This window comes from Micromys minutus, assembly GCF_963924665.1.
Source record: "Micromys minutus genome assembly, chromosome: 23".
NCBI lineage: Eukaryota > Metazoa > Chordata > Mammalia > Rodentia > Muridae > Micromys > Micromys minutus.
The window spans coordinates 24,895,224-24,967,312 of record NC_137958.1 but is presented as its reverse complement, the minus strand read 5'-3'; the positions used below and the strand labels follow the sequence as shown (position 1 = coordinate 24,967,312).

General features: G+C 40.3%; 1 protein-coding gene across 1 annotated transcript; it reads left to right on the top strand.

The window, feature by feature from the left end:
* Positions 1–40,336: 40,336 nt before the first annotated feature.
* On the top strand, positions 40,337–58,389 carry STEAP4 (STEAP4 metalloreductase). Its single transcript, XM_080936377.1, has 5 exons — positions 40,337–40,459; positions 53,547–54,004; positions 54,588–55,115; positions 56,434–56,598; positions 58,096–58,389. The coding sequence occupies exons 2-5, from the start codon at positions 53,549–53,551 to the stop codon at positions 58,357–58,359; spliced, it is 1,413 nt and encodes a 470-aa protein (XP_080792503.1). The 5' UTR covers positions 40,337–40,459; positions 53,547–53,548; the 3' UTR covers positions 58,360–58,389.
* The last annotated feature ends 13,700 nt before the right edge of the window (positions 58,390–72,089 follow it).

The window sequence follows — 72,089 nt, the reverse complement described above, 5'->3', positions numbered from 1 at the left end:
CTTGATCAAATGAATAGGTAGGTTGTTTCTAATCATTTTTCCAAATGAATCTGTGCCTTCGAGTTCATAAGCATGTTAGTTTGTTCCTGAAGAGTTAGTCTGTAAGAAATTTTATTCCCCCAGGCTGTCCAGAAGGACATCACAGTATCATTTACACACAGTCACTCAGTACTTTTAGCTTCTTCGGAATCTATCTGCTGTTAAAATTTTTTTCCTGATATTTATATTTTATGAAATTTAGTTTGCTTAAAAATATTTCAACAAGGGTTGGAGAGTTGTCTCAGTGGTAAAGAGCACTGACTGCTCTCTTCCAGAGGTCCTGACTTCAATTCCCATCCACCTCATGATGGCTCACAACCATCTGTAATGGGATTTGATGTCCTCTTCTGATGTGTCTGAAGAGACCAAAAGTGTACTTGTAAATATAAAATAAATTAATTAAAATATTTCAACAAATATATGTTATGTTTGTTGATTATTTAATGTCCTGGGAAATATTTTGATTATAAGTAAGATCCAATTGTATTACTAAAAAAATATATTATAAATAAGAAGGACAAATTCTAAAGGTTTTTGTAAGATATTGTGTGTCATGATACTGCTAGATTTACAAAAAAAGAATAATTATAAACAGTTGGAGAGGACAAATGAGAACAATTATCTTTGTTAGCGTACCAGTGTGAATTCTTCGGTGTCTTTTAAACGGTAAAAGCAGCATATGGACACTGTGAGATTAGAATGTTAAAACTGGAAGGGATGTAAATATCATCTATTCTAGTCAACATTACATTTTTCATGGATGAGAAAGCTGGGGCCTGAGGAGATGAAAGGTCTACCCAATAATCACAACAAGATAAGGGCAGACCCAAGAATAGACTCAGAGTGTCCCAGTTGCTAGCCTTGGTCTTTCAAGAGATAGCACAGTATGTGCTGTCCATGCACCACGTCCCATCCTACTCACTGAATAGGTAAACATGGTGAAAGCCGAGTCTTTGCTGAGCTGAAACAAAACCATTCAGTGCCTGGAGCAGCAGTGAGCACTGGATGGGCATTCACATTCAGCCACTGGCATAGACCAGCTGCATAAGACAGAAGAAAATGTTGTCAAACGTTATCCAGACCACAAAGTTCTAAAAAGAATCCTTCCCATGTTTTCTTCTCCACGTGATAGAAGTAGAGGTTTTCAGATATGCCATATTAGAAACTGCTGCAGGGGCTTGAGATAAAGCTCAGCAAAGAATGTTTGTTTAGCATGGACAGTGCAGGCACATTGTTTTGGGCTCTCCCCTCCTAGGCCCCAGAAAAAGGAAGAAAGAAAATGAGAAACAGTGAAAAAAGAAAGGGACAGAAGGGGTAGGAAGGGTGAAGAAAGGGGAGAAGAGTGAGTTAGCCTTCAATCATGATCCAAAGAACTTACACAGAAACAGAAAATGTTTGGCATCATAAAGACAATTTATCAAGTAACGTAGCAATATTAGACCTCATAAATTCTCAGAATGCAAATTATAAGTTTTAAAATATAGGCATCTGGTAGATAAATGTGAGGCTCACTCTAAGAAAAATTGACTGGTAAAGTTAAGCAGAGCCTCTAAGCTGGATCTCCATGCACAGTCAATGGCAGTTGAGAAGTCTAACGTGCGTCTTACCTTCTGACTATACTCCCATATAATCTCGCATTGCTACTAAATATGAGAATTCACGGTGAACATTGATGAACATTCAAAAGGTTCAACCAAAATTCAACTGTAGATCTCAATCTCATTGAAAAATCATGTGATTTAAAACTATAATTTTACCCATTGCATGTTCATACTTTAAAAATGTGGTGACTTCCTGTGTCCCAGGGGTTGAAAAATAGATGCTCGTTTATGGTTTGGTTAAGCCATTTAAAAAAAATGTTTTTATTGATTCTTTGTGAATTTCACATCATGTACCCTGGTTCCCTCATCTTCTTGTCCTATTGTATTTGCCCTCTGCCCATGCAGCCTCACCCCAAAATAAAACACACACAGATACACACACACACATACACATACAGAGAGAGAGAGAGACAGAGACAGAGAAAGAGAGAGACAAGAAAGAGGAAAAAGAGACAGAGAGGAGAGAGAGGAGAGAAGAGAGAGACAGAGACAGAGAGAGACAGAGAGAAGAAAGAGAATAAACAAAACAAAGCACAGTGTGTCCCACAGTGTGCCCCTCTGTCCACATTTTCACTTGCAAATGTTCACTGCAAAGTATCATTGGTTTGGTTTGAGGTCTTTGGCTTCTGTGATACCATTAATATTATAATCCTCACTGGGACTCCTCTCTGATATTGTTATTGCCCTACGTCATGGATGCCATGCAGCTTTGGATCAGCCCGAGCAGCCCTTTGAGACACCCCAATAGTTCAGAGATGATGTAGGTTTTGGAATGGGCCAACTCAAAGCCCTGGATCTGGGCCAGCCTAACAGATAAGATGGTCAGTATGCCATCTCTCCCTTATCCAAACCACCAGGAAAAGCTCTTCAGCACTACTCTGGGTAGGCTGCACAATGCCACCATCTGCATGACATAGTCATCTGTTCCTCTCTCATGCCCTCAGGCCAGCTCACCAGCACCCATGCCACCAGAGCCAGCTCAATTATGCTACCAGTCAAGGTGAGGGACCACTAGAGAGGGACTGGGTATCTAGTATCTAGTATAGTTGGTATAGTTAACTGTGGCCCAGAGACAATCAGCAAATGGGAACCTGGAGAGATGGCTCAGTTATCCTGCAAGTACAAGGACCTGAATTCAATCCCCAGTTCCCATGTAAAAAGCTAATCACACTATCATATTCTTGTAATCCTACCACTGGGGGGGGGGGAGGGAGAGAGAGAGAATGAATGAATGAATGAATGAATAGATGAGAGATGGGGATAGGAACGGTACATAATTTTCATTGTGTACCTTCTTTTTCCTTTAAATTTTGAAAATAATTTAAGTATCACTAACAAGAGCTAGATGGGTGGAACTTAACCAAAGAACTTGAATAAATTGAATCGGGGTTTCCCAAGAAGGCTGAGGTGAGTAAGAGACTAAGAGAGTTGCACAGGAGTCCTGGGTAGGTGAGTGGCTGTCAGTGTACTTGGATGACCACAGCAGTCCCAGAGAGATGAGAGGCAGATGCTGCCCAAAGTAAAAGCAATGAGTTCACAACTGGGCCTGAGACTGACAGGAGAGAGGAGGGTGGTTGAATTCAGCCATGTTGAATTCTTGAGTTTCTCATATGCATGTTGATATACAGAATCCGGATTTATAATATAACTCGGTGAGTCTTGAGAATAACTTTTGATCTTAGTGAACATCACACATGCTTTAAGCTGATAAGGTGAGGTGATTATTGTAATTGGGTGTAAAAACTAGTGCAAATAGGTACCCCCTTAGGAACCAATAAACAGACTCTTTCAGATGTGCCTAACTGGACTGTCAGAAAGCAAATATTGTAGATTCTTCAACGTATCTATTTCCAAGTAACTCCAGAGAAATGTAAACTTGCAAAAAAGCGAAAAACTAAAAACTATTCATAGTTTGTTTGCATCCAACTAACAATGTCAATCTTACACTTGGTTACTATTTTTAAAAAATGACATAAACAAAAAGATGGACCCATAATTCTCTACTTCAATGGTTGGATGAACAAAGCATAGTTTCCTTCCCAAGGTTGTTGCCATAAATAGTTAGACATCTCTAGAGACTTCCAAGGCTGTTGACTACTTGCTTCTCTCTAAACCTAAATGCTATCTTCTGTTTGATATAAAGTCAATATGAGAATTACGCAATTTACACTCCAGTTACTTTAACCATAATTTTGAAATTATACCTGTAAATTTTATGGGTCTGAAAGCAGAAGGGCCTTCAAATCACCCCCATTTCTCCCAATATGTTAATTAACTGGACTGCTGTGAGTTCACAGGAGAGCAGTGTGTTCTGGCTGCTGTCGACCAGAGAGATGGATAAACACATAACCAGCCTCTTTGATGAGGCAGGTGTTTATAGCAAAGAGTACTGGTACATTTTGTTGGTTGACTTATTGGTGGTTTGGTTTGGTTGAAAACAGAGTGTGACTGTGCAGTTCAGTTGCTCTCAAACTCACCACACTTCTGCCTCAACCCTGGAAATACCAGGTAGGTGTCGCCATTCCTGTCTCCAGGGGTAAGTTTTGCTTTTTAAATTTTAGTAATATGCACCTCGGAGGGGAGGTTGGGAAACCCCTATAATGTGCCAGAGACCTGGGAGTTGAGAGACTCTCAAGACTCAAAGGGAGGGACCATAGATAAAATGTCCAACACAGGGGAGAGAACTTGGAGAATCCATCTCCAGTAGAAATACAGGGCATCAAGTGGAGGGATGGGGCTGCCATCCAACAGTCAAGAACTCTGACCCAGAACTGTTCTTGTCCAAAAGAACTGCAGGAACAAAAAATAGAGAAGAGACTGAGGGAAAGGAGGTCCAGTGACTGGTCCAATATGGGATCCATCTCAATGGGAGGCTCCAAGGCGAGACTATTACTCATTCTATGGCTTGCTTACAGACAGGAGACTAGCAGGGTTGTCCTCTGAGAGGCTCAACAAGCAGCTGACTGAGAAAGACACAAATACTTACACTCAACCAATGGACTGGAGTCAGGGACCCTTTTGGTCGAATTTGGGAAGGGCTGTAAGACACTGAGGAGGCGGGCAGCCCCATAGGAAAAGCAGCAGTCTCAACAAACCCAGACTCCTGAGATCTCTCAGACACAGGGCCACCAACCAGGCAGCAAACAGTAGCTGATCTGAGGCCCCTACACATATACATCCTCTTGGAGAAAGGGAGGAGGAGGGATGGAATGAGGAACTCTGGGAGGGTAGACCAGGATGGAGGTAACAACTTGACTGTAAAAAACTAAAAGTAATTTTTAAAAAATTATATGATGATTAACCAGTAAATCTCTTAGTATTCTAGGTCTTCACTAGAGGTGGGTTTTGACCCTCTACCAATCTAAGTACATGTGACACTTTGTTAAAAGATAGTGGGTTGTTGCAGCTTACAGGCAGCAGTATTGGAGGACTCCTGAACATCCAGTGGCTAAAAGGCAAAAATACTACATACATCCCAGACAGAACAGCACCTGAAAAGAGAGCTATCTGACACCAAAAGTCAATAGCACTGAGTATAGAAAACCTCCATCCTGTGTTGTAGAGATAATTGTATTTACATTTCTCAAATTAGATTTGGAATTCTGGCTAGAACCCACACAGGAAGAAAGCTTCTGTTATCATATCTATTCCAAAGCTTAATTACTATTTTAAGTATATCTTGACTACAATGCATTAGAAAAGAAAAATGTGATCATGGCTTTTTTTTTTTTTTTTTTTTTTTTTTTAATGTGCTTGAGTTTAATGTGGTTTGCATCTTTTCTCTAGGAAGCAGTTTTGCTTGTTCGAACTTCTAAGTCAAAAGATAATAAAAGTCTTAGCAACAAAAACTGCTCAAGAGTTTACAAATTCTTCTTCTCCGCTACAAATCGCAGCCAAAAACTGTCCTTAGCTGTGACATGCTTTTCTGTATTATTTGATTCCTTATTTGAGGTCATGCCCTAGAGGTTAGTGAGGTAAATTTAAAGCACAATTAAAACTGCCAGTCATTTTCATCCTGGATGGTTCATGGTGTGAAGACACAGACCTCGCTGACAAGTGTCCGTATTCTTATTACAACCCATCAGGGCAAGTGCAGCTAAACAAACCTACCAAACATTTTGAATTCATTGAATCTCTACACCATTACACAGAATTTTCTGATTCATATTTTTTAACCATTGTGAAACAATCTTGGTCTTTTCCAGACAATTTCTCTCGGGGGGGGGGGGGGGAAACACCTTGACTAGCTAACCTGACTCAAATGGAGATAAAAAGTAAATAAAATCCTGCCAAGAGAATCCACTGACCCCCTTGAACACCCTGGGGAATCCAACTAAATGTAGCCAGTGGGAAACATAGCATGGGACAGTTCAGGACTTTAGACTTGGTGATCTAGGGAGTAGTGCTTTCGATAAACTAGTGCGTTCTAGAAGCAACATTTCATTGTTATCTGGAAGGAAGAATAAGTAATATTTCTATCTAAGTCTTTGTTCTAACATGGCAGTTACAAGTTTAGAAGAAAAACTTCACAATAATATGGCGGTGCCCTGAGTCAACTTATATCAGAATATACTTTTTATATCGGTGCCCATGCACATGAACTGTCACAAACTGGTTTGAAATACCTCTGTGGCCATGTGTGTGCTTAAGGCAGCTTTGTCTTCTCTGGGATTTGTGTGCACACTTCAATTGCCTTTGGGAAAAGACTCTCAGAAAGAATCCCCCTTTTTTTTTCGGGTTACACTATCTGTTGGGTCTTTACCATGACTTCTTCACCTTTTAGATGTTGGTCCTGATGATCAGAGCTTCTAACATTTGAAACTAACTGCAGCCCTCTGCAGGAGCCTCCCCCCCCCCCCTAACTACCTTGTAAATGACCCTCTCTGTCCAGGACACAGGCCTAGCATATCAACGAACCTGAGGTACACTCTTGCTTTTCTTACCCTCTGGTACAGCCTTTCGAGAGTAGATTCAGCTCAGAATATGTGAACTGGATTCTCTCTCAGAGCCAGAACGGTATGAAAGCCAACAACAGAAACTTTAGAACAGGATGCCCTGTGTTATTTTGTTTTTATGTCCATTGAGATTTTCCTGGATTCAACATTAATGTTTCCTGCCCTTTACAAGACTCACTAGAACATGTGCATCCTTTAGCTACTAAGAAAAAAAAAAAAAGGAATAAATTTTAAGAACAGTTATATCAAATCACTTTTTTTCTTGAATGTTTCCAGGATAAGCTTTTAAAATGTTTTATCCCTTAGCAGTCACATACACAATGAATTTTAATCAGCTTCACCCTCTAGCCTCTCTAATCAACATCCCTCTGCTGCTGAAAGCTTTCTTTCCAATAAGATATGCACCCCCTTACGTGTGTGTGCGTGTGTGTGCGTGTGTGTGTGTGTGTGTGTGTGTGTGTGTGTGTGTGTGTATGTGTGTATGTGTGTTTGTGTGTGTGTGTGTGACCAGTAACTATTAACTGCCAATAGCCCCTTAGGGTCTCATAAGCCTCTTTTTCTTCCATGATGAAAGAGTGTGCAGGTGTTATAATCAGAGATGCTATGAGACCATAAAAGCAATGGCCATCTTGTGGAAGTCTTTTTTTTTTTTTTTTTTTTTTTTGCAGGCAACTCCCCATCATATAGCTCTTACATTTTTGTACCCCCACTCCTACAATGTTTGCTGATCATGGAGCAGTGACCAAGGTGTTGTGTTTGGGACTGATCCCCCAGCAGTCAGTGACAGTAGCTGGACCGGTTATGAGCCTCAGCATCGACCACCACCCACTGCTTCTCTGGCTAATGCCAAGAGCAGTGTAGATCTATGGATGTAAATGTGGGTGTTTAGAAGTCGGTTTGTCTGTGTGTCTACTTAACATAACAATTGTAGTAAGTCTGTCCCTAGGACCTATGACCTCTGCAACCTACTGGCTCTTTACCAAGTTTACTATATAAGGCATGAGGTCTTTCCTGTGGTCCAAAGAAAGCTAGGTCTATAGCAGTTGCACTACCATTGTGCCTGTGGGAACACCCTGCTGGCAGGTCACCATTGAGTCACCTCATTTGTATCTAGATAAAACCACTACTGACTTTTATTTAAAAGGGTCCTGAATGGCACTTTCTACACTATGAGAGTAGTGATGAAACTTCCATTTCTCTATCTTGACTTTTCCATATGCTGTGACCAAAAAGTATGGTGGGAAACTAACAGCAGCAGTGGAAATGGATGCACTGTTTGGACACCGCTGGACTCTTCTGTGACCAGTAAGGGAACTTTTCAACCGTTAGCACTGGGATTTTGTAACATAACATATGGCTTCTGGGATGTGCTTTAGCCATCCATACAGAGTATTTTTATTCAAACTTTGTTTTAATTATATTTTTTTCAATAAGCTCATAAAATTGCTGTGTTCATATGGCACCTCTAGTGTTGTTCATCATTCCACCTGCTCTGGCCCTTAGGCCTTACTCTCCCATACCCCACCCCACTTAACCGTTTTCGTCCCAAGTATTCCCCCTTTTATTAATTTACTGTGTACAGAAGTAGAAGTTTCTGGATAAATCAGGCGATGCAGACTCACAGGGTGTTTTGCTGATACACACATTCATGGTGTTTTGCTAAGGCAAGAGCCATGGAGGACATGTGATGCTTGGAGAGAGTATTAATAAAACTCAGTGGATAGTTACCAATTGCTTGCATAGTTAACTTTGCAACACTTTTTTGGTCTCCCATCTTCATTGTCACTGATCTTCACTTTGTTGAGAGAGGCACAGCAGAGAACTCTTTTGGCATCCCAGCTGGTCCTGATTGCTCCCACTGACTCTTGCCAATTTGATGGAGGCCTGGTTGTTTCTGTTGAATGGTGCCATCACTGTTGATTTATGTTTGGTATCCTGACACTACTATACTAGAAAAGAGTATACTATCTCTTGTTCTCTGTATTTTGTTTGCTTGTGGCTTTCTGTAATGGTCTCAATCTATTGCAAAGCAAAGTTTCTTTGATGGCAGGCAAGTACCACAGTTATCTGTGGGTTTAAAGATGAATATTTAGAATTTACTTAGAAATTATGCTGGCTTAGTAAAGTTGTAGGTTCTCCTGACAAATGGAGATTAGAATCACCCAAAAGAATTATTTCTAGAAAGGTCCACATCCCTTTGTCCTATTTACAATCTGTCTTGGGGTTTTACTGCTGTGATCAGACACCATGACCAAGGAAACTCTTATAAAGAACATTTAATTGGAAGTGCCTTACAGGTTCAGTGGTTCAGCCATTACCATCAAGGTGGGATTGTGGCAACATCCAGGCAGACATGGGGTGAGAGGAGCTGAGAGTTTTACCTCTTGTTCTGAAGGCGGCTAGAAGACTGGCTTCCAGGCAGCTAGGGAGAGGATATTAAAGCCCACGCCCACAGTGACATACCTACTCCCACAAGGACACACCTCCTAACAGTGCTATGCCCTAGGCTAAGCATATATAAACCATCACAACATCATTTCTCCCCTACCTTTGGATGGTGAGCTAGAAGTGGGGTCAAAGCATTTGAGAACTACATTTTTTGTCTATCTTAGCTGTTGATGAACATCTAGGCTGGTTCCATTCCCTGGCTATTGTGAATACAGCAGCAATAAAAATAGATGTTTATGTATATTTGTATTAAGATACACAGTCTTTGCTGGGTGTGTCCCAAAGTATTATGCTATATTTTAGCTTCCTGTGGGACTTTTACACTGATTTCCACATCAGACCAGTTTACACTCCCACCAAAAGTGAATAATAGTTTTCCTTTCCCCAGGTCCATAATGACATTTGTTGTCATTTGGGTTCTTAATTCTAACTAGGGTAAAATAAACCATCAAATACTTTTGATTTTCAGTTCCCTGCTGGGATGTTAAACACTTGCTAAAATATTTATTAGCCATTTGTATTTTTCTTCTAAAAAATTCTTGTCAGCTCAACAGTTCATTTTTAATAGAGTTGTTTGGGTTTTATACTTATTTTTTTAAACTCTTAGTATACTTTAGACACTAATCTTCTAGTAAAGATTGTCTAATGCTGAAGGCTACCCCTTCACTTAATGGTTTTCTTTGATATACAGGGATGTTTTTGTTTTATAAGGTCCCACTTATCAACCGTTGGTCTTATTTTATTTCCTCAGTGACTAGGGTCCTGATGAAATAATCTTTACCTAGTCCTCTATCTTCATAATCTATGAGCTACTTTTTCCTCTAGAATGTTCTGGCCTACCATAGAGACCTTTAGGAATTCTAGAAGCACCATTTTAGTAAGTTAGTCATTGCAATTGTTTAAATCAAACGTATAATTACCATATAAATTGCTCATTTTCTCATTGCTACCAGCATAATCAATGTTATTTCTGTTGTTATTTAAAAACCTCAAAATAAAGACTTAACATGAGAAAACCCAAGCCTGTACTTTCTGTATGTCTTCTCTATATATTTCAAACTACCTTTACCTCTCTAAGGAAATTTTTTCCCCTCAAGAAAGCTGACCTAAAGCAAGCATCTCTCAGAGCTACACAGAGAACTAAGCAAAACAGCATAAGTAGACATTTGGCATGTTCACAACCCTGCTTATTTGGAGCCACTTTTTAAATGAAGTTTGATGATCTAGTTTGGCTCAACATTTTTGGAAATGGGAACATTGTGACTCACAGGAATTAGGGGATTTGTCCACGCATAAGCTAGTATGTAGAGCACAGCTGAATTTGAAGTTTTCAAAACAAATGCATGAGACAATCAGATCCTTCTTCACCCTACCCATCCTTTCCCAGGCAGAGCCCTTGCAACTGAAGGCCGTTTTGAAGTTGTAAGGGAGTTTAGCTTCACCCCTGCCTGGCCAAGATTCCCTTAGTCCTTGTAGGTGCTGATCCCAACACACTCCCACTCACAAGTCCCCCAGCCACAGTCTCTTACTCCAACCCTTTCAGATGCTAAAATTAAATTATGGTTTCCTAACTCCAAATTCCATGCTCTTGGCACACCACTGCATGTGAACACAAGGGAAATTTTCTTCACAATAAAGTTGTATCTGCCTGCCAAGTTATCAGAAAATCTTTTAAGAATGCAAAACAGAACCTGTAATTTTAGATCATTGCAGGACAGCCTCAGATCGAGAAGAACAGACCCTGAAGCAAAATTAAACACCATAAATACTCTCTTCGATTTCATGTGAAGAGTTGCAAAAATGAGATAAAACCAGCTCCTGCTGGGAAGGACCCTGCAAACAAAATGCCTAGGAGATCAACTTTCAGTTGTGGGGGAGGGCAGGAGCAGGGGCTTCCTATCCAGAAGCTTCTGCTTTCGGGCTCTGGGGAATATTAGCAAAGCATTTTACGAAGCAAAACAATGTGGCCAATGTCCTCCCAACCATTTCACAAAATGTCACCTTTGCAGCCTTGCCACCAAGACCTGTTCTCTTGACACACAACCTCTCAGAGCAGGCAGGCTTCTGCTGTGATTGGTCTTCTGAGGACACCTAGGTTAAACTAAGCCTAACACATTCTTTCACCGGCTATCTGTATATTTGAATCATGGACTCAGAGACTGTTGATCTCAATAATGAGACACTGCAGAGAAGGAACCATGCAATGTCTGCTGAGCCTTACGGCAACTATGCTTCCTGAGACCCAGATGTATCTTCCTTGAGCTTTTTCTTTTTTAATGAATAATTAATTTTTAAAGCGCCAAAGAAGTGGACTTGAGCAGTCTAAGTAGGATTCTGTCATAGGAAACCAAAAGAACTAAAACTGGTACCCTCCCTGAAGTTTTCTAGTTAGCTCCAGAAATGTTAATTCTGGCTTTTGGCAGAATGAATGTCTATATAGACTTCTTTTCCTTATGGAGATGTTGATAAAACCAAAAGAAAATTTAAGGAGGAAAGACTCCACCTGTCCCAGTTCCATACACTAGGACCACAAGATCATGGTCATGAGAAAAGTCTGTATCTTCAACAGAGATAAGTCAGAAGCAATGTCACTTTTCCTTTTCTTATTTCAACAATTTCTGTATTTGAAATTAGAATGTAATTACATTGTCCTTGTTCATTTAATTCCACGGCAAAGGAGAGGGAAACATTTGAACACAGCCCATATGCTATGATGTAATAAGACAATATATCCTATCATGAAATATAATCGCAGCACGGCACCTGCTGTCCTGAAGATTTATCATGGCTAAAACTGTGACTCAGAAAAGACCTGGCCTGAGAAAGTGTGAGCCGGTGCAGCACAGTGTGTTCCTAGATGCAGTACTGGGCAGAAGCGTCAGTGTGTTCGTAGATGCAGTACCTGGCAGAAGCTGCAGTGTCTTCATAGATGCAGTACCGGGCGGAAGCTCGTAGTTAAAGTACTGGGCCAAAGCTGCACTTTCATACTGTCCTTCGCAGTTTCTGGAAGCTAGCTCCACTTTGGGCCAAAAAAAAATAAATAAATAAATAAAAAGTTAAGTGTGCTGTGCAAGGAAACAACTATAGAACGAGATTCATATCCTGTTTGTCCCATGAGCTTTGATGAGGATGTCATTTCACGGCTCAATGCTTATTGGTTGACTAAAAGTGACACACCAAGTTTGTCCTTCAGCCTCGCTGGCTGACTAAACCTCAAGCCATCTTTATTTTTGTTTTGTAATACCATACATTTGCACAAGAGCAGAATAGAAACTCCCCGGTGGATGAACCCCTCCCAGAAAACCACAAGGTCACCGGGCAGATTTTTCTCCATGAGCATCCGGTTCGACATAAAATTTCAGAAGCACAAAGGAGCAAGTGTGGGATCTAAGGCTACGGGATGCACCGCACAGTGCGTGTTGGATGGTTTTCTGGGAGATAAGTGGGGTCGGACAACTAGCTATTGCTTTTCTTTAGAGAAATGACGAGCCATCAGCATGGTCTTCCTCTGTTCTGGTTGTAGGACACAGTTCACTCCAAGGTCTAGCCTGAGGATTGCAGTCAAGCTAGGACAAGGTCAAGATAATCTTGCAAATACACAACTTTAGGCTCTCGGCTACCTAATTTCCTTTGTGAAATTTCATCCTAACCACCATTTCTGTGGGTAAAATATAACAATGCAATATTGAAAAAGTCAATATACAGAAGCTTTCTAATGGATCTTCAATTTGAACTATTACAACTATTCCTCTCCAGCCTTAAACTCTGATCCTGTTTTATTCAGGGGCCATACAAATTACAATAACAAGAGAAGGCTCTGCTCAAGACAGGGTTCCTCAGCATAGCCCAGATATCCTGGAACTTGCTTTGTAGACAGGGCTGGCCTCAAACTCAGATATCCACCTGCCTCTGCCCCCCTCTCCTGCCCCAAGTGTTTGAATTAAAAGTGTGCACCAAACATGCCTGGCTCCTCCTGAATAGTTTTAAAAATAGTGGTTAAAAACTTTTATTTGTAGTATGTAATATAAAATTTAAATAAAAACACACTTTATTATTGAGGGGAAAAAACAGAATGTAATTACATCACTCACCCCCTTCTCTTCTTCATTCACTCCCATGCAGCCCCCACAGCTACTTCTTGCTCTCAGATTCATAGCCTTATTTCTTTAATTGTTGTGACACACATATATGTGTGTTCATGTGTTTATTTATTCTAAATATATAAATATAACCTGCTCCAAAACGTAATCAGAGCTTCCCAGTATATTTCCAATTGAATCCAGTCTTTTTCATTTCCATGCACATATACCGCTCTGGTTTTCCCCTCAAACACAGGGCTACATCTGGGTCTTTGCATTTACAGATCCCTATTGCACATTTATAAAGCCTACAAATAGATTTAGAGTACAGATATCATTCCTTCAGTTCATCTCCTCAGAAAAGTCTTCCCTGAACTCTTCCCTAGAAAAGCAATATTCCTATTTTTTCCTCACATCCCAGTTCATTTTTCTTGGCATTAACATTGTAAGACTGTTGCATATTTTTCAATTGTCTGTTACCCCCCACCAATTACAGTTTCAATCATGATCATGAACTTGCATGCTTTTGCTTATTGTCATGTTTACAGTGTGAAATGTAGAAAGTCCTCACATTATTCATTGGATAAAACAAATCAACAATTGAAACATTTCCATTTGCAAGTGCTATATGCAAATTTGGACTGTGTAAACCTCCTATCTGGGGTTGGACAATAGTAGACACATCTATCCTTAGGGGAAGAGTCCTGGGGCAGTTTCAGTATGCAGGGTTCACCTACTTCAGTCCAGTCTCACACAGACTTGCTATGGACTAAGCACCAGAGCATCCCAGACTTTGTAAAGGGAAGAAAACCTGTGAGACACTAGTGGAGAGGCTTTAATGACTGGAGCTGGAGCAGCACAACTCTGAGGTCTAATAAAGGGCATCCTAAGCTTAGGTGCAGAAGAGGAAGGGTAGACTCAGACAGAGGCCAAAGGAAACAGACCGATTTGTTATCTTGAAACATCCACCCTGACAGTGTAGGTTTTTTTTTTTTTTTTTTTTTTTTTTTTTACATGTCTCTTTTCAGTGTTAAATGGTTTTAATAGCACTGTGATGAGTTTATCTGATGTTTCAAAAATGAATTGGTTTTCCCCACCCATGAGAAAAATACAAAAGCAGAGAAGGCTAAGTCTTAAACTCACCTAAGTCTCATTGAAATAAAAATTGTACGTACACACACACAAACACAAACACACTCAGACACAGAAAGTGAGTGAGTGAGAGAGAGAGAGAGAGAGAGAGAGAGAGAGAGAGAGAGAGAGAGAGAGAGAGAGAACACCTGGAGATGAACTCAAAAATGAGAGTGCCCAAGTCTTTGTCTGGGAGAGAGAATAGCAGCAGGAAGTCAGCCATCTTAAATGGCCAACTGAAAAGTACACTAATCTACCCAGAGCCTCTTTTCCCTGCCTGTCAGTGGTCTGCCTATCCTCAGTCTATTTTTCCAAAAATTCTATACACCATCACCAAGTGTATTCCCTTACAAGTACCATATGGGATGGGGGAAAGTTTGGATCTGTTTCCTTCCCTAATCTCACACTGCAAGCTAGTTTCTCTTAGGATCAAATGGAAAGGCAACTTTTCACAAATTACATTTTGTCTGTGAGTTTCCCAACCTTCAAGCTCACTTGTTAGCAACAGACTCTACCAAGACAGTTGTTTAACTGCCATGCCTACCCATGCCACTGGGTTCTTGACTTCCTTTGAACAAATGGGTGCAAAGGCAGGTAGATAAATAGATCTGTATTCCAACTAGTTTGAGGATCATACATGTCGAATTGTTTCACACAACAACAAAAACATGAAAGATGTATTCTGAAAGAATAAAAAAATGATTATAATCTCCGATGAACAAAATATATATCAAACAGCTTGAAAATGCACTGCTTTGCAACCTAACAGTTTTACTTCTGGAATTTCTGTAAAGACACTAATCATAGATGTGCAGACAGATTCCACTAAAAGAATTTTCTGTTTGCATGTAATTATAATCATATAAAAATTGGAGATGACATTAATGTCACACAATAGGGGCTGAGTAGAATTTGCTGCGAACAAGCATGCAAAGGAGTACAATAGAGCCATTAATGGGATGTGACAATATTTAGGAGGTTGGGAAGTAATTATAGTATAATCTTCAAGTTAAAATGCATTCTACTTTTAATGTATCACAATGCAAATTTATTTTAAATAACTATTTATTTGCACTCAAAGAAGTCCAGAGGGTAATATAATGAATGTTATGAGGTTGCCCTTAAGTATTTGAATTCTATATAATTTTTGAGTATATTTATACCTGCACTCCAAAATCCTCCATAAGGAATGCTTATTACCATTTAATAAAAATGCGATGTATTTCAACACTATATTTTAAAGAGGAAGTATGGCCTTTTACTTGCAGAAGACTGAAGAGAAAAACATCTATTTACACCATGACAGAGAATAGTTCGTGTAATACTTCTCAAAGATATGGTCCTGTCTTGCCACCTTGACATGATAATAAATAACAACCACCTTTACAATGAAGCAGTGTCAGAGGGCTGTAGGGGGGAACCAGAGTAATATTAATGGTCCAAAAACCACACATGGAGCAAATGTGAACGTTCTCTACAGAAGGATGCTGATAGAATACACAAGGAAAACTAGGAGGCTGTAGTAATGACACCTTCTGAGGAGGCACACATGGGCTATGTTTTTGAGTATTAAGGTACTGCTTGGTGCACTGCTTTCTGAAACACGCCAATAAGTATTTTAAGATTTTGTGCAATTATATCTGCATAACAACATCACAGGTGGTTCACGAATAAAAAATTGGGAGACATTTCACATTTAAAATCTTATTTTTATCAAATAACGATTTATAAAGGCTTAAGATTTAGGGCTATACACAGCCAAAAATATAACAGCTTTCTTCTTATTTCTCCTTATTACAACTTTGGCTGTTCCTCAATTTATTTTCTTCATCTCACTATCATACCAAAAACTACCTTTTTTTCACTTTTACATAGTAAATTTATAGATCTCTCCTCACCCAGCTACAGTACAGCCCATGTTATCTATTTTTTGCTACCTGGGAGTGGGATCTAAAAGAAATTGAGTCTTTGACTCATAAAGCCCCTGGTAAGCTTATGAACTCCTTGTCATTCAAATCACATTGAGAAAAACTGATTAAAGCAGAAAGGAGTTTCATGGGCTTAGTCTCTGTTTCTGTCTCATTTGTTGCAGAGAGGAATGTGATTAGCTGCACTTCAGCTGAGCCAGGGACTAATGTTCCTGAGACCTAAAAGTTGACTGTACCGTGGAGAAAGCAAAACCTAGGCTTTGTGCTCAAACCTGGGAAACTTGGGAAAGCATTCCAACCAGAGAGACCATACAAGCTAATGGTGGTGGACTGTTCCGACAGATGCCAGGTTGTTTTTCTCTGCTTATTTAGAGTCTCTTAACAACCTACGGTTGGAATGTTTTACTGAAGAAATAGCTCCTGGGCAAGAGTTTAAATAAATATTAATAGAGAGGCTCAGGAATCTCCAATAATAGAGTAGGGAAGGATACAGGAAGGGAAGGAAGCCAATGAAAAACATTAAGCCAGTGTTTTAGGTTTAATTGTGTAACAAACACTTAGTGACAAAAAACAAACAAACTTGTAGACTCTCTCAGGCTTCTGTGAACCATACAGATACTACTGTCTGGGCCTGCTCTGGAGACTTCTACTTTCAGTTGGGAACTCTGGAAGATCTAATTGCTCTTCACTATCCAAACAGAGTGATTGGTCTTGGGTGTTTTGGTAAGAAATCCTCACCTTAATATCATCTTTCATCTTCCAACAGAATGACTTAGACCTATAGTTCTCAACCTTTCTAACTGTCTGATTCTTGAATACAGTTTCTCATGCTGTAGTGACCCCAACCATAAAGTTAAGTTTCATTGCTATTCCATAACTGTAATTTCACTACTGTTATGATTCGTGATATAAATTATGTTATATGCATGATATCTAATATTCAACCAAACCCCCGCAAAGTGGTCACAACCCACAGTTGTGTACAGCTAGATCAGACTCCCAGAAACACCCCTCCCCCCAAAATTAAAAAAAAACAAACAAAAACTTAATCCGCAAATACTTTTCAAGACTCTGATTGGGTTATGTCTGCTAATTGCCCAAGGACAATACAAGCCTCGCTGACCAGGCTACCCTGTCCAGTTAGGGATCTTCAACTGTGCAAGAATAGAACACAATTTATGACTAGTTGATAGCTACCACCACCTAACATAACAAGTGATTTGAATATAATCTGATAAGGGAATTCTGTGTTAAACTAAACTTCAGAATTAAACCATTCACCCCTTCAGCTATTTATACAGGAACTCTAAGGTACTAGAAGGTTTCTTCAGGATGGCAAGAGGCCAGTCATTGTAGCAGACATTGGCAATTAGATTCTCTTATGAAAACTGGGTCTAATAAGGTCACTCTCTGCACTGGTGTTTCCATAAGGTCTACGAGGCATGGCCTGTGGATGAAACCAAACGGGCCAGGACTTGGGCGCTTACCTGCAGTAGCACAGGCCTTTTGGGAGAAAGAACAGCCAGATGAACACAAGGCCTGTAATCAGATGAAGGAGAGCTGAGCACATTCAACCTGACTGCATTCAAACCACTACATGCACAAGTACCCTCAACCCAGAGACACCATCTTCAGTGGCCCGTCCGTGGAAGAGAACAAGCTGATCCTATCCGAAGACACTTTGGAAGAGTTTCAAGGGATGATTAAAAGCACGTGGGGGAAACTTCAAGAGAAGTTTGCACCCACAAGGCCCGAGGAAAAGCAGAAAGTCTGGGTTCCAGTTCTGTCCGTCCATAGACCTGACAACTGTGATCTTCTGATGCTCATCACTTAAACTGCCCAGTTTCTCACACCCACACCCCCAAAAATGAAGTCTCTTGGGACTACAAGAATTAGTAAGTCCCAAGTATAGTTATGGGACATAGTATAAACTATAAAACCACACAGATTTATTGTTCAGACCCATTTTGATATCTGAGGTAAGTAGTGTCAACTACTTTCTTTTTAATCTAACTCACCTTGCCTTCTTCTTGATGTTTTTTCTTCCTTCCTTCCTTCCTTCCTTCCTTCCTTCCTTCTTTACTTGTTTCCTTTTAACTCAGGAGACAGTAAAATTCTAAAAGAGGCATTGATAGCCTTCACTTCTTTTTGTTTTTTAAAGGATGCCATACTCCCCGATAAGATCCTATTTCACACACCTGAGAATTCAAACTATAAGTCAACTTGGTTACTAGATACGCTGATGACCATGTAGATTGTTCTTCACACAAACATGGAACTCTGAGTCTGACTTGGAATACCAGTCACACTGATTTTTTCATGATCATGAACAAGGCAAATGCCCCCTGTCTGGAAGCACTGCCAAGAGTCCTGGTAATATTACAGCAAGCACAGTTGAAGCAGGCATCAACAGCTGACCGGTTTGGAATTAGAAATGTAGGTATTTCTGTTTTCAAAACTGCTTTACTTCATCATGGTTGAACTGTCAGGGTTATGAACTCTGAAGCCAGATGTGGGAGTTTATATCCTGACTGGCAAAAGCCCAGTTCTTGGGGTCACACTTTTCCTTCTATAAAATAAGAGTGGGAATATTACAGAACCAAAGGACTGTGGTAAACACTGACAGTCTGAGAGAAGATTGCACAGTATGGTAAGTTCTCACAGTTTGGTGTAGGAAATTATTATTCCTGCGTAATGCCTGCCAGTCTATTAGCTTGAGATACTACAGATTATTTTAGGAACAAAACAGTGGAGAGTATGTAAATATGGTTTATTTATATCCAGATATTAGCTTGGGAAAGTTGACTGTAAAAATTGGAAACAAGTGGCATTGACCTCAGTGGAGTGTAACTTTTTTTAGTGACTCTGGAGTTAAAATTGCATTCTCTATGGTATTTTCCATTTTCCACTCTCTGGTATTTCAGTTTATTAAAACATTGGAATGAACATTATCTTCACTGTCTTGACCTTCTTGACAAAAATAACATATAACCAAGTCTTTTAATTAGACAGTTACAGAGGGGAAATATGTGCCTGTCGTTTCTGGATAATCTTCATCCAATCCTACCCTGTAGTCAAACTCCTTTCAGTATGAAAGGAAATAAAGGCTACTCTTGCAAACCTACCTGCAGATTTGTAAACTCACCAGGCTACCCTATCACTAGTCTAGTTCCTGGCTACTCCATCGTTCTTGGTACAGAACATGGGGATCAGTGCTCTTGTCTAGAAAAATAGAGCTTATTTGCGCCTAATGTTCTCTTGTCTGTTGTGTACATGCTAGGCATGAGTCCAGAGCAAGGAAGAATTATTAATATCTGGAGAACTGTGAAGAGCCTCCTTCAAGCCTATCATAAAAATCATGACCCCCCTGCTGTTTTTTCTCATTTGTGGCTAAATCAGCATATGGTGCAGCATTTAAATTAGTGCTTGACAAAGTAGCATGTGACATGTTGGAGGGATATCAATGCAGGCTACATTAAGGATGCTTTTCTCTGATAAACGATACTTATGCCACATGAATTACTTGAAGTGTGGTTCATTTGTCTTTTCAACTGTTTCAACTCGTGGCAGCTGCGCATCAGAAAATTCTAGCCTTAGTCCTGATGTTTGCTTCTTATGTTTCTTAAGTTAACTCTACTCTTGGATACCCACGCTTGATAACTTAGAGACCCCACAGGATGGCATTAAACAATGGAGATAGAGGGTAGCAGTCGCTCAGTAGATGTGGGTGAAGACTAAGGTGCCATTTATACAATCCCTCTCACCCTTCCTTCCCAACTGGGGCCACCAGACTGGCTCCAGAAAGAAGAAGGGCCATTCTGCCATCAGTGAGGTGGTGACTCAAGAATACACCATCAACATTCACAAGCCCATCCGTGGAGTGGGCTTCAAGAAGCGTGATCCTGGGACACTCAAACAAATTTGGAAATTTGCCATGAAGGAAACGGGACTCCAGATGTGCACATTGACACCAGGCTCAATAAAGTCGTCTGGGCCAAGGATGCTTCATATACCATTTGGGTACATTTGCCCAGAAAATGTTATGGTAGGAGGATTCACCAAACAAGCTCTACAAATTGGTAACTTATGTGCTTGTTACCACATTCAGGAATCTAGAGACAATCAATATGGATGAGAACTAACCTGCTGAATGTCAAGTAAAGGTGCAGAACTGCCCAAAAAATTAAGAAATGCCATTTACTTGTATATTGACAATGGTTAAAACATAAATGCCTGTGTATTTTATGCAATTTTAAAAAACAAAAATTTTAAAGTACCAAATGAAAGTAATTTTGAGGGTTCTGGAGACATGCTCAGTGGTTTAAAGTATTTGCCATTCTCAAAATGAATAGTGGTTTAGTTCCAAGCACCCGCGTGGTGGCTTACATCTACCTGTAACTCCAGTCCAAGTGGGTCTGGAACCCTTTTCTGGCCTCTTCAGGTATCAGCCATGCATGTAGGACAGTTACATTAGGCTAATGCAGGCAAAAATAAAATAAGATGTTTATAAAATTCTTTAAGTTCTTTTGAATGTGTTCTTATGCTTTGTTTGAACCAAAATAATTAATTACAAAGAGGTGTCACATTTTTTAGTTGCTTATAAGAAATATTTATATAAATGTTCAAAATCTCTCCTGTCTCTACTTCCTGCCTTTTCCAAGTATGTGGATTGATCAACAGAAACACAAATACTGTCCCTCTTTCTCTCTTAATTAATCAAAGTTCCCAAGCATCTCTCCACTTACTAGTGGTAACATTTCCCTAACAAACATCACCCATAAGCAGACAGTCATTTTTACTAATTCTGGAATTTTGTGCAGAACCTTATTGACTTAATGTGCAGCAGTCAAAAGTGGTAAAAATACCTGTAAAGAACATGAATAAATGGAGGTGAGATGGAAAACCTGATCAACAATTTCTGCTTCATTGCACTTTGATCGAGTGAAGAAAGGAGATTTTACTTGGGTGCCTCTTTTAAATTGGGCGCAGTTTTAAAGCACAGGCTTGGTGGAAACTAATGTAGCAGCTCGTTTAACATGTGTTTCTCGTTGACCTTGTGTGGCACACCTCTGGTTCACCCAGCACATCTTCAGAAAAGAATGCTACACATGAGTGTGCTTTCTTACCTTTGGGTGTATGTGTCCTTAGAAGGCGCTCAAGCTTCCCCTCTGTACTTAATGTGTCATGAGAATCTATTTCTAGCCATTCCGAAGATAGTTCAGTTGAAGTTTTCAATTACCATAGTGCATGGACTTCCTTCCTGTTCTCACCCTATTACCTAGGCCATACATTTTGCTAGTAAGACCTAGGTTACTTTGTGGAAGACTTGCTTATAAAAAATTAACTTTGGGATTTTTATTCAGTCATTAAATATTGTCTTTAACATCATGGGCTAAATTTTTGTTCAGAAATCTCCCTCAGTCTAGCATAGTATTTTGCACCTTCCTTGTCCCTGTTGATCACCAAGTAATTGATTACATGAGAAGCCTAATACATCTAAAATAAAAGGCTAACTATTCTAGCACCTGTCCACACAACCCTACAAAGGACTCATCTGGCAAAACTAAACACATAAACTTAAGTGTACCTTGAGACGTTCACTTAATCTAGCACCAAAATAAGCTTCTAGATAAATATAGAAAATAGAAGTTTCTAGGAAAGAAAGAAGTCAAATAACACTATTTGAAAATGATATGATAGTACACATAAACCACCCCAAAAATTCTACCAGATACCACCTACAGCTAGTAAATAACCTCAACAAAGTGGCAGGATATAAAATTAATTCAAACAAATCAGTAGCCTTCCTTTATACAAATGATAAACAGGCTAAGAAAGAAATTAGGGAAACAACATCCTTCACAGTAACCACAAAGAATATAAAATATTTTGGCATAAATCTTACCAAGTAAGTGAAAGTTCTGTACGACAAGAATTTCAAACCCCTGAAGAAAAGAAATCAAAGATGACCTCTGAAGATGAAAAGATCTCCCAGGCTCATGGATTCATAGGATTAATACAGTGGAAAATGACCATCTTACCAAAAGCAATCTACAGATTTAATACAATACCCATCAAAATTTCAACACATTTTTTGCTAACATGTAAAGAGCAATTTATATGGAGAAACAAAAACTCCAGAACAAACAATTCTCAACAGTAGAAGATTCTGGGGAATCATCATCCCAGACCTCAAGCCGGACTGCAAAGCAGTAGTAATAAAGACAGTTGGTACAGAACAGACAGGTGGATCAATGGAATAGAATCAAAGACCCAGTAATAAATCAATACACATACGGACAGTTGATCTTTGATAAAGAAGCCAAAAACATACAGTAAAAAAAAAAAGAAAGGATCTTCAATAAATAGTGCTGGTCCAACTGGCTGTCTGTATGTAGAAGAATGAAACTAGATCCATATTTATCACCCTGTACAAAGCTCAAGTCCAAGTGCATCAAGGGCCTCACCATAAAACCAGATACACTAAATCTTATAGAAGAGAAAATGGTAAACAACCTCAAACTCATTGGCAAAGAGGGGAAACTTCCTGAACAGAACACCAATGGCTCCGGCTCCAAAATTAACAATTGAAAAATGGAATCTCATGAAGCTCAAAAGGTTCTGTAAGCTAAAAGGTCCCATCAATAGGACAAAATGGCAACCTACAGATTGGGGGAAAAATCTTCACTAACCCTTTATCTAATAGAGGGCTAATATCCAAAATATATAAAGAACTCAAGAAGTTAACGTCCAATAAAAAACCAAATAACCCAATTTTTAAAACGGAATACAAAGCTAAAGAGAGAATTCACAACAGAAAAATCTCAAATGGCCGAGAAGCATTTAAAGAAATGTTCAAAGTTCTTTGTCATCAGGAAAATGCAAATCAAAAAGACCTTCAGATTCTACCTTACACCTATCAGAACAGCTAAGATAAAAACTCAAGTGACAACACATGCTGGTGAGCATGTAAAGAAAGAGGAACACTCCTCTATTGCTGGTAGAATTGCAAGCTGGGACAACCACTCTGGAAATCATTCCAGTGACTGGCCCAATTCCGGATCCATCTCAAGGGGAGGCTCCAAGGCCTGACACTATTGCTGATGCTATGGTGTGCTTACAGACAGGAGCCTAGCAGGGCTGTCCTCTAAGAAGCCCTATCAGCAGCTACCTGAGATAGAAACAGATACTTATACTCAACCATTAGACTGAAATTGGAGAGCCCTATGGAGAAATTAGGAGAAGTATTGAAGAATCTGAAGGGGAGGGTAACCTCACAGAAAGACCAGCAGTCTCAACTAACCCGAATCTTTGGGAGCTCCTAAGATTGAGCCACCAACCAAGCAGCATACACAGGGTGGTCTGAGGGCCTACGTCTCCCCACCTGGAGTATGTCACAGAGGATTGCCTGGCCTTGCCTCAGTAGGAGAAGATGCTCCTAATCCTTGTCTAATCCAAGAAAGTCTAAAGACCCCAGGGAAGGGGGATGCCTGGAGGGGAGGTGAATCCTCTTCTCTTCTGAAGGCAAGAAGAAGGAGAAATGGGATGAGGAACCATGGGGGGCAGGACCAGGAAGTGGGAAGCAACAGCTGGAATGTAAACAAATAAAATAATTGCAAAATGAAAAAAAAAATTCGTAGTTGTTGTACATAACTCCTATACCAGAAGGACTTGAGGAAGACAGTCAGATATATAGAAATGTCAAGAACAACACAATGGCCCAGGAAGTGGTGGCACACTCCTTTAATCACCAGCCTGATCTATGGAATGTGTTCCAGGACAACCACAGATACAAACAAAAAGCCAGTTTCAAGAACAGAAGGAAGGAAGGAAGGACTGGAAGGAAGGACAGGAAGGAAGGACGGGAAGGAAGGGAAGAAGAAAGTAAAGAAAGAAAAAGAAGGTAAAAAGAAGAAAGACAAAAATATTAAGACAAGGCAAGCAGCCCTGAATGGTTAATTCTTACAAATACCAAATACCAAATGATAGACAACCACAATTAATATGAAAATGGGGTGAGGATTATAAACACACACCTTCAAAAGTAAACCTTTTGGCAAATAAGGAAATGTGAACCTTTGAACCCACAATCTCTTTGAAAATAAGGAAGTTTAGATGGTCCAAAACATTGATGGGATTTCATTTGCATTAAGAAAAGGGAATGCAATAGCTAAGAAGGGTGAAATACTTTGGTTGCATTTTGTAAGCTGTCCATTCACAGGCTTCTGATCTCTGGATTCCTGAAGCCTGTTGGGCCTGTATCCAGGAAACCATTCAGAGTGACTGACATATATGAAATTCTTATCACTATGGTAGACTATACGGCTTCATCAAGTGGCTTCCGAAAATTACTACTTTCTCAATCCCAAACCTCACATGGATTGTCACAAAAAGAAAAAAAGAAAAGAAAATACTGCTAAAGTCAAAATACCTCATCACAGTCTTTTCTATTTCCTAAATAAACTATATATGGGGGCCGGATATTAACATTTTTTTCTAATAGTTATAACTAGCATCATCTGAGGTTCTATTAAAAGGCAGGAATTGCTCTAAACACATTACAAATAGTATCTAATTAGCTCCTATTACTCTATTGAAGAAAGAACTGCCAACCCTCTACTCTTGGTCGAATAGTAAGTGACTTGACTCTGACCAAAAGGCCAGCAAAACAAACAACAACAAAAGATCTCCTAAAAGCCCAGTTTTTTTCAGCCCATGCTACCTTGACTGTCTTTCTATGTAAAGAGACACACAAACCCCACCTGCTAACAAGTGCCAATTTTTTTGCTATAAATTTGTAGAGAATGAGGAGTCATTCCCTAAGCACTTATGACAGACAGAGTCTGTGAACACCCTGCCTTCAGTGCTCTAAGGGAAAGAGGACATAAGTCCTGTTCCAGTTACAGGTGAGTTCTCAGTCCAAATGCAGACAGACACTACAACATACAAAACCGTGCTTACAAAACCATACCCAGAGAACCTGAGGGCACAGAAGTAGAGAAGAGGAATAACTTTTTTTTTTTAATGTTTTCAGGGTGATGACTAGAAAAGATGATAAAAGGCTGAGAAATGAGTAAACTTTTCCAGATATAAGGAAAGCAGAAGAAGATTATTGCCCATGTGTTTGGAAGGAATATAGATTCTACTGTCACCACTACTACCATTTAACTGAGGAGCTATAGGTGACCATGTTCCATGAGGAGCTATAAGTGACCACGTTCCATGAGGAGCTATAAATGACCACATGCCATGAGGAGCTACAGGTGACCACGTTCCATGAGGAGCTATAAGTGACCACGTGCCATGCTAAGAACGAATGTCAGAAAAACTCTTCAAAGACTGGATGCACACAGAAATGGGGAGCAACAAACTATTCTGCAGCCCCTGCTCATGTCCCGTGAGAGCTACATATTCTTGGATATGTATTACATTTCCTCCTTTTTTATTAATACTCTCTTTTGTGTCCATTAGCCAAATTAAGCCAGGTCTTAAAACCTAACTTTCAGAACCTGCACAAGGTCAGTTAATTTTAACCCATTTGGTCGGATGCAGCAGCAGAGAAGACAGGAAAGGAAAGAAAATGAGGAAGGGGGTCGAAAGGAAGAAATGGGGTTATTATTTTATGTCCTGTCTGCTATTTTTTGCCAGTTCTCAAGGCCCACGCTCTACTCCACCATACTGAAGGAACAGCTTCATAGCTGAGTTTCTGCTGTGTGTACAGTGAGTCAGATGAAATGTTTTCTCCAGACTAATCTTGACAGTGCTTTGGTGCTGGGAGAAATATGGAAACTATGAAGGACTTAGGTCAGAGGGCACATTCAGAAAGGGATCAGTAAGGAGAGTCATTTGGGAACTGAGAAGGAGAACTGAGAACATGACAGAAAAAAACAATGCTGGGAAGGAAGGCTGGGAGTCACTTAGCATCCAGCCCACGATGGGGAGATGGGAAGGAAAGATGTCAGTGATCATGGTAACAACAAATCTCCAAGAGACACATGGGCAACAGAGAAATCCAGACAACAACATGGTGGTGGTGATGCTGACAAACTTGAAGGAAGTAGTGGGCAAGTTTTATGTACATCAGAGAGGTCTCAAGAATTGAAAACTGGAAAACAACCATTAAAATTTGAGATAGACCTGGAAATTCAAATATTAGTGAATTTCTCTCAGTGATTTTTGACAGAAGGAACCTCTTGGGGACAGAAGGGATAGTAGATAAAAGAAGATTCTAGGCAAAGGCGATGATCAACATATTTTATGTAGATGTATGAAACACATTATTTTATATAATTAATATATGTCCATACACACTTTAGAATACATAGCTGAGAACCTTCAGGAGAGATAGAATAAGTAATTAGGACCAAATAGGCAATGAGGCCAAATAAGTAGAAATTCTTTACATGACCATGCAGAAGGGACGACTGATCTCGACTTTTGTTTTCTTTGCTTTTCCTCTGTATTTTTTTTCTCCTTTTCTTTCCTTTCCTTTCTTTTCCTTTCCTTTACTTTCCTTTATTTCTTAAATGCTTAAAGACTTAACTCTAGCAGTGGGAAATTAGGGAAGAAAAACAAAAGTCTAGAAGGGGCTAAGAAGCACACATGAGGCTTTGAGGGAAAATGTGATTTGGGCCAGAAGAGACAGAAGAGAAAGCCATGTGTTCCATGTCCCTGAGAGTTGAGGAGAGGGGTCCCTGAAGGAGTCATACAGGGAAGGAAACCCCTTAAAGTGATAAGAATGAAAACCCACTGCAGATTGACTTCAACCTAGGTCAGACTTCAGTGAATCTAATGTCAGGCAGTCCATTGATAGCATATTTAAGAAACAGTACAATTTGGAAAAAAGGTTTCCAGACAACAATGAGCTCAATCAATCCAATACACTAAAGAAATTCCTTACAAAGTACCATGTGACCATGAGGATGGGTTCTATAGCCAAAAAGCCTAGAATCTAATGTAGTCTCTGACCAACAGCACAGAAGTCAGTAGGCCATGAAATATTTGTGACTTATATCATAAGGATGGGTAACGATATAGGAAGATAAGAGTCTGGAACAATCAATCCGAGGAATTACAGTGAGTTCTGTTTCCACAGAGAGCAAAAGGTCACCAGGTCATTAACCTCCTTCAGTCTCAACTTTCTGGATGGAATGCAGGTATTTGATTGTATTGCCTCCATTGAAGAGATACCACTGAATGATTAACATTTCGTGCTCTCTTAGTGCTTCTCTCTGAGGACAAAGACCTTTGTGCCCTCAACATTGCAGGTCTGCCTCTAGAGCTGACCACGTCCACAGCCCAATCCTGAGGCATGGTCAACACTTAAATGATACTATGAATGAGTCAATGATTCTGCAGGACAAGATTATATGTACAAATGCACACATGTATATTTGGGGGGGAGTTTAACTAGTTTGTAAAGAAATGGCATTCTACAGCCATCAGTCCTGAAGAAAGCCAAAAATAGCAATAAGCTTTGCTTACACTGAGCAGCTTAGAAGAGGTTCCTTACTGTGAAATATTGGTTCTTTTGGCCATAGTCAAAAAACCATGCCACCAGCAGAATAATCAGACACTGTGAAAACTGGAGTGATATAAACATAGAAAACATCGTTTCCATTGGGGGAAGAGAGCCCTAGACTATCTTTACAACATGATCTTCTACTGCCAGAGTTCTACAAAATTCATCATGCTTAACATTACTCTTGTTCAGAGAGCAGAATACATTCTGTCTTCAGCAGCAGCAACAAAAACAACAACAACAAAACACACACACACACACACACACACACACATAAGACCAGGCAACCTATGAACAAGGCAGAGTTCAAATTCTCTTTTTTATCATTTTTATTGGATATTCTCTGTACTTACATTTCAAATGTCATCCCCTTTTCCCCTTCTTCCATCCCCTGCCCCGCCCCTTGTCTCCATGAAGGTGCTTCCACTCCCAACCACTCACTCCTACCTCATCACCTTGACATTCTCCTACACTGAGAAAATGAGCCTTCACTGGACCAAAGGCCTCTCCTCCCATTGATGCCAGACAATGCTATCCTCTGCTAAATATGCAACTGGAGCCATGGGTCTCTCGATGTGTGCTCATTGGTTAATGTTTTAGTCCCTGGGAGCTCTGGAGGGTTTGTTTGGCTAAGAATGTTGTTCTTCCCATGGGGTTACAAAACCTTTCAGCTCCTTCAGTCCTTTCTCTAGCTCTGCCATTGGGGTCCCTGTGCTGCAAGCATCCTCATCTGTATCAGTATGGCCCTGGCAGAGCCTGTGAGGAGGCATCCATATCAGGCTCCTGCCAGTAAGCACTTCTAGAGTTTAGATTCTCACAGGCAAAACTCAAATCAGAAACCCACTGATAAGCAGATTTCTAGTGATAAGCATTATAACCTATGTACCCTTTAGCAAAAAAAAAAAAAGAAAAAGAAAAAGAAAAGAAACAAAATTTTTAAAAAGCAAAAAAAAATTGTGTTCACATTCATAGAGAGAAAAAATGAGTTGTTCCACAAAAATGTAAAGTAATTAAGGAACACGAACCCCAGATCTACTGAGGAAATGGGAATGTTAGTTACTGTAACTGCTCTATGCCCTTGAAGAGAAATAGAAGAAATAACTCAGTTTCTAAAGAAGCACATAGTTTTGCTTGAGGCTGTGGTTGTCTTTTTAAAAGTTAGCACTACTGTTATCATTTTCTGTGCCATAAGCCTCCTTGGCAGTCTGGTGCATGCCTCAGAATTTTATTAAAAAAAAAAAAATAGGCTTACAAAAGCTACTGCAATTGGACTGCAGTTGACAAGCAACTGAGATACTATCTGAAGCCAGATGTGGCAGTACGCACCATAGTCCCAGCATTAAGGATGCTGAGGCAGAAAGACTGCCCACGTTCAAGGTCTGCCTTGGCTATGTAGTTGGTTTGAGGACAGTCAAGGATACTGAAGGAATTCTAGCCAGCTTGAGCAACCAATGCTCTGGCAAGACTTCCCTTCTCCCTTATCCCCTCTGCCTTGCTAAAAACTATTAGATTACATTTCTAAAGATAGCCACCATGGCCTAATATTCACTCATTTAGCCAATGCCTCTTCCTTCAGCAGACTACTAAGGCCCAACTATCAAAGTACTGAAGTCCAGCAATCAAAAGTCCACTTTGACTCATCTAATTAACATGCCTAATTAAAATTAAACTCCTTATTCTGGCAAGGGATTTCCAATTTTACTTTAAGCTGCCATTTGCCTAGGAGCTATGTCTGCCTCCTCTCTGTTGTAATGCGGTCCTTTGTCCCACTCTAGAACAAATACCACTTACCCCTCTTTTGTTCTTTTCCCTTCTCTCTCTGCCTCTATGTCCTGTCTTTGTCACTTATTCCCTGATCTTTGTTCTTCTGGGACAAATAAACCTTCTTTGTGCTAAGAATTTGGTATATGGGTGTCTTAAGCTGATACTTATCCCTTCAGATTCTGAATTGAAATGTGATATGCCATGTGTGTGTGTGTGTGTGTGTGTGTGTGTGTGTGTGTGAATATTTTATATATATTCATATATATGTATATATGTATGTATGTATTACTGTGACTGCATTACAGGTATTTATTAGCACAGCATAGTTCTCTGTGGCTTGTGACTTAGAGCCTAGTTTGTAGGTAAAGGAAATTTTCAGTTACAATCAGAGCTTAATAAAGATTCTCACTATCTGAAAACACAAATGCCAACTTGAGAGCATTAGTTGTTTGACCATGGTCAGTATTGGGTCCATTTTATGCTTAAGAGTTACAGAAGTGGTCTTGATGCCAGGTAAAGTCAACATTATATGACAAATATAATAAGAAACTGTCATAAGGTAATTGATGGCTGGCAATAGGAAGGGGGGTCTCCATGCCACGATTCAAAACATCCATCAAGTGTTTTCATCTCCTAGAGTTATTGTAACAAATTACCTAAAATAACATATTTACTCTTCTATGGTTCTAGAGGCCAGAAGTTCAAAGTCGTGATATTATCATAAGGCAAGCAGATGTCTTTAACTCTGGCTTTTGAGAGGAAGAAGGCAGAAGATATAAATTCAACCTGACTAGGCTACCTCGTGAGTTCAAAGCCAACCTGTCTCAAAAAACAAGGGCCAATAAACTCATTCAACATTAGAGCATTTACTTGTGCATTTTTGCATCCACAAGTCCAATGTACCAGCAGGATTAACTCTCTCTGAAACCTAGAAAGAGAAATCTGTTCTATGCCACATCTCTGCCTTCTGATGACTTCAGACACCCAATGGCATTGTGCTTCCAAACCCCAAAAGCTACATAACTCCAGTACTATTGCTATATGCTCTTTTCTGTGTTTTTGTATTTCAGATATTTCTCTTCCTTATCATACAAGGATAAGTAATTTTACTTAGAGTCACTTGACTTCAGGATTACCTCTTCTCTGTTTCCTTAACTGCTTATTACATTCATAGCTCTTTCTAAATAAGGTCATTCACAGGTATCAGGTAATGGGAGCAAAATATATTTTAAATCTTGAAAGATGTAACACTCGCTATTACTACAAAAATTGAATTATATGCCAAACTACATAAACTTTGTAATAAAAGATGGCCAAAGGATTACAAAGATATGCCCAAATACTGGTATTAATTTTTGATCAAACACTCTTAACATATGCAAAATTTAAAGCCTGATACCAAGGTATGGTTGGAATGTTTTAGAAACATAGCCAATTTCATATGTTCTGTCTTCTAAATAGAAAGCATATTGTCATTGGACAATTAGAAGTTTGAGTGCAAAACATAATTTACCGCTCTATTTCTTCACTGTATTTGATTATATTACTCAGGTGTTTATAGATGTACAGTCATAGTTAGACTTCCTCAATAGAAAAATCTCACGTCTCTAAGAAGCTTGCCTGATCTTCTTTGACACACCCATGATGTCTAGGCCAATTCCTGGTAAACAGGAAATGCACCAAATACAGTAACTACCAGATTTCCTCGAACTCTCCATAAAATGGTCATCTTGTACATGACAATGTAGAAGAAATCCACGTCAAATAAATTTTGCTCCATATTTGTCTTCACTTAAGCAGCTATTCAGACTGTCTTTAGGGAGTTTAGTGAGCATGGTGCCTTAGTGTTTTGATTTGAAAACTTAAAATTCTAACTGTATCTGTTTGAGAGGGTAGTTTATTAAATACTAATAATGTCGTTTGTAAGTTATTCTGAAAAAAAAAATCTTTATCAGTAGTGGTATTGAGGTTATTCTTGTTAAACATCCCTTCTTGTTGGCTGTGATGTTATATCCTTTTATTCCAGCTACTTGGGGCAGGAGAATACTAGAACAAAGCTAACCTGAGCAACCTAACAAGACCATATCACAAACTTAAAAATTAAAAAAAGAAAAAACCACATCTTAGTGGTAGAGTACTATCTAACATATGAAGAGTCCCAAGTTTGATGCCAAACATCATTCCATAATCAGATAGACCCCTTCCTTCGGATTTTAGGAAGAAGTTTTTTCAAATCCAAGAACTTAAGTGAGTTAGCAGGGTCCCTTGTGTTTCTTTCTCATTGCTTCCTTTACTATGGGCAACTGAGTCTTTGTGAAGTGGACACTTGGGCTGGTATACTGTCACTTCCCACTGATAAGGATCATAACCTGTCAATCCTAGAAAGGAAATCTTGGTGAGATTTGATGAACTACTCCATTTAATTTTCTGGCGTTCAATTAAAATTCTTCACATCAAAACCTGTAATAAAAACTTCATTTGCTGTGAATGCTCCTTTTGGGGAATTGCTATTATGCTGCAAAGTCTGCTGAATGGAAGTCCAGTGTTAAAATGATTGTGATTTAGGGTTTTAAGTCACTGCGCCAAGCCTTGGAAACTATAACCCACATTGCCTCCAAAAATGTTTTCCCTTGTGGCCTTTCTCATGTATAAAATTTGCTGTAATCACAGATTACAAAATACAAGAAACTATGAAGGAAGAATATTTTCAAGGAATTCCTAAACAATAGCCCACTCAAAGCAGATACTGGAAGAAGGCTAGGAGAGTGAACCATTTATTTTTGTCTTCTTTCATTGTACTAAAAGTGCATTTTACTTCTATCAGTTGAGAGTGCATGTCTAGTCCCCTCTTCCTGCAGTCCTGTACAAAGAAGAGATGTCATAATAGAATCAGAGCTCTCTCTGTAGCTGCTGTATTTATTCCATTGGAAGAGGGGACATGCTCATCTCTTCCACATAAGGAATTATGCTCGGCATCCTTCCATAGCCTGTTTGCAACTGCTGACTGCCCGGATTTAGGGGAAAAACTCACTACTTAGGAGGGGAAAGCTCACTACAAAAATGCTTTCAGCAAGGAACGACCCAGGAAATCTATTATGTTTCCACACAATGCTTTTGCAGACATAGGAGATACAGAGTTGAGAAAGAAGTATTTAAATGAAAAGGTTATAGTTTTTTTTTTTAAAGTCTGAAGAAAAAATAAAGCAGAACACTGGGAATAGCAGGATATAAAGTAACCAGAGGCATTTGGCCTTTTCTGAACAATTTTAGCACAAGAACTTTTGGCAATCAGAAGAGGTGGTTACTGCTTCTCGGGGTGAAGTGGGGCTTTAATTTCACCAGTGTGTTTTTTATTTAAATGAAAAGGCATCAATGTGTATGTTATTTTTACAGGTTTGTATCAAACCATTGCTACCTTTCTACTCATTCATTCTCTCCTGGACATGTATCAAGACCCTACAGTGTGCCAACCACCCTTCTACGTGTTTTATATGTGGCAAGATATAAACTGTATGGAAAATAAAATAAGCATTGATCTCAGGGCTCCAGACTGCAAAGAGTAAAGCAAGCAGCACAGCTGATAAGTTACTTGCACTGTACTGAAAAGTAAGAGTGCTGTGCACACAGGTACAACAAAGTAAGGGTGCTGGGCACATGGGCTGCTCTGAGAACTGCAAGGTTGATGGGCTGACTACTAGACTGCCTTACTGTCTGCATACATGGTGTGTGTGTATGTGTGTGTGTGTGTGTGTGTGTGTGTGTGTGTGTGTGTACTTGTGTGAGTATAAGGACCGACATAATAGAATGTAGGGGCCAGAGGTCACTGTCCTGCATCTGCTTCATGCACCCTCCACTTTTAAATATTTCTTCTTCATTTTTTATCTTATGTGTACGGGTGATTCTGCCTGTATGTGTCTGTGCACCACTTGCAAGCCTGGTACCTCTGGAGGCCAAAAGAGGGCATCAGATCACCTAGAACTGGAGTTATCTACAATGTTGTGGGGGCACTAAGAATCAAACCCAGGTGCTCTGCAAGAGCAACTAGTGTGTTGAACTGTTGAGCCATCTCTCCTTCCCTCCTTCACTTTATTTTTTGAAACTGCATCTTTCACTGAATCTCAAGCTCACCCATTAGCTAAGCTGGCTGGACAAGACTCTAGGATCCCCCTAGCCTTTCCAGTGCAGAGATTACAGACACATGCTGCCACACCCAGGTTTTTACACGTTTTCAAGGGAATTGGTCTTAGGTCTTCATACTCAAGTAATTTTACCTAATGAGATGTTTCCATAGGTTCCTCAACTTGTGGGTTGTTGTTTTTTTTTTTTTTTAATATTTGTGTATGTCCATACACCAGTATGAATGTTAGTGAGGTATGGGAATCATGGAAAAACCTCCAGTGTAGTTTCTTGTCTTTTACCTTATTTGGAAGAAATGTGTCTTATGTCCTGCTGAATATGTCCAGCTCCCTGATCTGCAAGATTCCAGAAATTCTCCTGTCTCTGCATCCACTGTGTTGTAGGCATGCTGGAACTGCAGATGCTCCCAGCATGTCCAGCTTTGCCTGGGCTGTAGGATCTGAATACCCATCCTCATGTTTGCAAAGCAAGTGCAATCTCCACTGAGCCATCTCCCCAACTTTCCACTAAAATTTGTAAGAAATAAGTGCATACGCTTTTATTTGTGTTAAAATAACTCAATGAATACAGTGTCACCATGTTTTTCACATAAATAGGGGTATTCAGTATCTGGAAGAGAAGGCTTTCTAATTCTTAAAGAAATGTTCCTTTAAGTCTTGAAATTTTACAACTGTCCATAAGTTCACTAAACACATTACTACTTTTTTTAAATATTATAGACATAGAGACAAGCTGTAGTGGTTAAGTGTATTGTTTGGGAAATAATAAGAGTAAAAAGGAATCATCAATATCTGTAATCAGACCAAAGACTGCCATTGGGAAAGCTGAAGTATTACCATTATCATTAAAGCCCCACACAAAAAATAACTCTCAGCAAGTGCACAGGAAAGACAGTCTGACACGGCCTCTGGACTGGCCAGTTGCCTGCCCTCCTCTGGGCTGTTTCATGCTAATTTCACCTTCCTGAAAGTTCATAGGACCACACTGGCCAGAGAGTACATTTTACTTTCTTTTGGTGTGGTTTAGCTTTCACCTCTTCTTTCGTATGTGAAAATCCAACCTTTGGTTACTGGCAAAAGGACAAACTGACTGAACTGGAATTGGCCCTACCAATGACAATAGTTCCAGTATAAGCAATGGCCACCAGCCAGACGGAGTCAAACGCCTCCAAGGAGTTGGAAGCATGGCTGTATACCAGGAGAGTGGGGCAGCACTGAATTGGCCTGCATTCACGTTTCAAACTACTTAAAGAACACGTTGATTCATACCAACTTCATTTATCAAATAAGGAATGTAAATTTTTCCCTATCTCTACAAACTATTTTGAACAATTGTTCTTTGATCAGATCCTGACTCCCTTTGAGTTTATCCTTATTCTTTGTGCAACCTTCAGATTGTTGTTGGTGATGCCCACCCCATTGGGCTGCCAGTGCTTCAGAAGCTTCCAAAGTTAACAGACCGCAAAACTGAGACGTCATAGACCCACACAAATGGGACAAGGCTCCACTCCCCCCTTTTAATCCAAAAAGTAGCTGTAGCTGCTTTCCACTTTAGGTTCTATCATTAAAGAAACACACATTCATTTACCACATGGGCTTAGTTGGTGTTCTTTTCTTCTCTTGTGCTATACTCTAATTACTTGGGACATGTTTTATTTTTAAATTATTTTCTGCTCTTCCTGACTACCAACCAGCCCAGTGTCTGATACTGTCAGCGTCTGGCTTATTTTCCCACCAACACTTATTTTGGGTACAGGTGGGTGGCAAAATGTTTGGTTTTGCTTTCTGGTTGGCATTGGAGTAAGTCCCAGAATATGGTTACAGTTAGGTCAAAGGGCTAAATGTGTTACTATATCCTCTGCTGTTGCAGAGACTAGAGTAATGGGGGAAGGGATTTGTTTTTTTTTTTTTTTTTTTTTTTTTTTTTTTTTTTTTTGTTACTTCCCCATAAGGTAGGCAAGAAGCAGGAAAAAAAAAGTTTACTGTTTACTGAGACAGGAAATTAAATTGCAGCTGTACGGGAAGTAGCTGAGAATGTTCTTCCACAGAAATCAGCTGTTTACTCGAGCTTCAACTCAACTAGAGGCAAAATAAGAAAGGACAATTTGAGTTGCTGTTGTTTTGAACAACAAATGTCTCCCTCATACTGACCACGTGTTTTGTTGACCCCATCTCAATGGGAACACGGTCTATGATCAGAGAAAATAATTGAGCCCATCCAAGGTCCATCCTACCTAGTCAACTTTATAAGCCCAGACTAAATAACAGAGTCACAATTTTAAAAAAAATAAGTAAACCCAGGGTGGAGCTGGAGAGATAGCCCAATAGTTAAGTGTTCTTCAAGAGGACAAGGTTTCAATATTCCACTATCTACCTGAGCAAATCCACAACTATTATTAACTCTAGTCCCAGGAAATGTAGACGCCTCTTATGGTTCCCACAAGCACTTGCATGTATGCTGTGCTCATACCTACACACAGGTACAAAGTACCCTTTAAGCACAAAGCGCCAACAATCTAGAAATTGGTCTCTCTCTCCATCCTTGACCCTGCTTCATGTAAGCAGCTTTTTTCTTGGATTCAAGTTCTGCTAACAGTGACCTGGAGTCATAATCTAACAACAACAAAGAGTGTGTTGCTTCCGGAGCATTCCAGGAAAGACTTGATCTACCCTCTTGGGTCACGTCCCATCAGAGAACCCACAGGTGTGGGCAATGCTCTGTGCTTTGGTGCATGAGCCTAACTCCTAGTAACTGTGTCAGTTCAGTATGACCCACAAGGATCAAGAATGTGCCGGGATAATCATGATTGGAAATTAAGATACATGAAATAAAAAAATAATGGAAACAAGACAAGAAATGGGAAAAGAGAGTTTACTGAGACAGAAATATTGTTTTAGGTTTTCAATTTTTAAAATATTTTTAAGGAACGGATAAAGTCTGAAGTGAAGAATGGCTGCAGAATGGCTGCTTCTGCTTCTGAGAACTGAAATGACAAAGGAAGGCTTGTCCTCTGCAGAGCCTGGACTGCAAGAGACCCAGTAAGGTGCCAAAAGGTAAGAACACTAAGCAAGAAAAAAGAAGAGTCATTACATCCAGATGCGAAAATATTTCCAGAGGACGTGAGTTTCACACTAGTCAGAGAGTCATTTCCTTGAGTTAGGCAGAAATACCTCCAGTGGTACTTTTTGTTTCTTTTCCTTCTTTTCTTCCTTACTTCAAAAACAGATAGAGGGTATTTAAGTGTTCGTGTTTCCCACACGTGTTAATGATAGACTACCCTCTCCAATGCTGAAAACAGAAATGACTCCAGGCACAGTGAACATGGAAATCCCTAAGCAGAAGCTCTTTGTTGGAGTACAGCATCTGGAAGGCTTATCAAAAGATCTGATGATGCAGCCACAGGAAGAAGAATGAATCCTGCCAACACCAAATCCTTGGGTATTCAGGATGCTGGCATCTTTTGGAAACTTAATTTTCCCTTACAGCTAGGATTTAAAGAAAAACTAGGAGAGTTATGAATTGTGTGTGCCTCCTAGGCCTAAAGGGATAATCAATCTTTTAACCACAAGATAAATAAGTCAAGTGCCTCTCAAGTTTAATACTAATAAAGGCAATTTCTTCCATCCTTCATATCCCAGTAATTTAATCTTTCTTTTCTGGGACTCTGGATGCCCTCAGCAAACAAAAGGCCTTACATAACTAAAATATATTTGCCTCTCATAACAATAAAATTGAAAAAAAAAAATTTCATCTTCCTAATAATGATAAAATGCCACTAGTTAGAGAATTTGAGAAGGTGATTGTCCTTAGTATCAGTACGCGATGGGGTGAGTAAAACCTGGTATAGAAACCAAATGTCCTACTCCACTGATCCAGTTGTCTGTTCCAAGTGGTAGACAGGCCTTTACCAAGAAGAGTTTAGTTAATCAGTCTCCATACTAGTAAGCCATCATCTCTTGTGCCAACACGTGTAGATCAGGAGACAAGAGAAAATTCATAAAGACCTGAGACGAAATAGTTGGGAGTCTGAGAAGAGGAAAAAGCTCTGCTTCCTCTTGTTTGTGTTTTGTTTTCGTTCGTTTGTTTGTTTGCTTGCTTCATTGCTTGCTTGCTTTTTTTTAAGACAAAATCTCACTATGTAGCCCAGGCTGACTCGGAGCTCATGATCCTCTTGGCCTCAGACTCTAAGTGTCAGGATTTAAGACCTGCACCACCATGGGGAAAAAAAGTTTAACTTTCCTTTATAGCAAGGGCTTAAGGAAAAACCAAGGAGTTATGAATTGTGTGTCCTTCCTAGACCTAAGGGGAAATCAATCTTTAAACCTGTCGATGTAAGTACCAAGTCTATACAGAAAAAAGCAAATAGTTTATTCCAAGCCCAGTATGAGCAACCATAACCTGGGGACCCAGATTCCGTGTTCTGCCTCAGAAAAGGTTACAGGGGAAAAGGCCATAAATCAATGTGTTTACAAACTACAGCCATGGGGTCTTCTGGTAGGCAGGCTGTCAAATATCTGTGAAATCTGTGGATTTCAATGTGGTCTTTACACATCCTCGCTTTGGGGTTGGTGAGCCTAAGTGTGTCAAACTTGGGGAACAATTTCAGGAGTTTATTTCAAAGTCAATAATGTTAGGGGAGATAAGTAAATGACTAGTCAATGGATGTTGATCAAGGCTAAAGATAGCCCAAGATGATTTGGGTTCTTAATCTACACAATGAAAACATTCTATTTAGCCAACATCAAGTGGTCTTCAGGATCATTGACACAGTTGTAGCTTTCTAAAGGGACTATAACTCACAAGCCACAAGATGAATGAGTGAAGTGCTTATCTGTTTAGTACTTGGCTATTTATTACTATTACTTACTATTGTAATCTATGTCATCATAAACATTACAGATTCTCTTAATTAGAATCAGTAACTCACTGAATCTCACAGCTTACTTCACCATAACTGAGCCTCCTGCTGCACATAACATGAAATGCCCAGAAGAAAAGAATGCAGTGGTCAGAATGTCTGCTGCCCTTAGCAACTGTCTTTTTACAGTAAAGGGTATTCCACTGGCAACTAATAAATCTGAATTCTACATGTGAATAGCAGGGTCACCAGGTTAAGAGTGGGTCTCTTTATCAACAAGGCTTAAGCTGGATGCTACCCATAGCAAATCACCAGGACAAAGCACTTAAGCCCTCCTTAACTCTCTAAAACCCCAGTCTTCCCAATCTCTCACCCAGCTATCAAGTTCGCCAATTGTGAGTGTTCTTAGAGATGCAGCTGGATTGCAGCTAGATGTCTTCTTCCCTAGACACATACCTATCTCTCACCTCTGAGTCTTCAAACCCAGAAAACTTAATGTCACAAAATCAATAGGCGCTTTTTGATTTTTTTTTAATTATATATGTTCTTTTCTGGCCTACACAAATATTATCAGATGAACACTTTGCCAAACACAAGAATGGCGAGGAGGTTTATCAACAAGTACCGTAGTAAATATTCTCGATGTGGTACCACATTAGATGTGATGAAAAACTGCCCATGGAGAGCTACAAATGTAGTAAGTCTCTTAGGGGATGAGATGCCCTAACCAAGACATTAAAAAAAGAAGTTATTTAATCACACCTAGTTGTCAGAACAAGACTTTTGGGGAGATACTGAGGTCTCCACTGACTCCTCAGGACATGTGAAGAGAGTTGTAATCAAAGCAAAGTAAAGAGTCTGGTTCCTAATTTCTGAGAACACACTCCCCTTAGACTGAATCTCAGCTTTGGCAAGAGTATGATGGAAGTTAAACCAGATGGATGGGAGAAAGACAGACTTAAGAATTCTGTACTTTAAACTGTAAAAACAGTACTGTAGAGATGCTCTTTCCTTCAAGTTCTCATGTTTCTTTATGTCTTAAAGTATCATGACAGTGGATTTGGATGTTTCTGTAGAAAGATACACCTATGCAATTTTATAGGTGGTCAGCCCTTCACATCCATGGGTTTTTCATCTGTGGTTTCAACCAACTATAAATCAAAACTATTTAGAAAAAAACATATTTTCATCTTTTCTGACTGTGTGGTCTGATTGTTGTCTTTCTTTCACAAACAATAAAGTGCGGTATCCATTTAGGTAACGTTTGTATTGCATTGTTACCTGTAGGGATGAAATAAACAGGCAGAGATGCATTCCTTATACAAGAGGCTTCCTTCCACCTTCCTGAATATACAACAACCTTGGAGCCCTGCAGTATCCCTGTGAACATAGAGATACATATGCATTTGAAATGAAGACCTGAAAACTTTTCATCTTTCAGACTCTGGTTCTGTTAAGAATCAGGGCACCTGGTCGGAGAAAGATCCCACTATTTTGTAAGAACAGAGGCAACTAGGAGGAATGCCCAAGTCCTTTCCCGTGTACAGTTTTCTGACCTACTCAGAGTCCTTTAGCTCCAACAGAAAAGTTGTTATCTTTCTGCTCCTCGGGGCTGCAAGCTGGCTTGGGATGCCCCGTCCCCAAGGGTTCAGGGAAAACCCCCTTTTAACCCCGCTTGCCAGCGGAGAATGGCTACATCTGGGAACCAGAGCTGCACAAAAAGTTCTGCTCCATTCAGCTGCGCGGGATTCCCAGGTTGAACTCTTCCCGGAAACTTTGCTTCAAAAGCTCCTCTTGCGAAATCAAGCGGGGCCCTCCCTCTGCTCTTTGGCTGGCTTAAAGGAGAGAGCCTGGAGCCAGCGCAGAGCACAAGCTGGCTCCCTGCTCTGCAAGCCTAAAGGGCAGAGCCCACCGCAGCTACCTCGCTCTGCAAGCCTAAAGGGCAGAGCCCACAGCAGCTGTGCCAGACCAACGCCCCTCCAGGCGCCTCTCCCTCAGGTGGGTCACTTTACTGGCTCTTTTGCCTTGTCACTTTCTCCAGTGGCTGAGGTCCCTTTTCTGTCAGCCCACCTCCAGTCCTTCTTTTCTGGACTCTACTTTCCAGCCAGCTGATACTGAGATGTAGGTAAACTCGCCCCATATCCTTCTCATAAAAATGCCACCCAAGGCTGCGTCTAAATCAGTTAAGCCATTCAGCCAAACGTTACCTTCCAGGGTTGTATTACTCAGAGGACTCCCAATAAGAAAGACCCAGGACTAGATTCTTCCTCTGTCTAACTGGTCTCTTAACTACAAATCTGAACCGCCCATGAGAACGGAGCATGGAATAACTTATGTGTGCAGTCTGGCAGTATAACCCTGAATCTAAGGACTTCTTCACACAGAGATGAAACTGGGCAGGCAGTCTTCCTTGATCTTCATTTAAATATCCTTAAGCAGCTTAGCGATTGCTTTTCTAGAGGCATACTGCCTGTCATGCAGTTGGCTGCAGGAGGGAAAGAAAGCCAGTCCAGAGGCAGATGGTAGGTGGTTTGGGATTTTTTCCCCCCGCTTTATTATTTGTCCCTGCACAGCGCTTCAAAACATGAATGGTGGGTCCCAGAAAGTAAGTTGCCTGAACCACGAAGTCGAGGTGTTTAGAATTCCATTCTTACTTCTAGCTTCAGTTTCACAGATCTAAGTTGAAGGGCTATTGGTCCAAGATGATCCACACAATGCAGCTCTACCAAGGTAAAAAAAAAAAAAAAAAAAACTTATGACTTAAGGTGCTGCTGAGAAAGGTGTTGAAAGTCTTGTTAAGCTCCAGGTTTGACTGAGTAATTACTTTCCATATTAACACAAGCTTGGTTTTTACAAAGAAACTACCGAGTCGTTCTCCCAGGAGCATCTAAAAGTTCCATTCACCACATTTATCATTCAGAGACTACTCTAGGCTTTCAAACCATTCCTCAGCCTTGCTGTGGGAGAATGTCCAATTCTGTATAAATGGTAGACATATAAATGTCACTCACATGAAAGAACCCTCCCCCCATACAGTAGGTGTAATTTTATAAAATGGCACATTTATTTGAAGCAGTAACTTTTTGGAAATAAGGCCTTTGCACGGCCCTGAGTTTTTCAGAACACTGTGATTTAGCACGGTGTGAAATCCTACCAACAAGCATTTTACCTGCATGGCAAACACCGCCAGCCCAGAGAACAGGAATGGAACTCTCTTGAGTATCGGAACCTCAAGGTTATAAAGTAAATGGTGCATGTGTACATCAAAACCGGGTCACTACACTTTCTCCATCTGGCAACATTGATGGTTCTGCTGAAATTCAGACAACAACAGGCAGTTCAGAAACCAGCCTCCGCTAGGCCAAACCTCTGACTGGAGCATTTTTTACAGTCGTCTGCCTTTCATAAGCTTACTAACTGCTGTTTAGGGAAAAAAATAGATTTCTATGACCTTTTGTAAAAAAAGAAAAACTAAAAATACTTAGCTCTGCAGTGTGTTGCAAGCAACTTTAGAGAAATAGGTTTGTATAGAACATAAAGTGTCTAATCACTCCAAGCTGCCTTGTCTCATGAAGGGTTACCCTTAAATTACCTGTGCCATCAAATGCCAGTATTTAAATAATACAGATTTCACTTTCAAAAAAATGCACAGCTGATTCGGCTGTCACAAAAACACATGTCAGTTTTCTGTGGTCTTCACTCTCTATTTCCCTTTCATAATAAATTTAAGGACTGAAGAGATGGTTAGTAGGTAGGATTCTTACCCCCAAATCATGAGGACCCAAGTTCAAGTCCTCAGCACTCTCATAAAAACGGGTTACCATGGTATACACCTGTAAGCTCAGCACCGAGGTAGCTCCAGGGAGAACCTCTGAAGCCTTGTTAGATTGGTGAGCTCCAGGAGTAGTGAGACTCACTAGATAAGAAGGGGGCTGGATAGAAAGGAGTATTAGCAGGTGTGGGAAGGGTCAAGTAAGATTAATGAGGGAGGGATGAATATGTGTGAAATGCATCATGCACATGAATAAAGATGTTATAATTAAACCCATTATCATGTATAATTAATGCATGCTAATGAAAACATAGGATGGGAAGCAATCCAGGAAGATAGCCAGCATTGGCCTCTGGCCTCCACACACATGTTCACACACACTCACACACACACACAAACACACACAAATGGGTACGTGTGCATATACCCCATGCATACAATTAAATTTAGGTATGTTTTATCAGGTGGTGTAAAAATTATTTCCTTAGAGATCTTGAAGACTGACAAACTCCTGGTGAGAGGGAAACAATGCCCACAGAGTCACCTTTTAAAGCTGGGGGGGGGTGGAGCTTTTTCAGGTGCCCAGTGGAGTCCAGTCCCTAGGAGGCCACTTGTTAAGTGCCTACAGCTTTCCTACCCATAATTCTCACCAAAATATGGACTAATGGGCCATGCATATTTAATCTTCCAGCTGGGCTTTAGATCAGACTAGATAATAATAGAAATGAAATTTACAAAGACAAGACCTCTGATGTTACCTGTGTCTGTTCACATCCAAGAAGGACGGCTTATTAGTTCATTACAAAGACTTCTTGAGCAGTTCTCCGAGATATGTTAAACCCACGTCAAATGGTTCTCCATGACTGTTAGGTCATTTCCAAAATGGTTTTAATTAACACTTGTTCTTTTGTTAAAAAAAAAAAAAAAAAAAAAGCAGCACTGCAATGAATCAAATTCAGTAAATAACCAAAGGATAATGAATAGTTAAGGAGTTATTTGATAAGAAAATTATTAGGCCTATACAGAAATAAGTTTTCTTCCTAATTTGTTGGAGAATAAATCATGAGGAATGCTTATGCCATTTGAAGATCGTCTTTTAGGAACACGGTATGGCAAAACGGAATGGCCTGGACTACATATATTTTTTTCCACTGTAATTAAGCAGGCAGGACCTTGACATCCTGATCTAAATTGTAAGTTCTGCACTATGCTTAGAGTTTATTCAGCCATGTATGAAGAGGTCTTCTTACACTGCACTTTGTCAGAAGTGTATTTGAGAAATGTATCTTTTAGATTTAAAGTACATCATCATTCCTTACATCAGAATAAAGTTCACTTTTCTTCTGAAAAGAAAAGAAAATATACGGGAAGAATAATTTTGAAAAGTTAAGAGCTGTAATTCTGAATTAAAAGAAGACTAAGGAGTAACAATCTAATTATATAGCACAGCTCTGAAAAGAGTTATTTAGCAGAGCTGGAGAGATACTTCTGAAGTTAGAAACCTGCACAGCACACTTGAGGAGGACCTGAGTTGACTTTCCATCAGCCATGGTGAGAGATTCACAACCTCTTATAACTCCTGCTCTGGGGTGATTCAGTGCCTCTGGCATTCATGGGTACCAGCACACAAACAGACACACACACACACACACACACATACACACACAGACACACACACACACACACACACACACACACACACTTGTTTGATTTCGGCACCCAATATTAAGATCAAATACATTAAGAAGGAAGTTGTATCTCTTAGCACACTGTTAGCTGGCAAAGCTGTGGATTTAGAGACTAGAGAGATAATTAATGCTCAGTGGGAAACATCTTTCATCTACACATGCTCTTCCTACAATGTGGAAACACTGAACTCAGCTTTCAACCTAAATAAAATGGTATCTGAGGAAACTCTGGCAGGCTTTAATAAATGTTCTCCCCCTGCCTCCTCGCAGACCAGTGTCCCTCAGGTGGACTCCCAGTACCTGCACATCCCTGTGCTTGACCCTCACACATGCCCTAGTGGTTTGGCCCTGAGACCTAAGCTCCCCAGTGACCAGGACTTTCTGATGCCCCACTTCGTCCTTTTGCCTAACACAATGCCTGGCACAAAAAAGCTATTGTAAAATCCTGGAAATTTGAAATTTTACCAAGCCACTCTTGGTAACACTGATTTCTGAGTTGGAAAGATGTCGCCCAAGGATGGACATAGTCAATGAGAATGAATGATCTATTGTTTTCAGTTAACACGATCCAAGTGGAGAATTTAAGCCTGCCATTTGGAGAGAACTTGAAGATTCTTTTATTTACATAGAAATAGTCAAAGCTTATTGTAACTGCTTAGTTAATAGAAGACAGTATAGAAGTGGTGTTTGGTTTACTTTCTTTTTAATAACATTATGGTACATTCCGGGACCACCATGAAATGTAAAGCCCCTGAAGAGTTCAAAAGATTCTTTTTATACTGCATTCTTATATGCACACACACACACACACACACACACACACACACACACACAAAGAGAGAGAGAGAGAGAAAGAGAGAGAGAAAGAGAGAGAGAGAGTACTGTCTTTCTAGTTAATTCTTCAATGCACAAGTTCAAAGGTGGTGTGTTTATCATGCTCAATTCTGTGATGTAGAAATAGGAAAAACTGGTTTAAGAAATGGGCAGAGGCGGAGACAGCAATGGTCTAGGGAATGGGAAGATGCTGGGGTGTAGTTACTCAGTTAGCAGTCGCAATGACAGCCGCTTCTACACTGAGATCCAACACTCTCCTGGCTGTATTTCTGTGTCACGTCTGGAAAGCTGGACTGTATTTTTGGCGGAGCAGGTACACAAATACTCCTTTTGAGAAGCGAGAGTCCAAGGGTATTAGCTTTAGCGCCTAAACCATGTTGGCCTGATGTGTGAGGAAGACAGAGTATGCGGTGTTATTGCTGTGCTGGGAATCACACGGGTTATTTCCGAGATGAACCTGGGAGCCTTTGGGGACGGGATGCCCCTAAGCAAAGATTTAGACATAAAATACAATCAGGGTAAGAAACGTGGTTTCAGCTCTCCACCCACTTGCTTTCCCAAGTGCATGAGCACGGGCCATATTTGGGAGAGGAGGAGGTGAGAGGTAAGGAAGGGGCCGACACTGTGATAAGAAAGATACTCTGGGGAAAGCCAGTCCTAATGTTCAGCATTTGGTGATTTCCACAGTGAAAAAACCTGTCTGCTTTCCAGCTTCTACCAAGCAAGCCAGCTCCAGCCGCTAGAGGGAGCCCAGATTAAAAGCTGGGATATTAAAAAGGGAAAGCTGTTTTCTAGAAGCAATTACCAACTAACACTGCTCAGAAGCTGTGTATCAGAGCATAACCAAGGAGTGGGAATGGAAGGTCTGTGTTCTTCTGCTGCTTCTGTTAGAGACACTGGGACCCATCCCTCAGAGAGTCAGTTTACAAATGAAGGCAAATGTTATCCAAAAAGATGAAAGACTAAGCAATCCCCAGAAACTTCTAAAAAGGGCAAGATATTTTAAAACACAGTGGAAGGCCCTATGAGAAGGGTTTCTGAGGAGGCAGGAAGATCTGATACACAACAAATTCTGTCTCGTGACTGATTTAGCAGTTATCAATATCTAGATAATAATTCCCAGGGACATGAATGACTGACTGTTTTATTTGAACAAAGTTCCTTGACAACTGAAATTACTAAATCATGTCCTAAACATCTCAAAAAGCTAAAGCCATCAACTAATGCTAAGTGTTTGGTGAGTTTCTGGAGATGCCAAATTAAGCCAATGATCATAGAATGCACAGACAGCCTGCAGTTTACTCGCAAGACAGAATGCACTGTCTGCTAGTGGTGACCTCAGAGGCCTCATCCTACCACACCACTGATGAACTACAGATGTGTAAATTGATCCAGATTGAAAATCCCAGTAGTTGTCGAGGTAAATTAACCAAGGCATAACTGTATCTCTAGCCAACCCTTGTACTCTAGGCCTCAAGCAAATGATCTTTTCAGCCTAGGCAGCAGACACTGAACAGATTTTGAAGCATACAGATTCAGAGTTTTGACTTTCTTCTTCCAGGGAGTCGAAACACTTTTAAAGATGTCTGTTTTCTTTGCCTCTTCATCCTCAATGGGCCTGTGGGCTTGTGGTGTGTGTATGAGTGTGTGTCCAGGGTGGTTAATTTCTGTAGAACTCAGATGTTTGAAGCATCATTTCAGAATCTGAAGCTGAATTCACAAGTGGAGAAAAAGACAGCATGACTCTAAAGAGTGTTTCAGCTATATGACTAACCAGCTGGTGCTTACCTGTGTGTTGCTGTCTAGAAACCCCAGTAGCGACTTGGTGGTTTTCTCAGTTTGGGTAGCAGCTCTGTAAAAGCTTCCTGCATTCTAACATTCTTGGACTCTGTCCTTTGTGAGATGCGTACACTTGTGCCTCATTCAGCCTTTGGTTTTTCATAAATAGAGAAATTCTAGTCTTCAGTCAATACTACGGGAAAATAACTCATGAAGAAGGTGGACTGTATCAAGAGTTTTTGTACAAGCTTTCAACCTGATTTGAACGTGCCGCTGGACAGAGACATACTAATTCTCATCATAACACTTTACAGAAATGTGTGGTTATCCGCAGTCCTTAGTGATCCCAAGAAATCTTTAATAACTAAAGTCAGGAAAGTGTGATGCGTGTCCGTACTCCAGAGGTGGCCTTTCCTACTCATTCCCCCAAGATATCTCTGGTGGGTTCTCCCCGCCCACCTGCGAGCTCCCCGCCCACCTATGAGCTCCCCACCCACCTATGAGCTCTCTGCCCACCTATGAGCTCTCTGCCCACCTATGAGCTCCCCGCCCATCTATGAGCTCCCCGCCCACCTATGAGCTCCCCGCCCACCTATGAGCTCCCCGCCCATCTATGAGCTCCCCGCCCACCTATGAGCTCCCTGCCCACCTATGAGCTCCCCGCCCACCTATGAGCTCCCCGCCCACCTATGAGCTCCCCGCCCACCTATGAGCTCCCCGCCCACCTATGAGCTCCCTGCCCACCTATGAGCTCCCTGCCCACCTATGAGCTCCCTGGCCACCTATCAGCTCCCCGCCCACCTATGAGCTCCCCGCCCACCTATGAGCTCCCCGCCCACCTATGAGCTCCCTGGCCACCTATGAGCAGCTCCATGTTGTTCCTTCCTGAAACTGAAAACTGTGTGTTGTGTCCATAGCAATTTTCTCTTTAGATTTCCTTTGATCGCCTTCAAACGTTTTCACTTGAAATTTATTTTTGCATTTTTACTTTGCATATATTCATAAAATTGGGTTAGTTTATAAATAAGGCAACTCTAGCTGTGTGTAAATAGCTGACAGCCAGTGTTTATGTAAATAATTTGAATTTCCTTTAGATTTTTTTTTTTTTTTTTTAGAATTAAAGATGACAGAGAAAGTCATGGTGGCTACTTACTTTTTTAAAAATTATCTGCATGAGACAGAAGAGGTTTTTTTTCCTTTCCCTTCTAGAAATGACATTACATATATCAATATTTACATTGTTTTCTCTTTATTCACCAAATTTTGGGGTGAAACAAATGGCCCATATTCTAATCTCAAGGGAAGAAAGTACCGAGTTTAGGAAGAGCTATGATTAGTCACTGACATTCTTAGTAAAAGGCCTGACAAAGGTGTTCTCCCCCAAAGTTCTAACAGTGGTAAAATGTGCCATTTAATGCCAGGGTTCTAGTATACAAATAACTGTGAGTTTTGAGGTATCTTCTAAATTAAGTATATGTTATCACCTATCACATAACCTGAAACTTTTTTCTATTCATTAGCTATCTACATGGAAGAGAGAGCACGCACATGCACACAGGAACATGTGTGTGGAGGCTTCATATCCTTGAAGAGCATAGTTAAATAGGAGACATCCACCCTTGGGATTTCATGAGACAAGATCTCATCATTTCCTCCTGTTCACCAATTAGGCCAGATCTGGAGATTTCCTTATTCTCCCTCCCTTCCCTGGGATTACAAACATCCACCACCCCTGGCTTTTCACATGAGCGTTAGGTCCTCAGGATTACATCGAGCAAGCACTTTCTCAACTGAAATGTCATCATCTTTGCAGCCCAATCAATTAATATTTTTAACAAAGCTCTTGTATTTAAGCCCCTAAAAAAGTGTTTAATCTGTGTTTTAAATTTTAAGTTTTTAAAACACTGATTTTTTAAGTATATAAACTCTTAAAGGAAATTTTTGTGAATATGCAAGATTATTATACAAATTCCATGGAGAAAGGAGTAAGACTAGCTATAATATTTTTTCAAAGAATACAGTAGATAAAACAACTGTCAATTTTTAGACACATGTGTATATGTCTAAATATTATATATATCTACATACACATACAGATACATACATAATTATAGCTATCAATATTGTATGGTATAGACAAAAAACAGATCCATCAATTAGTGTGTGGAGCAGGATAGAGACCCCAGAAAATGGCCCACGCTTACATGGATTATTGATTTGTAACAAAGGTGCAAAAGCAATTAATCAAAAAGGATGTTATTTCAACAAATGAAGGATAAACATTTAGTTAATTTCTATAGGCAACATACATGTACACCTACCCAAGCCTTAAACTTTGTAAAGATGAGCTAAAAATAGATCATAGTTCTATTTTTACACTTTCAGAAAAATATCTAGAACCCATGGCTTCATGATGAATGTTTAGATATCAAAAGAATAATCTACTAAAAAAGAGTCAATAAATTAATGTCATGAAATTTTAAAATTCTTTTTCAATGAAGACCCTGTAGAACATGGAAAAGAAAAAGAAATCAGGTTAGGAGAAAATACTGATAAATCACATATCTAACCTGTCTATACATATATGTGAAATATATTGTCTAACTAGAAAATAGGCAAAAAGATGAGTATAATAGCTCATATCCATAATCCCAGAACTTAGGATGGTCGGGCAGAATGACTGAGACTACCCCGGACTATATAGATGTCTAAACCAGCCTAGGGTGGAGTAAAACTTTATCTTTGGAAATAAAGGGAGAGTGAGTGGAAGATATGAAGGAAGGAACAGAGGGAGAGAGGGAGAAAAGAAGGCAGCGAGGGAGGGAGAGGAAGGCAGTTCCAGAGGGAGAGGGAGACAGGGGGAAGGGAGAGAGAGAATGGGCAAAACACACAAAACAATGTCTCACCAAGGATGATATACAGATGCCAAGTAAGTACATAGCTAGACGCTCAATATCATCAGTCATTGGAGACATGCTAATTAAAACCACCCTGAAATGACAAACTAATCAAAATAAAAAATACTGGAACTCATAAATTTCTAAGAAGAAATGTGGAACCATGTGGCCACTGGACAGTAGTCAAGAAGCTCATATAAAGCTGAGCAGAAACTTGCCATATGTAATTGCACTGGAGAGAGCCTTTGTCCCAAACAAATGGAAACTTAATGTCATGCCAAACCTCGCACATGAATGTTTATTGCAGTGGGTCAAGTTAGAGACAACTAAAAGGTCCTACCTTAGATGAAGATAACTCTAAGACTGAGGGTATAACTAAGTGGTATATTGTATGTTTGTCATGTACAAGCTTTGGAGTTGGTCTCCAGAAAAAAAAAAAAAAAAAAAAAAAAAAAAAAAACTTTTAAGTGAAATTGTAATACATCTCTTCCATAGAATACTACTCAGAAATAACATGGGAATGCTGATAAACAAACCAACTTGGATGAACCTCAGGGGCATTGTACTGAGTGCGAAACAAACAAGGGGAAAACAGAGGGTTATCAGCTTGTTTATATAACGTGTGATGTCATTTCTGTAACATTCTCAGAAAGACAAAACTATAGAGAGCCAGTTAATGGATTCTAAATCAGAACCCACTCTGGAGAGAGTTAGTGTGAGTAAGCGGCTGAGATGCCCATGGCTGAAAAGGTCTGCATCTCTTTGTCATTTCCTGACACAACTCTCATTCTCCTGGGAGGCTTCTGTGGGAGAGTCTCCAAAGGCTGGGGTTCCCAATGCCTAGGATGGAATGCACAGACAGAGGATCAAGATAGACCAGATTCCTCTTCACCTCAGTGACAGCTGCCTCTGTGACCATCAAAGTTACCTTTGTCACTTTTTAGACATTCCTGTGTGATCAGTTCACCTCCCTCTTTAAGAAAGGTGCTGTCATAGGAATTACTTCTCCAAGCTTGGAAATTCCTGTTCTTTCTAGTTACACAGCTGATGGTGTGTGGTGCCCACAAGGCTAAGAAAAACAAGGAAACACGGTTGTTGCAACCCTTCAACCCATTATACCTCTGGTAAATACTCTTTCTGTTTGTCTTTCTTACGATTTCCTGTTTTTCTGTATTTTATATCTAGGTGTAGGCTAGGAATTTTGAAAATCCTGGGCAAGAAACCTTACCACTTTCACAAACCCAAGTTTTCATGTAGCTATTTTGAGGTACAAATATGTCTGACTTGGGTTGTTCCTCTTTGTGAAGCACTTATTGTAAAACACACCCTGTGCATGCATTCTATTTCTGTGAACATCTATGATTATAATATTTTTCCAAGAGCTCAGAATCAAGTCTCCAAAGAATTGCTAACTTTTTCCCACATTACTTATTTTTATCGTTATTCTGAGTAATCTTGCAAGCAGATGCATAACAAAGGATTGGGTGCCAATTACTTATTAGAGACCCGATTCTGGGGAACCGGAAGGAAGGACAAAGGGCAGGGCCAGGGAACATGAGAAAGAGTGCAAAAGCAAGGAAGGTTAACCATGGACACAGATAATGAGTGTTCTGGTCCTTTGGGGCCATGTGAGGAGCCTTAAGAAATATGTCAGATTGAGCGCCAGAAGACAAAGGAGTCACAAAGGAAAGACAGGGTTCACAGAGCTGCCCCTTGCTGTTTTATGGTGCCCCCATGTACCCTGTATATCTGAATGTCAAGCAGACATGGTTCTTAGAGAAGCCCTATGACAAGAAGAAAGAAGTACAGATGGAAGACCCAAAGTGAAGTTAATAGTGGACGGTGTTTACTCAGCAGAGCTAAGATTCTGTCTGGAGACCAAAAATAGAACCAGGAAAATTTAAAGGGAGTCTCAAATTGTGGTCCTAAAGTGTGACCTTAGAGTGACTGCCACAGCCATTAAGAAGTGCTCAGGGAATAAGTAAGCTGCATATACTTTTATTGGGTCAGTCTGTAATATTTTAATATTCCTTTACCAGTTTTTATGTCTGCCATTTACCCAGAAACATCTCTGAACTTTTGAAAGTGAAAACAAATTTTAATAGTTGGAGGAACCAACATCTCAAGGATGTTACCTTAAACCGCTAAGGTATATCTTAAGAGGTAATAAATTAAAGTATGAAAAAGTACAAATAGGAGAAACTTATACTCTGTCCATTTGTACACCTGTGTTTTGATATGTTCTACTGTCAATAGCCCTTTTATATAGGTTGTTGTTTATTTAAAGATAAGTGGAGAAAGTTGGCACATTCTAATCTCTTATTCAGACTATTTCATACACTTAGAACAATCACAATTATGAGGCATGATTGCTGCTCAAATTATATGTTTTATATAGATATTAGTTAAGTAATTAGTGGGTTACATTTCTTAGATAATAAAAAGATTAAATAAACTGCTAATGATAAACTAGTGTTCATGCCTCAAGAGCTGTTTCAATTTAAGAGTCAGTACCTCATAACCAGATACTTTCTCTCATCTTAAACATGACAAAACTGAGTTTGAATAACCTGTCAAAGGCCAGCTTGCTAGTAATTCAGTATAAATGTGGTCTGAAGAGATGGCTTAGTCAGTAATGTGTTTTACTGACAATCACAAGGACCTCAATTGGATTCTGAGACACATATAAAACTTCTAAGCATAGGGGGTTATAATGTCAGAGAGCTCAAGAACTGGATACAAATGGATGCCTGGATTCACTGGCCTACTTTCCTAGCCTTGCTTCAGCCCATAGGAGACAGTCTCTCAAAGAAGGTAGAGAGCTTTGAATGATATCCAAAGTTCTTCTTGGTCTCCACAAACATGCACATATATACACCTGCACACATGCACATGTACACGTACTCATGTTGCACTAATTTCCAATCACAATAATTTTTTATATGTATAAGCTTAATTTTGCAGAACTGCACAGAAAGTCAGAACTCATCAACTCATGGTTGTCAAATGGCCCGGATCACCTGGAATCGCTGTGTTTTTAACAATCAGTGAGAACATTGCTACAAAGAAGTTAGTCTCTTCTTGCTGGTGAACTCACCCACCCATTCTATAATTTCTGCAGATAGTGATCACAACCTCAGATAGTTCCCCACGTGTGTTCATGCCATTCCTAATAACGGCTGAGGGCATCTCCAGATAGTTTGGAAGGTGATTCAGTTATGTGGATTAGTCATAGTTTCTGCAGTGGTACAGGTAGGTCCTGTATTTCTTGTCTCTCTCATGACTCCTGTCTGAGTGCAAAGGCCTGCACAGCCTGTGTGTGCTTCGATTGCACAATTCAGTCAGGTGCAACTGAGATGACAGGGCTTTGTTTTAAGATAAACAAAAAAGGAAAATGTCCAGAACTCCCTTTAAAAAAAAAGTGCAAGTGTGTGTGTGTGTGTGTGTGTGTGTGTGTGTGTGTGTAATGGTTGATAGGAAAGCTACAGTGTAAGGACCAACACCATTATAGAGTGTGAAAGTGCACATCTGGCTCACTGTCTTACTGTCAACCCACTTGAATGAGAAGAATTCCTGTGTTTGGCGACATCCTCTCCTGTGGCTTCTCTCTCCCCTGCGTGTTGGTTAATGTTAGTTATTCAGCCTCCTCCTCTGACTGCACCCTGTGCCTGCAATGCAGGGAGGACCCGGCCCCTTCTGTCCCTTACATTCCATCCTGCTCATGCTTAACAAATATTTGCTAACTATCTAGGCCCTTGGTAGACAGTGCATTTCTCAGCATGAAAAAATAAATCATTAAAAATCATAGCCATTCCCCATCCCCACTCCACCCCCAAAAAGCATCCTCTACATTAGCTGACAGTTTTAAGTAGAATTTGAGAAAATTTATCCTGAAAGAATATTCACTATTCACCTAAAGAATAGAGAATGAGACAGATTACTGTGTGAAGTTGTTAAAAAAAAAAAAAAAAAAAAAAAGATTCCGGACACCAACTGTGGCTGGGTTCCCTTGACATTTTTTCTCTTACTGTCTTGGGGTATCTGGGTTACAAGCTGATGATCTATAAGTCCTTTTACATTTCTACTCCTCTAATTTCTTTTGTTTGCTTTTTCAGTAATGGAGAAAGCGTGTGCAGATGTGTTACCTCTCACTACGGATCCCTCAGAAAAGCTAGGGAATGTCTGCATTTTTGGAACAGGGGATTTCGGGAAATCGCTGGGGTTGAAAATGCTTCAGTGTGGCTATTCTGTTGTTTTTGGGAGTCGGAACCCCCAGGTGTCCAGCCTTCTGCCCAGGGGAGCAGAGGTCCTGGACTATTCCGAAGCAGCATCGAAGTCTGACGTCATCTTCCTGGCCATACACAGAGAGCATTACGATTTCCTCACAGAACTAGCTGATTCTCTCAAAGGAAAAGTGTTGGTAGATGTCAGTAACAATCGCAAAATCAATCAGTATCCAGAATCAAATGCTGAGTACCTGGCTCAGCTGGTGCCAGGAGTCCACGTGGTCAAAGCGTTTAACACCATCTCAGCCTGGGCTCTCCAGTCAGGAACACTAGATGCAAGTCGGCAGGTAAGATTAAAAGAACTTACATCCCGCCATTTTAATGTAAATGTTTTAATATGTCCTTATCTAAATACAGCTCTAAAAGGAATCCCTATTAAGTATTCCTAATTGTGCTAACGACAACTTTCTCAGGTTTCATGAGAAAGGTAGTCTATTGTGGTTCATGTGCATTACTAGTTTGATGGAACCAAATGATGTCAGAATCTGGAGTTCTCTTGCCAGACTAGAAACTAATCGTTTGTTGGTTCTGTTTCCACTTGTGTGGAAACTGGGTGCACACTCCGAGAAGAGCCACAGCCATGAATGATGCGCTGCCCACTTTCAAGAGCAAGATAAGACTATTCGTGCTGAGGAGAACCTCATCTTACAGCAACAATATGTGCCAGACATCACCCTCAACCAAAAGCTAGGTCTTTCACCATCCAGCACTCCTGTGCCAGTTCAAAGCGTCATCTTGCTAGATAAAGCGCTATTATCTCCGTTCTGAAAATAGTTTATGGTAGTATTTTTATGGGGTGCCAATCTATAGCTTAATGATAATTATTAAATAAAGGAAGTAACCACCATGGAATTAATTGTTTTACCTCAGGTGCTCGTCTGTGGAAATGACAGCAAAGCCAAGCATAGAGTGATGGACATTGCTCGCACACTTGGACTCACCCCACTGGACCAAGGGTCTCTCATGGCAGCCAATGAAATTGAAAACTACCCTCTGCAACTGTTTCCAATGTGGAGGTTCCCTTTCTACTTGTCCTCTGTGCTTTGCGTCTTCTTCTTCGTGTACTGTGCTATCCGGGAAGTGATATACACCTACGTGAATGGGAAGACAGATGCTACGTTCCGCCTGGCTATTTCCATCCCGAATCGTGTCTTCCCCATCACAGCACTTACCCTGCTTGCTCTGGTCTACCTCCCTGGTATTCTTGCTGCCATTTTCCAGCTCTACGGAGGCACAAAATACCAACGCTTCCCAAACTGGCTTGACCATTGGATGCTTTGCAGAAAGCAGCTGGGACTGGTAGCTCTGGGATTTGCCTTCCTTCATGTCATCTACACTCTTGTGATTCCCATCCGTTACTATGTTCGATGGAGACTGAGAAACGCAACTGTTACCCAGGTAAATTTTCTTTCCTCGGCATTTCCGGGTTCCTTAAATCAAGACATAGTCTCGTTCTACACCAATCTATTTCACAACTGAGGAACATTGTTCCCCAAAATTTGTCCTCTGTTCTGTTTTGTGTTTTAAACAATTTATTATTTAGGCCTAGCTGACCTCAAACTCATGACTTTCTGGCCTTGATCTCCCACCCACCCAGCCTCTTCACTTTTTTAAGTATTAATAATCAGAAACCTTACCCTGGGGCTTGTGAATGAATTCAATTTGTGATCACATGGAACTACTGAGAATAAAAAATTAGAGTCCAGACTCACGTGACTCTAGAGTCATAATCCTGGGCTCATGGAGACACTGACCAACTGACAGGTTTAGGTAGGAGTCACTAACCACACACCCTTATGTCTCAAGCTTCTGTTTTTGAAGTATAAAACAGCTACTCTCCACAAAGTATGAAGTCTGACCAAACATGTGCCACTACCCTACAAACAAATTCACAAAAGTGTGCAGAAAAATCCACTAATCTTTGACTTATGAGAGGTTGTCCTCAATAAGTGGAAAAAAACCAAATGATTCTAAACACATATCAAATACCAACTAATGAATACCCAAAGATGAAATCATCTCAAGTAGTCTCTCAGCATTTACAGCAGAGATGCTACAAGTCTGGTCTGGTTTAGAAATTAATGGTCTTGATATATCTTTCGACATTCTCAAAGGCCATTAGTTAATAACTCACCCACACTGTGTCTGCAAGTACTCTCACACATCCCCCCAACAAAACTTTCTTGAGAAAGGATCACACTACATGGCCTGGTTCTTATCACACTGTGATGTAAAAGGTTTAATGCTGTATTATGGCATAATCAATATAAAAGTCCTGTACTTGTGTGTGTGTGTGTGTGTGTGTGTGTGTGTGTGTGTGTAAAAGAGGAAGAGAGACAGGGAAAGAATAAACATAATATAAAAACCAAATTTTGATGTGGTTGTTTAATACCGCTATGTTTTTGTTTGAGAAACAGAAAGCCATGTACTGAAGAAAACTTGCACAAATATTGACTTTGTTTTAAGATATAGAGGGTAAATTAAAACTGTCTATGTGACGCCTAGAATTATAACAGAACCACAGAAAAATCAATTACCTTTTCTGCTCAAAACATTCAGATGTGTTTTTCCAAAACTGTTCCTAAGTGACCAATAAGAAATGATACAGAGTTTGCTTTGTGCAAGTAACATGAGAGAGGTGTGTTTCAGCCCTTCTGAAAGAGTTGAGTTTCAGAAGCATCCATTTTAATTGTTCTAATATTTTCATTTTTCATAGGCCCTAGCTAATAAAGACAGCCCTTTTAGCACCTCTGTTGCCTGGCTTAATGACTCCTATTTGGCCCTGGGAATCCTGGGATTTTTTCTTTTTCTTCTCCTGGGAATCACTTCCTTGCCATCTGTGAGCAACATGGTGAACTGGAGAGAGTTCCGGTTTGTCCAGGTAAGTGCAACAGGTTTTAATGTCTTGATATTTCAAAAAAAATAGAGCTTTTTGCCAGTGCTCCAGTTTTACTCTTGTATCGAGCCTAAGTTTCCATTGGCTCCCTTACTTCCCTAGTTGTATCATTAGTATCACTGCCAGTTGGCTCAGAAAAAGGAGCTCAGACATTGACAGGCAGAGTCGATCAGGGTAGGGTTTCCTGCTTGGGACAGCTTGCCAAGACTCCTGAGCATCCACAGAGCCATTGCCCATACTTCAGAGTAAAAATCACCAAGAAGCTATTAACTATGTGTAGAGGCACCAAGCAGAAAAGCGAAAAAGGACCCAAAGGCAAAGTTAAGTCTTATAATCTGAACATATTGATAGGAAAAGGGAGATTCACCATAAAGCTGAAAATTCAATGAAAATGTACTAAGCATTATTGCTCTAGACTTACGCCTGGCCTGCATGAGAGATATTCGTTTCTTTTCCATGTATCAACCACCAGACACCTCATTAAAGGAAGTACCTATTCCAGGAGACCAGTGGTCCTCATCTCCCAGGGACCTTGTTAGGACACAAAGCCCCAGGCCCCACCCATTTGGAGCAAGGAGAGGCTCTGAAGATGGAGCCCAACAATGTGTTTTAACAAGCCCTCCAGTGTGATTCCTACCCACCAGTATAACAAAGCAGACCATTAGTAATTAAAATTAGATTTGGTTATCAAATCCAGCAGTTTCTCCAAGGGGCCAAATGGAGGCAAATTAAAGGAATTAAGACAGGAAGGAGAACTGAGCTTCAGAACTCCATGCCTCCATAAGCCCAGCAATTCTTTCTTACTGCCATAGAAATAGAGTAGCCTGGGGCTGTGACCAGTAAGGGAGAAGAATGCAGAGCTTGGAGAAGCCATTCCCTCCTGAACCACTGATAACAAAACCAATAGTAGGAGTTCTCTCTGTGGACAGAGCTGGGCATTCATGTCTCCTAACTTAAAAGAGTTTTGTGTATTCAAAGATCATTATGCTTAATCTATACTCACCAAGAACACTGACTGTTTCCATGTTACGTTCTGTCCTACATGTACTTTATGCTTATGGTAACTAGTAAGATTTCAATGGATACTATCAAACCTCTAAAAGAATTACGTACTGACAAAAATATTCATATAGTGTTATGCCAAAATACCTTTAAAAATCTGTAAATGTATCCCCTTTTTAAAAAAATAAAATGTAAGAGAGGGAAAACAAAGAGTTTACTCCTAGGATATTTTTCTTTATCATCCAGGCTAATATAAAACTAGCCTGTCATCAATAAACAAATCTCTTTACATTTGTAATGAAATATTTACCATCCTGAAGAAAGCGTATAGTTTTGTTTTCTCTAAATTCAGCAATGTTCTACTATAACAGTATCATGAATGTGTGGTTGTAGACAAGTAAACTTCATCGGCATGCAGTGTTTCCCTGTAAGTTGCAAATGATGTTGACTTCTATGGTTTTTTTGCTTGTTTGTCTATAGTCCAAACTGGGTTATCTGACCCTGGTCCTGTGCACAGCCCACACTTTGGCGTATGGTGGAAAGAGATTCCTCAGCCCTTCGATTCTAAGGTGGAGCCTTCCTTCGGCCTATATTTTGGCACTCATCATCCCCTGCACAGTGTTGGTGATGAAGGTTATACTTATTATACCGTGCCTAGACAAGACCCTCACACGCATCCGCCAGGGATGGGAAAGGAACTCAAAGAGCCCACAATCTTCACTGAACGGAAAATCAGACATTTAAACTACAGTCGAATTTGCCGGGATTTCTGTACTATTGTAGTGAATGTTTAGAGCATAATGTGTCCAGTTACAAGAAAGCGTTTTCTCTTGTCACGGTCCTAACTTCATCATCACAGAAGGAAATGTTGCCTGGCTTTGAAAGACCTGAATAGCAAGGGAGCCACTCAGTCATGTGATGACTCTCCAAGGGCCTCCCTCACTTCTTTAACAGAAACCCCAGGGATGCCACTGTGATTAGATTTGCAGTTTCACATTACGAAGCTTCTTGCTTTGGGCAACATGCATGATGTAATGTTTTGCAGAGTTCTGGAAGAGCGTGTGCAACTTCCTTCTCTAATTCAAGGGTTGATGTACTTGAAAAAGCAACAGTGTGGTCATACTAAAGGTTTTGCTTAGCGTGTTTAAAGAAAAGCCCCAAGAGAAGTAGACAGAAAGAGGGCTTTTTTGTTCCCTGGAGGGAGTGGTGCTCAGTGTCATACCGATCTGCGGGTATTTGGGTGTTGGCTGTAGTGTTGAGTTCAAACCTAGGGCCTTATGGATGCTAATTACGTGCTATGTCACTAAGCTACATACACCCCAGCCCTGCCAAAGTAAACATGTAGTCATGTGTACCCCTTGATTTTGCTTTTTAAGCAATATGGATATTCACTATGGGGACATATTTTATACTGCAACAAAATGAAATAACCATTCTTTGGATATAGGGAAAACTATGTAATCGTCACAAGATTCTTCCTCTACAAGGGACGTTTTGAGAGGAGATGGGGCAAGAGTAAAATGTCCATTGGGATTTTCAAGTGCCATAAGCAGAGAAGGGTTGATGATGTCCTTGTACAAAAATGCCAGATAACCCAGAATTTTAGCTAGTAAGCTAAGCAAATACTATACAGTTTCACTATGCTGTTTGGCAATATTTAGGGGCTGTGGTGTGCTTTCTGCATTATGTGTTTCAAATACTGTTCAGTATTAAGCATCTGTGAAATTAAGATCTGGTATAAACACATAGGATCCATAATCCGTCTTTGTTAACACTGCAAGTGGTGCAGTTAACAGGGGTCATCTGTAATTGTCAGTGTGGGGAAGGACAGCTGAGCGAACTGTGGAATGCTGGGAAGAGGCCAGCAGCAGTGAGTAAGATGCAACCTTCTCTGGCTTCCTGTGGTTAGTGCCTTTCCCAAGGTGACCTTTAGCAGGCTGAGCATCCCTAGCTCTAGCCTGGAGCTAAAAGGAGATTTTTGCACAGTCTTCCCACGTGTCACTGAAATAAGTAAAAAAGCATTGGGTTTGACATTTTTCTGCCTAATCCACAAAAGCTGTTTTATTTTTCATTTTGCTAACTTTTATATCACATCAGGCATTGCTCCCAATCCAGGGTTTTCATATATAACACAAACATCTCTTTTACTATTGCCCTAATAGAACTTGCAAACCATATTCATATTTTACTAAGAGGACAGTTGAGGTAATGTCTTTGCTACTAACAAAATATTCCTGTATTTTCAATTGTTTCCTTAGACTATTTTCCAAGAGCTAATAATATGAAATTAAAGAATATTTGATAACATTTGCTGTGGTGCTTGTTCTTAATATGATTTTCTCAGTTCCCTTGATACAGCATTTTTGATTTGGAATTTTACTTCAATTGTGATTTCTAATAAATACCTGTAAGGATCTGAAGAATGTGCTTCTGTAAGTTACCTTTGATGAAGCCATGCAAGGATTCCAAGAACAGAAGAACTCTGGGCAGAGCAAGGGTATTCGGATGGGCAGAGCAGACCCTGGAACATCAGTACCAATGGGGAAAAATATGGCCAGTACCCCATGTTGGACAGAGCATCCAATTATACTGGGCTGATTTAGGCTGAATACCATAAGTTTAATCTAGGGAGGCGTTTGGAGTCAAGCACATTCCCCATTTCAGTAAGTGCCAACAGAAATTAAAAATGAATAAATAAATAAGATAGACAATGCCATACCTGAGTACAGCACATAGAGTGAAAATTCTACTCTCCTCTTTATAATCTGGTGAAGACAGTCTAACTTGGTACTTAATACATGCAGTTAGCAAGCCTGAAGTCAGAGAGATCCAGTGGTTTTGGGCAGAACAGTTCCTAATTTTGTGCTGTGACTAAGGCTACACCAGAAAGGAGCTACTGCTCTTCCTTCCCTCTCTCCATTCCAACACCATCGCCCATGGTTAAAAACTGTGGACAAACCTGACCATGTTAATGGGGAGAAAGTTAGGTCAGATGGCAAATCAGTGTTTTGAGCAAACTATACTTATTTTAACATAGAAATGTTACACTGAGAGGGGTGTATTAGCCGAAGCAGTACTTGGAAGGTATAGGAAGAACAAGACTTCAAGCATTCAAAGTCCACTGGAAAGGAAGTAGATGGAACCCTTAGAATGAAAGTCTCAGGGAGAAATAGAAAAATTTTTACCTGGAATTTTCTTTTAAAGAATATAGGATGGAGAAAAATGATATTATCTTTTATCAAGACAGAGTATTGGACAACCATGAAAATGCTGGCACATAATCTCACCTCAGAGAAGGGAAAACCACACCATAACATCTCCCATCTCCCCATTGTTTATGGGGAGTGAAAATTGAAGGTCACCCTAGCCTATATGTCAACAACTCTAAAAATGAATAGATTTAAAAAACAAAAACAAATGTGTGTGAGAGAAAGAGGGGGAATAGAGAGGGGAGAGAGAGAGAGAGAGAGAGAGAGAGAGAGAGAGAAACTAAACTTCTTTTCTACCTGTGTGTTTCCTGTATTCCAGAAAAAGAAATTTAACAAATTCATAAACATGCATTTTATATTCTTTTTCCATTTGAATGAATGACTAAGAAGGCAAAGTCCTAAGAGGTATGAACAGAAAACAAGAGAGGAGAAGCAGGAAGAAAACCTGGCTGCAGTCCAACCAAGACTGAAACATCCACTACTACTTCCTGCTACGAGGGAACCTTGGAAGGTGTTGTGAGATGTTTCTCACATAGTATTATGAGCAAATCCTGTGCTGATATGCCATGCTCTCTTATTTCTCCATATAATGATGCTCTGAATTACTCTAATTGACACTGTTTTTCATAAACAGGCTGAACCCTGCCTGCATTCACACAGCTAGTGGGGAGCTGAATTCCCTCAAAGGCCAGGACATGACCCAGAATCCTCTCTTAACACCATTTAGACCTCCCAGATTTTCTCATGAATCCACAAAATAGGCTGCCAACTACTAATAACTCTGTACTGAAATGTTTTTTGGTTGGCTTTTGTCTGAGTTGAAATTTCCATTGCTGTGAAGAGATACCATGACCACAGCAACTCTTATAAAGGAAATCAGTTAATTGAGGTTGGCTTAAAATTTTAGAAGTTTAGTCCATCAGTACCATGACATGCAAGTAGGCATGGTACTAAAGAAGAAGCTGAGAGTTCTACATCCTGAATCACAAGCAGCAGAAGTATCTGTAGACCACACTGGGCATAGCTTGAGCATGTGAGACTATTAAGTCCACCCACAGTGACATACTTCCTCCAAGGCCACACCTACACCAACAGGGCCACACATCCTAATAGAGCCACTCCTTATGGGCCTATGGGGGTCATTTTCTTTCAAGCAACCACTGCATGTTTTTTATTGAATGTTTATTTATTTAGGGAGAACACACACATGCCAGGTAAGGTGAAAGTCAGAAGACAATTTCTAAGAGTCATTTCTCCCTACTATTAAGTGGATCTAGAGGGATTGAACTCTGGTCTCTAGGCTTGGTGGCAAGTGCTTCTACCCACTGAGCCATCTCCTAGGTCCCTGAAATGTTCTTTAAAATGTAAAGCTCATTAAGATTTTAGGCATTCCTAACTGTGTCTTCTCCAAGTTTCCTTATGCGACTTTTAAGACATCCTACCATGCTCCAGTAACATAGAATCTATAAGTTGTTTTGTTGGTGGTTCTATTTTTTGTTTTTTGTTTGTTTTTTTTTTTTTTTTTTTTTTTTTTTTTTTTTTTTTTTGGTTTGTTTGCCCAGAGTGACTACCATCTTGATCCAAACTCAAACCCATCTGTCATGGTTTGAATATGTTTGGCCTAGAAAGTGGCACTATCTGAAGGTGTAGCCTTTTGGGAATAGGTGCGTCACTGTGAGAATGGGCTTTTAGACCCTCATCCTAGCTGCCTGAAAGTCAAAATTCTGCTAGCATCCTTCAGATGATGATGTAGAACTCTCACCATCTCCTGTACCATGCCTGTCTGGATACTGCCATACTCCAGCCTTGATAATAATAAACTGAGCCTCTGAACCTCTGAGCCAGCCCCAATTAAATGTTTTTATCAGATTTGCATTGATTACGGTGTCTGTTCTTAGCAGTAAGACCATAACTAAGACACAATCTGTAGGTTCCAGAACTCCAAAAGGGGTCTGGGGCAGCAGCAGATGGGAGGATCCCCTGAGGGCAATCCACTGCTCCTCACAGGGTTTGAAGGCAGATATTCCCACGTTGCTCCTGTCCCCCTTATTACCTTCTGCTTTGTGCTGTATGATCCTATTTTTCCTGCAACTTGGTGATCTATAGGAAATTTTTTAATACCCCTCATCTAACGTGTTAATACTTCCTAGGGAAGCTCAGTATTAATAGCAGTCGTGAAGGTAAAACCTTAGTCTGACTCCCTGAACCTACAAAAACCAGCCTCTTGGTTTTATTCAGATGAAGAACTATTACTATTTACTGTGTAAAAAGCTTCAGAACACAGCCAACCAGAATCTAACTCTTCCCCTTGCTTTGAACGCACACACCCAGTGCACTGGGTTTGGTTACACTAATCTTTTCTTGCACTCCTGTAAGAGAGTGAAAAAGAAAGAGAACGTGTATACCTACCTGGTCACTAAGCAGAGCAGTAGGCACTGGGTCAAAGGGTTGTCTGCAGGAAAACAGTTGCCGCAAAGACTGACCTCCATGATGCAAGGGTTCCAAGCTCTGCCAGGAGGAAGGAAAATGCTTCCATTTCTATGGCCCTTGGGCAAGTACTAGAAAATCTCATTTGTAGCTAAGCATGTTTTCCTGTTTGTGCTGCCAACCATTTTTCTCAGTGCTATTGTTTAATTTAAAAAAGGGCAAGGGGGTGTATTTTGCCTTATTTTCCCCCAGATCTCACATTGATGTGTCTAAGAAAACAAAAGATTCCTACACTTTAATACTATGGCAACATCAAATTTTAACCAAAAAAAAAAAAAAAAAAAAAAAAAAAAAAAGATTCTAAACTGTTTCTGTCTTTATCACAGCAGCAATCACCCCACAAAGGTGTGGTCTGCAAGACCAGCCATGAGACAGTACTCAGAGGGGCCCAGCATGGCTCCAGCTTCTCCAGGGAATTCTCCTTAAACAAGGACTCATTGGACATGGCTCATTCTGGAAGTGAAATCATCAGGTACTTGGAAGAGAGCACAAAAGAAACAGAAGGTAAGGAACAGAGTTCGAGGTTTCAAGACAGTCACTCTGGTCAGACGGGAACCCCATACTAGGTCGACTTTATCTTGTCTAGGTGGGTGGTTTACATCTTTATTAATTGGCAGTGAATTTATCCTTTGGATATATTGTGGATTGAGAATTGAACATATAAATCTAATTGCTAAATTACAAGTTTCTCGTACCTTTTTCCTGGGCTGTGGAGGACAGTGCGTGAAAGTGATGGCTGAGAGGCAGCTGGAGCGTGCGGATCCAGCTCCTTTGCCCGTGCTGAGTGAAGAATGCATGGAGCCCAAGGAACAATGTATGTGTGCCAGGCACGGTAACTACTCGCCTAGGGGACCATGCAGCAAATAGCAGCCGGGGCAAGTGGATCTGGCTTAGTGGCCTGAGGTTCCACGAGGGAACTGACAGCTGATGATCTTCTTTTATTTACTTCACCAGTTTTCATGATGAGAGAGCACTGTAAATGCAGAACATGGGAGGCCGTCTGAGCTTTTCCCCTATGGATCTAACTAAGCAAACCATGGTGATTTTACCAGACAGGACTCAAAGCAGCTATTCAAGACCAATGAGAGGCCTTAAGAATTAATATATCGATAGATAGATAGATAGATAGATAGATAGATATAGGTATATAGATATATAGATATATAAATATATAGATATATATATTGAAATGTATCCAAAATGTGCATTAAGTTTCTTTATTTTTTATTTTACTTTTGGCTACTTTATTTAATTTTTGAATTTGAGGTAGCTTTGAGACATGAGAGAATTTGTGTATGACACAATTTAATACAATAATCAAGAATTTGCATACATTAAATAAATAAATCTTAAAAAAGAATTCAGAAGAGAAATGGGAACCTATGAATTAAGTGGTTTTATACATTATTGTCCTCTTTTGACAAATGAAAAAGAGAAGGTCTACATCAAAGCAATCGGGATTGTGTGGTTTTGGTGACTAATGAATTAAACATGCAAGACTTGGACCACCAAATCATCTGAAAGTTAACAAGAGACTTTAAAATGTATGGAACTCTATCCTGATGGTTAAACTTTATTGTCAGATTGGTGAGATCTAAATCAATGTGAGTGATAATGTTCTGGTCATACCCAGGAATGCTTACCTACTTTAGATGAGTTGAAATGACATGCATTCATTGTGATTTGCATCACAATGTGCTGGAGTCCTGAGGTTCATTAAAATTAAAATAATAAGAAGAAGATAAGTACCAACTTTCCCCTTTCTCTGACTCCAGGCTCAGAGGCAGTGGGAACCATTCTAGCTTCCATGTCTTCCCCATGATGGGCAGTGCCCACAAACTGTGACCATGAGCAATCATTCACTCTCTCCTTACACTGCTTCCACCAGGATCCTGTAACAGAAGCAAAAAAAAGAGCAAACACACAAAACATTATGTAAGCCATGGTGTAAAAGTCATGGTTGTTAGGGGAAGGATGAAGAGAGTGGGGGACATATGGCCCATGGAGGTGCAGCGAGGCCTGGGGACAGGGTAGATGCCTCTGGGAGGCCCATGTTAGGAATACCTTTCCCCTGAGGGACCAGCCACAGGATGGTATAGTACAGAATAGAGTTTATTCAGGTCATGAGAGAGTTAAGAGGATAGTAGAGGCAGAGAGAGAGAGAGAGAGAGAGAGAGAGAGAGAGAGAGACAGAGAGAGAGAGAGACAGAGAGAGACAGAGAGAGACAGAGAGAGACAGAGAGAGACAGAGAGAGACAGAGACAGAGACAGAGAGACAGAGAGAAAAGTAGAGGCCGGCCATGAGCACATGGAGGGAGAGGGGGAATGGAAGGGGAAGAGGAGAAATAGGGGAGGGAGAGCAAAAGGACCAGGAGGCAAGAGAAGCCAAAAGAGAGAGGAGGGGACAAGCAGCCCCTTTTGTAGTGTCAGGTCACTGGGGCAGAGCATACCTGGCTACTGCCAGGTAATTGAGGGGTGCGGTTTACAGAATCCCAACAATGATGGTATTTGCATTTCTTTTTATTTCAGAAACTTTTTGTGAGGTTTGATTGGTGTGTTTGTGTGCTGTTTGCTTATTTTATTGAAAATAGATTATTTTTCACACGATATATTCACATATATATACATATATAATATGGTATAATATAATTAATATACTATGCATATTAAAGTTTTCCCTCCACCCACTCTTCCCAATTCCTCCCTACCTTCTCTCCCCTCCAGATCCACTCTCTTTCTGTGTCTCATTAAAAAAGAACAGGCTTCCAAGAGACAACACTCAACCATTACAAATTAAAATGTAAGATGAAGCAAAAACTATCATACCAAAGTTGTACATGGCAACCCAACAAGAGGAAAAGTGTCCTAAGAGCAGGCACAAGAGTCAGAGATCCACTTGTTCTCATGGTCATGAGTCCCATAAAAATACTAAGCTATTAGCTATATTATACACATAGAGGACCTGGTGCAGACCCATATAGGCTGTGCTTTCTGGTTGAGTCTCTCTGAGCTCATATGTGCCTTACTTAGTTCATTCAGAGAGCCTTGGTATCCTGGTATCCTCCATCCCTACAATCTTTCTGCCACCTCTTTGACAGAATTTCCTGAGCTCTAAGGTGACAGATTTGAAGGAGTCCTCCCATTTAGAGCCAAATGTTCCAAGGACAATATCCATACAGTTCATTGAACATGGAGAAGCTGAACTGATAAAAATTTTATTATATGTAACAATAAAAACATAAGGTTAATATACTATGATTAATATCATTAATTAAAATAATATAATTTATGTATAATAATACATTTATTGTTCTATATAATAATTTTATACCCTATATTATAAAGTATATGTTATATATAGTAAAGACCAGTAGTGTTTGGTTTTATGCTAGGTCTCTGGGCTATCTCTGGTTCTTGGTTACTCAAGCAATGAGGTATGAGGTCCTTCTTGTAGATCAGACCATAAGTCAAATCAGACATTGGTTGTCTATTCCCTCAAGTTCTGTACCACCACTGCCCTAGCATTCTTAGCAGGCAGGTAATATAGTAGGTCAAAGATTTTGTGGCTGAGTTGGTGCCCACAATTCTTTTTCAGTAGCCTGCAGAGTACCTTCCCTCACCAAAGAGACTAGAACATAGGGGTGAAGGCTCCACAAAGGATAAACTTCTCCATGTTCAATGAGGTGTGTGGATGGTGCCCTCAGCAATGGGGCCCTGCTGTCAGTTTGCAGAAAGCAACCCATTGTCTTTGCAACACCCTGAATTGTTTGGGAGTTCTTATGAGATCTCCTCAGCCAAACACTCAGTTAAAAGAAATCCGTCCATTCACTGGAAGCCTCACCTGGCAAACCAGAGATGCCCTCTGAGACAGTGTCTCCCATACGAGGAGTCCTCATTAGGATCAACTTCATAGACTACAGGAAGCTTCCACACACACATACCCCAAAGATTCCCTAATTCCAGATATTAGAGACAAAGAAGAGGCCCTTTTTAAGCATATTTATTTGGAGATGTATCCAAAATTATACATTAAGGTTAAAATGGTACAAAGTGGTCCTACAGTGTGCTTCTTTCTGTATTGTGTATCTTCTTCTTCTTTGTATTTTTTGTTTGTTTTTTAGACAGTGTCAGGCCTCACACTTGCCACAATCTTATAATCTGCTTGAATTGCTGAGAGAAACCTGCAAAAATTGAAGAGTCATATCCAAGCGGCTGGACACGAGAATAGAACAGAGGACAGGGTGTTGTTTGTGTCACTTTAGTTTCATAATTATATGATTGTCAAACACCTCATCTAGTTCTTAATCTAACTTAAGGCCTGGAGGTGGTGGAGCTCGCCATGAATCTCAGCCCTTGCGGGAGAGAGGTAAGTAGACCTCTGAGTTTGGGGCCAGACCGCTCTACAGAGCTGGTTTCTGGACAGCCAGGGCTACACTGGAAGACTCTGCCTCAAATAAAACAAAACAAAGAAGCAAAGGAAGAATTTAAAAAGTCATTTGCATCTGTCTCTCACCTTGTCTTTCTTTCCATTCACACTAATCCTTTGGTTCAGTCCTCCTCCCAAAAGTCAAAGGGACAGAGGGATGGGAACAGCCTTCCTCTGGTAACATAACTCCCAGATCTGTCCTTTGAATGGGCCCTATGCTTCCGGTCTCCCACAAACATGTCAGTGTGCATGTAAAATACGGTTCTGGGACTAGCAAGTGACTCAACAGACAAAGCTGCTTGCCATCAAACCAGATTACCTGAGTTTAATCTCTGGGACCCACAGGGTGGGAAAGAACTGATTCCCATTGGTGGTCTTCTGGCTTCCACACCCCTGACCTGTGTTGCATACACACACACACACACACACACACACACACACACACACACTAGATAACTAGATACATACATACATACATACATACATACATAGACGTATAGTTATAAACTAAAAGAGTCTATTTAAATGAAACATAATTGAATGAACCAAAACTTGAAGTCTAAATGAGATGTAGCCAAATCATAGTGCAATCCAATTGTGGCTTCCCTTACCCTGAGTGATGTCTGCATTTACAGAGACTGACCTCTCACTAGTGTTCTTGATTTGATTTTGTTTTTATACTAGATAGTCACATGTTATCAGGACTTCATCAACTAAAATGCCTAAATTCTTTTCATGTTAGTGTTAGTCTATTTTCTTGACAATTGTCCCATCATTCCACCTCTACCTCCTTCTACCACAAATACCACCCAACTACAGGGACCATCATTAATATTTTCAAACTTCAATGCAAAGCATGAATGAATAATAACACTATTACTTTTGCAATAACTCAACAAATACAAAATTGTTCTAAAATATGAAGTTTAATGTAAAAATATTCACCCCATGAATATTGAGCCTTATGTCATGGAAATCAAACATTTAGCCTAGATCATTCCAGAAAACGTCCTATTAATTCAGTTTTTCTAAATATGTATTATTGAAACATTTCCTTCATATGATCCCTGCATTTTTATTTCCAGTTTGATAGCAAATGTAGAGATGTTTTTATCCATAATATCTAACTTCAACTGCAATATTCCATATTGTGGATGAAGCCCGGAGACTGTCGGCTCTTACCCTATCCTTGGGCAGGGACACTGAAGCTTGATGGGATAAAGCAGTTCCCTCAGGGTCTAACAAAGCAGAATTAGGCTGCAGGTGACTTGCTTTCCCAGATAAGGGCTTTTTGTGGTCCTTTTGGAACTAGGTGATTCCATTTAAAACAAATTGGTTGAAGATCAAACATCAAAAGGGTCAAAAGGGCACAGGTGTCAGAAACAGATATACCCAGTCAAGGAGGAAGTGACTCCGTGATGTGTCTGAGTTGTGGTTACTGAATTGTTATTGATGAATGACCATTTTAATTTCCTTTACATTCTCTAATTAAAATAACATATATATTCCTAGTAGATGTTTGAGAACTGGTCAACATAAAAGCATCAACTATTTCATCAGTGTTAGAATATTTTCTCCACAGGAAGAACAGATTTAATACAAAAAAAGTTATAAAATGGCTTTTACATAAAAACTGGCTAAATTTAGCAGGCAGGAATCAGTAACACTCATAGAAGGTGACCTGCTTAGGTGTGACTTCAAGAGGTCCTGATATGAGAGAGTATGACTGATTGACAACCTCCAACCACTGCACTTTGGAGTGACCCAGATCACTCATGAGCCAAATTGTCCCTGGGCTTCCTGTGCAAGGGACAGTGATGTCTGCAAGGCTGGAATCAAGCCAGCCCAGTCTCCTGCAAACCTCGAAGGAGCAACTTTGCCTGTGTGTTTCCAGATGCCCAGACCACAGTTTCTCACATCTGTCCTGCCCAACCTCCCTTGCTTTTTGATTTTGTGGATTTAGGACCCTCATTATGAAAGAAAGCTCCTGCCCATTTTTTGGGGATGCATCTTTGTGACAAAGTGTGAGAGAGTGCCTGAGTTCTACTGCCCAAAACACTGCCAAACACTGTCCTAAAGAGGATGCTGCTTGTGCAATAATGTTTGAGCATGTACAGAGTTTTGTATGAATTAAAACCAATTTTTCTCTTTTTTATTAGATATTCTGTATTTGCATTTGAGATGTTATCCCTTTACCCCGCTCTGCTCCCATCCCCTCCCTCCATTTACCTTCACAAAGGTGCTCTCCCTACTGATCCCCCTCTCCACCCCATTGCCTTGGCGTTCCCCTACACTGGGAAAACTTGCCCTCTCTGGAACAAAGGCCTCTTCTCACATTGTTGACAGACGCTGCTGTCTTCAGCTACATACTCAACAGGATCAATAGGTCTCTCAAAGTGCACACAAAGGTTGGTGTTTTACTCCATGGGAGTTTTTGGAGTGTTTGGTTGGTTGATAGTGTTGGTCTCTTCCCATGAGGTTGCAACCCCTTTCAGCTCCTTAGTTCCTTTCTTTAGCAACCTCATTGGGATCCCCGAGTTCAGACCAATGGTTATCTGCAAGCATGCTCAAGCATAGTCCCTGAGGGGGCATCTCTGTCTGGTTCCTGCCAGTAAGTACTTTTTGGGACCAGCTATAGTGCTTGGATTTGGTGACTGCATATGTGCAGGACCCAAATGTGAGGCGGCTTGTGAGTGATTTTTCTTCAATCCCTGCTCCTCTATTTGACCTTGCAGATCCTCCCATGAGACTTTTGCTCTCTTTTCTAAGAAGGACTGAAGCATCTCTTTTGGCCTTCCTTCTTTTTAAGCTTCATAATGTCTGTGAGTTGTTTCCTGGGTATTGGGTATTCAGAGCTTTCTGGGGCTAGTATCCGCTTATCAGTGAGTGCATACCATGAGTGTTCTTTTGTGACTGGGTTACCTCACTCAGGATGATAGTCTCTAGTTCCATTCATTTGTCTAAGAATTTCATGAAGTCATTGTTTCTAAAAGCTGAGTAGTACTACATTGTGTAAATGTACCACACTTTCTGTATCCATTCATCTGTTGATGGACCAATTTTAAAACAAAACTGAACACAACCATCATAAACTGGGATCAAAAGAAAATCAATTTGTGAAATTAAGAGGTCAACAGAATACATACTACAGTGCTGATAACACTTGGGAGAGTCTTTTCAACTGAATGAGAATGATCATAATTTAAGAATATTATTCCAGTTTTACAAAATTTCCCTGTTTTCAACAGATTGTGCCCTGTCTCATCTGCTGCTGAGGAATAATGGTTTCTGATTAGAGAGGAGGCTGCCTAGAAGCCAGTTGGCAAGTCCTTAGATCTTATGCATGACCTCAGACCATCTGAGTCTGTTTTATGCTTAAATCAAAGTGCAAAACATTCCAGAGGCTTTGGTTTTGTGACCTACTCTTGTGTTGAAGAGGTGGATGCTGCAATGTGTGCTTGGCTGCATGAGGTTGATTGGCGTGTGCTAGAACCAAAGAAAGCTGTTTCTGGAGAGTCTGTAAATCCTGGTGTCCATTTAATGGTGAAGAAAATTTTTGTTGGTGGTATTACAGAGGATACAGAAGAATATAATCTGAAAGACTATTTTGAAAAGTATGGCAAGATTGAAACCACAGACGTTATGGAAGACAGGCAGAGTGGGAAAAAGAGAGAATTTGCTTTTGTAACTTATGATGATCATGACACACTTGATAAAAGTGTTGTTCAGAAATACCACACTATTCATGGGCATAACTGTGAAGTGAATAGGGCCCTTTCTAAACAAGAGTTGCAGTCTGCTGGATCTCAGAGAGGTCATGGAGGTAGATCTAGCAACTTTATGGGTCGTGGAGGAAACTTTGGAAGTGGTAGAGGAAACTTTGGTTGTGGAGGAGACTTTGGTGGAAGAGGAGGCTGTGGTGGTGGAGGTGGTGGCAGCAGGGGTAGTTATGGAGGTGCTGATGATGGATATAGTGGATTTGGAGGTGATGGTGCAGCTATGGTGGTCCTGTTACAGTAGCAGAGGAGGCTATGGAGGTGGTGGACCAGGTTATGGAAACCAAGGTGGTGGATACAGTGGAGGAGGAGGAGGAAGGTGTCATGTTTACAGTGAAGGAGGACATTTCGGTGGAAGTAACTATGGTGGTGGTGGGAACTACAATATAGTTGGAAATGATAGTGGACAGCAACCATCCAATTATGGACCCATGGGGGCAGTTTGGGTGGAAGAAGCTCAGGCGTCCCTGTGGATCTGAAGGTGGAAGTGGTGGATACGGAAGCAGAAGGTTTTAAAGTAAAACATAAACGGCTATAATTCTTAGCAGGAGAAAGAGTGAGGAGCTGTCAGGAAGG

Bases quoted from the DNA above. Each gene is read 5' to 3' on its own strand.
- STEAP4 (XM_080936377.1), top strand. From the start codon at position 53,549: ATGGAGAAAGCGTGTGCAGATGTGTTACCTCTCACTACGGATCCCTCA. The intron at 54,005-54,587 runs GTAAGATTAAAA...GTTTTACCTCAG, and splicing joins CACTAGATGCAAGTCGGCAG to GTGCTCGTCTGTGGAAATGA. The intron at 55,116-56,433 runs GTAAATTTTCTT...CATTTTTCATAG, and splicing joins GAAACGCAACTGTTACCCAG to GCCCTAGCTAATAAAGACAG.